This window comes from Diadema setosum, chromosome 18, assembly GCF_964275005.1.
Source record: "Diadema setosum chromosome 18, eeDiaSeto1, whole genome shotgun sequence".
NCBI lineage: Eukaryota > Metazoa > Echinodermata > Echinoidea > Diadematoida > Diadematidae > Diadema > Diadema setosum.
Genome location: NC_092702.1, coordinates 18860551 through 18932639, shown reverse-complemented (window position 1 = coordinate 18932639; position 72089 = coordinate 18860551). Strand labels below are relative to the sequence as shown.

Sequence of the window (72089 nt, the reverse complement as noted above, 5' to 3'; positions counted from 1 at the left end):
CTTCATTACATTCTAATACAGCAAGAATATTACTGGTACTTTTTTGTTCAAAACTTTGGCAGTGGTGATGATAGGTACGCCCGAAATCATAATATGAACCACTGCGATCTACGAGTGCCAAAACTATCCTGTGCTGCATCCCTCGCTGGCAAAACATTGTAGTTATCTTATATAAAACGGGATTATTGTGACTTTGGAAAAAATATTGCAGTAACAGTAATCGTCATATTAGATGATTTATATCGAAAAAAACATTCGCCTAACGTTAAGGCTTCTTGTATGCGCTACAAAAATTCCGTGGAATTTTTTTGTAAAAAAAATAAAAACACTTTTCACTATCACTGCTGAATGCTTGAAGTACTTGGAGCAAATTTGTTTTAAGTTACACTTGAAAATTGTCAATCTATTGAATAAAAAAAAAAAAGGTTTCCACAACATGGTTACGATTCGTGTATCATTACGTTATATACTGCAGGCTATGTAAATGAGGCAGATTTGATTAATACGGCAATGCAAGATAGCACTACTTGACCAGTCGTTATGAATATTCAAATAAGCAAGTTGATGATATCATGCCCTTACGATTTCTTATTCATTTCAAATACAAAATAACAAAAATATCATAATTCAGCTGTATAAATATAGAACTTGCCTTGAAACCACGAAAATAAAAAATAAAGGAAAATGTAACTTCTGATATATATTTGGTATGGAAATATGCTTTTACCTGTATTAACTAAATATAATAATTTTTTCCCAGGAATTTCATTATAGTAGACAAGAAGCATAGTGCGGGCATGACATCATCAACCCGCTCATTTGAATACTTATTAGGACTGGTCAAGAAATATCTTCCGAAAAAAAAAAGTTAAAATTTCAAAGATTTCATATCTTTCTCATTTCTTATCCGATTTTTGTCATTTTTGAAAAGTTCTGCAGGGATTTTTTTTTTTAAGTTTGCTTATTTTTGTGGTGGATTTCCCCTTTAAGACCTCACATTTGTAAACAAATCTCATTGGATACACCTGTTGAATAAAGATAAAGAAGAAGATTGTGCAATATACACGAAAGGTCCTATGTATTTGTGTTTCATTTATCGGTAACAAAATAGTTATACCTCACCTCTGAAATATATATATTTTTTTTAGCTCAAATTTCCTTCAGTGTACCAAAGGAAGACTGCTGTTTTACAACTAAAGAATGCACGTGTTCATCGAATCTATCCAAAAAAAGAATGATATAAAAGCGTGTCCGGCCTCCAAAGAAGGTTTATTTTGTAAATAAATTCACCTTCATCAACCACACCTAACTAATTCTCATAAAACTAGTATTATATGACTATTTCCTCTTTTTCAACAAACATATTTCCTCGATTTATATTTGCATCTTCGGCTCTTCAGAATGACAGGGCTCGGGACTGGTCCAATGTAGCCTTTTGTCAAGGCCCTCTCGCTGTAATGGGCGAGCGAAGCTAGGTCCAATGAAGGTTTAATACAAGACTTTTATAAGTGTGAGGTACTCCGAGATGAAATGGAGGGCGCCCTCATTGAAATCTATGTATTCGCAGCGAATTATATTGTCCATGACATGCAGCGTGGCAAGGATGAGCTATATTCAGTGGGTCTAATATACTGCCTCTCGCTGATTTCAATTCGTCGTTGATTTATTCTATAAGGACTCAAGATACTAGTAAAACAAACAAAAAGATTATCCATGATGTGAAGATTTTGATTCCAAAAGATGCCAAGTCCATTTCTTATTTGGAATTGAAGCTATTAATGTCAGCTGACTTGTCACCCTATACAACAGTAGCGAAGGTGTGTCATGATAAAGATAATTTAGACAAGAAAAGGTTTAGAAACAGCTAGGTTCATCGTCATTCAGAATGTCCAAAGGCAAATGAAAGGCAAAGATGCATGAAAGAACCTCGAATGAGCACTATCAGTAAGAGTTTTATCTACTCAAAGTTGATCGACGACTGATGTATCAAAGCTCTTCATATGAGCGACATGTCGATGACCTTTAACATTTGTCCTATAGAGATTTCTATGAGAAAGCCATGTTGATGACCTTGCAATATCAGACCTTGTAGACTTAAACCAAAATGCTGAATCTTACCCGATGATACTTTGCGCTGCCTGTGCTTTGCCAGTGTGGATTCGCCTATACATCTAATATACAACTTTTCCAATGTGCACTAACTCAAATTCAAAGTGACCGTTAAAAAATGTGGAGATATTCTCATTAAACAAATCAAATGTTCATTCATTCAAGGCGCCGTTACGTAAGGACTGTATTTCGGAACAACATATTTATCATCCTATCAAACAATCAATATATTATGTTCACGTCATTCGTGCAGGGCAAGACTTTTCTTAGTTGTGGTTGTTGTTTTTTGACAGGTTGTCAAGCAGTCGTATCATAGAGCTACAACAGTAGCTCTACGGTCGCATCGAGAATCACTAGTTTTGAAATGCCCGTGTCCTTCCTTTCAATAAACTGGCATGTTTACTGGACCTATGAACTATGCAAATCTGTCTTCAACTGTTGCATGAAACCACATGGTACCTACTGCAGTACTATAGGCGCCATTTCTTGGCGTGGACCTACGCCAGGATGGGAATCAAAGTCACGTGTGCAAGAAAGCAACGTCAAGCACGTAGACTCTGCATCAAAGTAGAGAAGGCCCTCTCCAGGGATATGTAACATGGCGTGCGTGATCAAAGACCAATTAATATTACAGTGGACTCATTGATTCGATAGTCATAACTTTTATGAAACTCAAATTACTAACCAACCGATGGATGATATGACAACAACTCCACAACCACAGTCTCTTTATAAACTATACTTATTTTGTTTTGTTATTAGGTTCATCTAAGAGTCGCTAAAATATAATGGTGAACGTAAAAAAAGGATTGTAAAAATGACATCAGTTGTTTTAAACATGGGATAACCTTCCATTTAAAAGGAAAAGACACAAATTATCTAAAATGTACATGGAAACAAGAAACAGAACAAAGATATGTACAAACCAGAGTGTTCGTCACTCGTCAGTGTCAGGGGTGCCGATCTGGACGTACCTTCTCTTCCCAATGTTCTCTTGTTACTCTTCGCGTATTCATTCCACTTACTGCGCCCTGCACATTGCCGCCATCTTTTCACGATCAAACACGTGGTTCCTTGTTTCTGTCGCAAAGTTAACTATAATATCAGGTTGCGTTTATGGATGAGGAAAGACAATGAAATCGAACCAAATGCTTCACTTACGCTACACTAGCTGGACGAGTCAGCCGGACGCAAAACTTGATGCGTTTTTGGAGTTCGTTTCGAGGACTTTTGTGACCAAAAATCGCGTATGGAAAATGGCTACTTGGCTGGTAAACGTTTTAAACCTTCCTCTACTGTTCCACCTTGAAGACTGATGGATTCTTAAATGAGGAGAAGCCTGTATATTTATTTCAGCCCCATCAAAAATCTCCCCTTCGTTGAAGTCGCGGTACCCGCATCTCATAGAGCGCACCGCTCCAACAGTGTTTTCTTACGAATGATAAAACGCGGGCCCTAGCATATCCTAAGCTATACTTCATTTCCCCCTTTGTTCGTTTTCATGCCGTTCCGGTATTGAACATTACCGGTACCTACTCGCAACAGATATCTTCTGGTATGAAGGCGTGGAATTATCTCATCCCATCTATACATAGATCCTTTCACAGGAACAAAAACTAATTTCAAACATAACCACGATTACTATAGTCTTGTCAGGAATACCAGTATTCCATGTTCATGTGCACTGTCTCCGGAAATTAACACCACTAACTATTTATACAGCAAGCAACATGTTCGCCTGTGCTTGTCAAGCACACCCTTTGGATGACCTCTGCAATGATGACCTTCTATTTAACTAAAGTGTTATTTCTTCAGATCATGCAGTAAAACAATTACTCATACATGTCTTCATCTAAATTATGTGGCTTGTTAAACTATATAAATATCATCAGTATCAAAACTCAATAGACATGATTATTTCACTAATCATCGGAGTTTAACGCAGCATGCTTTACGTGTGATTACATTTACGTTACCACTTTGTATTCACTGGTACGAATTAACTTATGACTACTGTATATCAAACATACCACAACATACCACGAACATTTACTGCAATTAATGATTGAAAATTTTTGCAACTAGGGTCGTCTGTGTTGTAGCTTACTTATGCTAAAGGTAATATACAGTGCTTCCAATATACCCTTCGAATAATTACTGGTAGATCATTGTAAGTTTTTGAACTACACTTTGACAAACGAGAAGTTGAATATCATTCAAATGTTGTAATCATCATGCTTACAAGATTGGAATAAGGGACATAAAACACTTACTGCTTAAGCTTACCTATGAGAAAACACAATCTACCTATAAAATGCATGGTCATGCCTTCAGTTGACAATAACATAGAATATTGTATAATGCTATGATAACAGTACATTGTACATTATACAATTCCGCAATGTTCACTAAGTAATGTGGCAATTTGAAACCAAGTTTTTACTTGTATTGAAGGGAATTGAAGATCCTTTAGATCTGTAAATGTGAATATCTATATCATATTCATACAGACACAGTAGAATACGCACACACACACACACACACACACACACACACACGCTAACACACACACACACGAATATATTTGTTGAAAAAAGAATAGCAAACTTCCCGTCAGTTCTGTTGTCATGAATGTTGATAAGTTCATAATCTTAGATTCTTACACTCATATATGTAGGCATATATTCGTGCATACCTTCGTACACAATCATGTGCAAAAAAAAAAGTTATTTTGTAGCATTATCATACATTCCATGCCTTTATTCCTCTATGCGGATCAAAATCCCTTTCTACAACAGGTATTTGACATGCCATGCATAGTATTGCGTGCACAAGCGTGCGGAGCATGGCGGTGGTATTAGAGTTGCGGGCATCTGAGCGAGGATGGGGCCCGGCTCTTTGCCAACAACTTGTGCAGGTAAGCAGAGGGGGGGGGGGGGGGGTGGGGTAAAGGGAAATAATATGTGGGTAGCATCATAGTCTCGAGTTTTCAAGCTAGAGTTATTTTTTACATTACAGGAAATTGATCTTACAGTTTTCGGCAAATTCGAGTTAAGAGTGATAACAGATGACAGCGCGTCTGGTGCTTGCGCTCGATCCCGGGTACCGTGTAGCCTGATTATCAAGATTCATTTATTTTTTTAAAATCCTGTTATTAATCTACACCAATTCCGTTTGCTTGTTCTGGCTTTGTATTTACTATGTATTTTGCCAAAAGAGTCGACTACTCCTGTAGAGTGTAGAAGGAAAACCACGTGACCCGGGTGAATAAGTCGTCTAGTCTTATATAACACGAAAGTGTCTCCTTGGACCCGGATTAAAAATATGATTGAAGAAATATGATTGGGCCGTCTTTATCAGACGGCTCATTTACAAGGATCTCGACAAACAAAGGGTGTTTGTGCTAACAATTGAACTTATCGAAGTGACCTGCTTTAGTTCGTCTACGGTCTCTGTATATGCAGATAATGATGATTCCGTCATTGATTTCATGAGTCGCTCCCTGGAATGGCAGTAATAAAGAAAGCGTCTGTGTAATACGCCAAGGATCTTTCTTTCGCTGCCCGACTAATCTTTAAAGTCCTTCTTGCTATTCATATCCTCACAATTCTGCCTCAAAGCAGTAAGGAATTTTACGAATCGTCATAATTTTCATAAGACAAAAAGCACACATTCCTTCAACCTGTTTGAGATATTAATTCTCATGTTAAAGCGAGTATGGATGCTCCAGTCATTCTACAGGAGTTGGCCAAGTGTTCTTTCAGTGTCCGAGAAAAGATATTCTTTCTTCTGTTTCATTTTTTATTTTCTTTCCATTTGGCGTCACGAATATTCTTTCAATTCCTTTTCCAGAGAGGACGGACAAAAAAAAAGTCAACCAGAACATTATTGATTATACGTTAAAAACAAACAAACAAACAAACAAACAAACAAACAAACAAACAAACAGATAACCCAATTTTTCTCCAGCTTTCACTGAGTGTTTCATTAATCTTTTGTAACTGAATCCACTTAATGATTCACTTCAGGGAGAACTGCCTCTCTTGACTAAAATGTGTATTTCAATCAAATAAAAGTGTATTCAGATTTGTCATTCCCCAGCAGTTATAACATACGTTGAATGGTTCTCAGATACCTAAGATAAGAGGAACACAATGAACGTTAATTCATGCAGTCTGTGATAACATGGACAACGCAAAGACTTTCCCTGTACGAGGTCACATATTATGATAGTACGTACCAGATGCACGACATCGCTCTCAAGTTAAGGGCATATTGTGGATGTGATAAAACTGATAATAAAACTGAGAGAAGTTTTGAAAAAAGTGTGTAAAAAGCTGAGTTAAGTTAAAAAAAAAAAGGAGAAAAAGTCAATCTCTTTCTTCCACAGAGGACAGTGAACAGAAGACACGTAGTTGCTATACAGTTGCACCAAATGCTGATAACACTCATTACATGAAAGAGAAAGCAAAAGTGTGAATTAACCTCAGTCCCATTAATTTGTCTAATGAAGAGAATATTTTTAAGCAACTTATTCATCGCACAGCGCGAAAAAAAAAAAGAGGTCGGTCTCGTCCATCAGTCGCTCTATGATGGACGTCGATAAGTATCATTGTGCATGTTCCAGCCAATACCTGCGCATTTTTCCCTTGGAAAATATTTACAATCATGCAGCAAATGTCATTATGAGCTGAATAAGGTATAATGAGCGGAAGTAGTGAGATGCAGGTATACAGTGATCACCTTTTTGATTTCTTCTGGCAAATCAGAAGAGGCTAAAGGTTGATTTAGAAAAGCTACGTTTGCAATGACCAGCTATGATATCTATATATTGCCAAGCGCTTATTTAGAGCATCATCGGAATACGTAGGGATGCAGTGCAATGATCCTTGAAAGCGGGAAGATAGTATAAAAAAAAAAGAAAAAAAAACACGAGAAGGATTGATAGTTTCCCTATTTCCAGCATTTCTGTATACTTAAAATACTCTGTAAACCTATTCTTTATTATGTAATGTGATGTAATTTATGTATTCAATTTCTGTGAAATATTTACATTTTCTGTTGTAAATGGATAAAAATGAATGAAAGAATGAATGTTTGAATGAATGAATGAATGAATGAATGAATGAATGAATGAATGAATGGTTGTACAATGTACCAAAGAAGTGTGTTTCACAAAATAATGACACCTATTTATTTTACGCGCGTTTCAACGTGGCAACCCGCAGAAGTGTCCCTCAGAGAGGACATGGAAGTCCCTTGTGTAGAGAGTCACAACCCGTGCACGTAAAAGATCTTGCTTCATTCATTCACCGCAAAAAAAAAAAAAAAAAAAAAAAGCAAGGCGCATTTACATAAAACCCCAAGTACATATAACTGGACCCAATGGACGATCAGCTACGTACTGCAGCTGAAAATGGGTTATCAAGCCATCTGGTAGTACAGATGAAAAATGAAAACAAACAAACAAAATAAGCTGGTGAAATTCCCCACGCAAAATTCATTGCAAAATGATTGATCAAAATTTATCGCTCGAATGACTTGGCATCACCAGGAATAGAATCGGACATGTTATATTCATACATATCCGCACAATATTCAGACTGGCTTTGATAGATAAAGAAAGAAATCTATTTAAAAAAAAAAATAGAATCTGCCAAGAAATAAGAACTTATTGCATGTCAAAATTTTCATGTGTTTTCAAAGAAAAAAAAAGCAGAGCAGGCAAGTACCCCATCAAACCAAACAGTAGTCTCCACAAAATTTCCTTATTTGACATGTAACGAAAAGAGGAATTTGTGTCCACTGCACCACGTTTTTGTCATACCGCGGTAATATACGACACTCGTAACCTACAACGGTGACTTTTTTAACATAGCAATGATTAAGTTTAGGCGGAAAGGGCTGTAAAGTGTTCAAATAATTGACGAAGAATCTAATATTTGCGATATGCACACTTTAATGGGAAGTTCACTGCGAAACTTTCTTTATTCATGTCCGAATTTGATTAAATTTCTGTCATTTTTATGCATGAGTGCATGACAACAATTGACTTGAATCATTCTGTTTGCTTGGCTTAATCATTTCCCCCCTTTTGATTAAGTCAACCTGGTGTTGAATTACACCTTGAGGCATTCGATTAAATCAAAATGATTGCACAATTCCCCTCCCCCTATTTTTCCTTCGTGATGTGAGTCCCTGCTGAGCATTTACCGTTTACCCGCAGGCAGACAGTAGGGTCTTATCGCGCCGCATGCACGAAGGCGATGGTCACCGAATAGAGACTTTCAGCGGGCATCGCATGCAACAGACTAAAACCACATTTGAGCATTGGCGCCCGCCAGAATCAAAAAGATCAATAAGTTAGTGTTTGCCATTACAGGTCAACGCCTCTTGTTCAGTCCATATTGATGGCTCACTTAAAGGGACATTCCAGACGATTTATTTCACATCATTATGTAGTCCAAATAGATAACGCCATGTATAGCTTTGTGGAATTTATTGTGATCCTTGAGCAGATAAACCAGCACTCTTTTGAAAAACAAATTAAAACAAAACTCAAAACATAGAACACCGAACGAGGATGATGACGCAGGAGTCTCACATAATAAATTACAGTCACACAGCAATGTAATTTCATTACTTGCTCATTAAATCCACCTGTGTAGAATTTTTGCATACTTTCTTCTGTTGTTCTGCTTCCTTGAGCACTCAATTATACTTTCCTATGCAAAGCTGCTACGTTATCATCCTCGTTCATTGTGATTTGTTAACAACTTTGAGAAATATTCTTATTCCTTATCGCAAACACTATAAATTCCTTGTACCCAGTGTAAACAGTAGATGTTCAATTGCAACAGTTTGAAAATCATCCGGAGATCTCCTTTAACCAGTAAGGTGTACATACTATATAGTATGGGTACCCGGTATTGCTCAGAGTGCGGTAATGATACTGGCAGGGCCCTCGTGTAGAGCGTTTGTTGCCCCATTGATTACTGGAACCTGATGAGAACCTGTGGAAAAAAAAAGATATGCATTGCCGGATTGCTGAATCCGGTAGTCAGTGGATTAACTCTTATGAGACTACCATCAATTTCAATTCAATTCAATTTCAATTTATTTTCATATTTCTCGATGAAAAAAAAATACATCAAATATAAAAAAATTAAATAATACATGATATCCAGCTATAGGAGACATAATATTACAAAATGAAATGATACATGATATCCAGCCAGGAGGCATAACAGAGTACTGCAAACATATAGAACATAATGACCGATCTATATATGAAAGCTGGAATCTGAGAATGAATGCTAGAGAAATATGATGGGAACCTACTTAGAAGCAAGCTTGTCGAGCGTAAGTCCCACTTAAAATCGAGCATAAAGATTAAGATAAAAAGCAAGGGTACAACAAATGACCGAAACATAGAGAGAAAAAAAAAGAAAATACAAATATTCAGGGATATAGCAAATACCTCTCTAATGCAGGTTTGGGGTCTGATAAGCCACATGCTGCAAGCGGATAAGCCATTGTCATTCTGGCAATGATAACAATATGAGTTCAATGTGTATAGAGACAGTGAATTGTGTTTAGATAATATTATTAGAAAATTAAGCATATTTTTTGTCCTCAGAAGGAAGTACTGAGAAGAAAACACGCGCACCATTAAATCAAGAAAAAAAAAAATCCAACAACCAGTTGCAGTGCAGTGAGAATAAAAATGCCAGCTGTTACCGCGCCCCCAATGTCTCTAGAGAAGGAAGAATTAAGAACACTTTGGCACAAACTGAGAGCGCAAACAGCATGGCTCAAGTCTGATTAACATGACAACAACTATACAGTACAGTACAGCGGGATAGTCCTGAACAAAACAAAACAAAAAATTCAATGAGCTTAGTTGATGTGATTCTTCAATAAGTACTGTCTTATGTCATCAGGTATCAACTGCCGGATGTGTGGCCAATATAGTTGATCTTAAGTGCGGCAGAGATAGAGCATCTACTAAGGGACGAGGTGTCAGGTAAATAGGACGCGTTACTGTATCCGTTGCATCAGGCTCGGATTCATCCCTATAATACTTAGTGTATAGCACGTCCAAACCCCTGTACCCAATGGGTTAAAGGGGCCTTGAAATCCAAATGCATGTTGATTTGTGTTGATTTATGATACCCTCAACATCACTTTTGCGGTACAACGAATATCTAGAAATATTCCATGTGTTTAAACGATTTTTTCTTCGAGGCTATTTTTCTTCAGATTATTTGGGAACGCCCACAAAAAAATCATTCCAAACCAATATTCTTGAGATGACATCATCTGTCAATCATTGCTAAAGTACTGAAATGTTTAACAAAAGACACTGGAATGCACCTTCCTCTCGACTCAGCATAACTTGCATGTTTCTGTGATAATAATATGACAAAAAAGACATGGCGAGGGAGGGTGCATTTCAATGTTTCTTTTTAATCATATTAGTACTTTAGCAATGATTGACAGATGATGTCAGCTCAAGAATATTGGTTTGGAAGGATTTTTTGTGGGCGTTCCCAAGTAATCTGAAGAAAAATAGAAGAAAAAATCGTTAAAAATAATCCGAATGTTTCTAGATATGTTGAGGGTATCATAAATGAACACGAATCAACACGCATTTGGATTTCAGGGCCCCTTTAAAGTGATGGAAAGACAAGGAGGAGCAAGCGTGCGCATGTATGATCGAAGCCAACTGGTAGCTATAGGTGTCAGAGTCTAGAGTATTTACCCACAGAATGCCCTTATGAGGGCACTGTTCTTCCTGACACTGCATTACTCAAAAGTCTTCCTTTTTATGTTTTCTCCTTGTTCTGCCTTCTCTCAACTTGTTGCAGTGCAGGCTGATCGCATTTGCAGACTATCCTTTCCTACTTATTCCGTTGTCTTACCCTGACAAAAAGTATAGTAAAGACAAATGTGACGACTAAAACTTTAATTACAGTGTTCAATGATTTCGATAATGCTGGCAAATACAACAACTTAATATAGAATAATACGTCTCATATGCGTCACTTTCAGTTTATCATGGCGTTATATGAATAACAATCACGCATGGGGAACCATTGTGTTTTATTTCAGGGAAAATGGGTATTACGTATCGTATTTGCAGACATTTCCCCGAAATACTATTCTTTCCTTCTTCTCCTGTGTTGTCTTACCCCGACAAAAAGTAGCAAGACAAATGTAACAACTGAAAATTTAATTGCAGTGATTTAGAATATGATTTCAAATTAAACATTTGTTTTTACATTATGCGCGAACCATGTGTTCACGATTAATAGTCCGTTACTGATCAATGTCAAGCTCAAAATGCCAATAGACAAGACTATTGTCTCCGGATTTATAACAGTATAAAGAATAACTCACGAGTCATCCAGTGAAAACACCATTTTAAGCTTTCACCATGTGTGGAGTTCAGTCTGAGTGAAGGAGTTTCCTCTGCCATTGTAGCTTTATAATTCAAGGATGTACGTCTTGAGCTTGACACACGCGAATCAAACAGCCCAAACCACAAGCACAGGACTTGAATCCTATCATGTTTTCAATTAAATGAAAAAAAAAAAAATCATCGTAAAAGATTTCAAGTCATAACTGACTGAGCAGAGCGGACACATAAGCAAAGCCCAAAGGCTCTACTACCCAATCTATTAAAACAGATGTACATTTGTCAGAACATGAATAGCCCATATTCAGCTGTATCAGGCGGTCTTCCATGGGGTCAAGTTGGATGTGAGGTGGGACCACTTCACCTGGCTGTACACCCTGCTCTTTGCGAATGATGATGACTGAAGAAGTGTGCTGAAGCAAGATCTTTTATGTGCGCGAGTCGTGACATTTTCATACATGGGACCTCTGTTTTATGTGTTTTGCCTCTTACTATAGAGGGACGGTTATGATTACCAGTACACACAACATTGCTCAGTATTAGACTCGGGAATCGAACCTGGGTCCTTTGGATCTGGAGGCAGACGCGCTACCGACTGAGCCAAATTACCCACGAGTCACACAGTGATGACAAGCTATACACTACGCAAATAAGACATAATACTTAGAGACGTTTCTAAGAGCTTAAGAAGTATTGTGAATTATTATTATTATCATTACTATTATTATTATTATTATTATTATTATTATTATTATTATTATCATTATTATTATTACTATTATTATTATCATTATTATTGTTATTATCATTATTATTATTATTATTATTATTATTGTTATCATTATTATTATCACTATTATTATTATTATTATTATTATTATTATCATCGTTATTATAAATGTCGATAGCTCGTATAGCCTATGGGCATATCTTTCATAATTTCAATCTCATGGGCCTTGTTTACTTATACAATCTAGCTCAATTGTCGTATGACTTGTGAGCTGCATAACTCATTGTCTGTGTGACTCGTGGGCTTTATGACTCGTGAGCTGTATGATGACTCGTGGGCTGTATGTCTCGTGGGTGTGTCTAGCTCGCGACGTGCTCCCGTGCGAGGTGGCTTGGGGAGTAACTGTACGTTGTAACACGCTCCTGTCTTAACGGGATGAAATATATGATCGAGTTGTTAACAGAGAGTAATGGACTGTTTATTTAGATACTTTATAGGCAAGAAGTTTTGTTAATGTCCTTTTCCGAGATGTATGAAGTTCACATCCCGGTTTTATCATTCTGTTGCAGTGAAGATATTTCGCATGGTGTAAAAATATGTCAAACTCGATGCAATTACCCCAAAGCTGAAACAGCTAGGTCAGGTCAGAGGTACGATGCTGAGCTATGCAACACTGCTTCCAAGCTCAGCTCTTCTAGAAGTCATGGTTTGAAGACAAGGGAAAAACAACCCTGTGTGCTTATACATAAAATCTCGGCTATGGAAACAAAGTTTCCTTCCAGACACGTTCACGGAAACTAGATCGCCTTAATTTGTCACGCTTCAACGCTATCGTTCAGAGAATGTTAAGTTAAAAATTTCTCCAGCTCCCTCCCCCCCCCCCCAGCTCTCTCTCCCTCTTTCTAGTTTTCTTCATGGTATCCAAAACGCGTTATTTCACGGTGAAATAAACCGAAAGAAGAGATATCTTTTAAACAAAGATTAATTTCGTTTACTCTTGACATTGACTCACTGCGGGCGGAGAAACCCATCAGTAACCTAGGAAACTGAAAAAAAAAAAACGTTCGCATTGGTCCACATCCTCACGGGGGCGTGTCCACTCCGAGGCACGCAAACCATCTCTCTCCCTCTCTCCCTAGCCTGCCTCGTCAGACTCCTGTTGGATAGATTTAACTCTCTCTATACCATTGCCGCCTCTAACTAGACGCTGTATACGGTGTTTTGAGGTAACGAACCTGAGAGGGCTCTGTAATGCCACGCAACTTGCAACTCTCGAGAAGAGTGGGCCTGTAAGACTGCACACCAGCGGTTGATGTGATGAAACGTTCTCAGTTCAGTTCAGTTCATGAACGTCTCCGAAGGAGTTTGACAGGGACGCAGCTGCACAAGCAGCATTGGCAACCTTTCATAGCATTTCGGGGAGACTGAACTCAGCCAGGCTGCTCCATCGGACGACGACATCAAATACTGTCAGAAATATATACGAATACATTCGTGCATATCATCCCAGCTACTGCTCATATTTGGAATACCGTTTTTCTTGAGCTTGTGGCCGAAAGGCCAACTAAAACTAAGCAAATATGGCAGCTTACATATCGCTGTCTCGCCTTTTCGTAATTAGTGCCATTGTCGTCTGCCTTTATCGCTATCATCCGACTGCTGCCCAGTCTATGAATCGGGGACAGAATAATGCAATGCAGACAGGTGGACGGAGAACTGGGACTAGTGGAGGAGGAACCGGTGGTAGTGGGGGAAGCTTTACGGGAGGAGGAAGTGGTGGTAGTGGGGGAAGTTTTACCGGAGGTGGAAGTAGAGGAGGAAGTGGAGGAACTGGCGGAGGAGGATTTACTTCAGGGGGTAGCAGTGGAGGCGGAACCGGTGGTAGTGGAGGAAGTAGAGGAGGAAGTGGAGGAAATGGTGGAGGAGGATTTACTTCAGGGGGTAGCAGAGGAGGTGGAACCGGTGGTAGTGGAGGAAGTTTTACCGGGGGTGGAAGTAGAGGAGGAAGTGTAGGAACCGGTGGTAGTGGAGGAAGTTTTACGGGAGGTGGAAATAGAGGAGGAAGTGGAGGAGTTGGAGGAACTGGTGGAGGAGGATTCACTTCGGGAGGGAGCAGAGGAAGTGGAACCGGTGGTAGTGGGGGAAGTTTTACCGGAGGTGGAAGTAGAGGAGGAAGTGGAGGAAGTGGTGGTAGTGGGGGAAGTTTTACGGGAGGTGGAAGCAGAGGAGGAAGTGGAGGAACCGGAGGCGGAGGGTTTACTTCAGGTGGAAGCAGTGGAGGTGGAACCGGTGGTAGTGGGGGAAGTTTTACAGGAGGAGGAAGTAGAGGAGGAAGTGGAGGAACTGGTGGTAGTGGGGGAAGTTTTACGGGAGGTGGAAGCAGAGGAGGAAGTGGAGGAAGTGGAGGAGGAACCGGAGGCGGGGGATTTACTTCAGGTGGAAGCAGTGGAGGTGGAACCGGTGGTAGTGGAGGAAGTTTTACTGGAGGTGGAAATAGAGGTGGGAGTGGAGGAACTGGTGGTAGTGGGGGAAGTTTTACAGGAGGTGGAAGTAGAGGAGGAAGCGGAGGAAGTGGAGGAACAGGAGGCGGAGGTTTTACTTCAGGGGGAAGCAGTGGAGGTGGAACCGGTGGTAGTGGGGGAAGTTTTACAGGAGGAGGAAGTAGAGGAGGAACTGGAGGAACTGGAGGGGGAGGATTTACTTCAGGTGGAAGCAGTAGAGGTGGAACCGGTGGTAGTGGAGGAAGTTTTACTGGAGGTGGAAATAGAGGTGGGAGTGGAGGAACTGGTGGTAGTGGGGGAAGTTTTACGGGAGGTGGAAGTAGAGGAGGAACTGGAGGAACTGGAGGAACCGGAGGCGGAGGTTTTACTTCGGGAGGAAGCAGTGGAGGTGGAACCAGTGGTAGTGGAGGAGGTTTTACCGGAGGCGGAAGTAGAGGTGGAAGTGGAGGAACTGGTGGTAGTGGGGGAAGTTTTACGGGAGGAGGAAGCAGAGGAGGAAGTGGAGGAACTGGAGGAGGAACCGGAGGCGGAGGATTTACTTCAGGGGGTAGCAGTGGAGGAGGAACCGGTGGTAGTGGAGGAGGTTTTACCGGAGGTGGAAGTAGAGGTGGGAGTGGAGGAACTGGTGGTAGTGGGGGAAGTTTCACTGGAGGAGGAAGTAGAGGAGGAAGTGGAGGAACTGGAGGGGGAACTGGAGGTGGAGGGTTTACTTCGGGAGGAAGCAGTGGAGGTGGAACCGGTGGTAGTGGAGGAGGTTTTACCGGAGGCGGAAGTAGAGGTGGGAGTGGAGGAACTGGTGGTAGTGGGGGAAGTTTTACCGGAGGAGGAAACAGAGGAGGAAGTGGAGGAACTGGAGGAGGAGGATTTACTACAGGAGGTAGCAGTGGAGGTGGAACCGGTGGTAGTGGGGGAAGTTTTACAGGAGGAGGAACTAGAGGAGGAAGTGGAGGAACTGGAGGGGGAACTGGAGGTGGAGGGTTTACTTCGGGAGGAAGCAGTGGAGGTGGAACCGGTGGTAGTGGAGGAGGTTTTACCGGAGGTGGAAGTAGAGGTGGGAGTGGAGGAACTGGTGGTAGTGGGGGAAGTTTCACTGGAGGAGGAAGTAGAGGAGGAAGTGGAGGAACTGGAGGGGGAACTGGAGGTGGAGGGTTTACTTCGGGAGGAAGCAGTGGAGGTGGAACCGGTGGTAGTGGAGGAGGTTTTACCGGAGGCGGAAGTAGAGGTGGAAGTGGAGGAACTGGTGGTAGTGGGGGAAGTTTTACCGGAGGAGGAAACAGAGGAGGAAGTGGAGGAACTGGAGGAGGAACCGGAGGCGGAGGATTTACCTCAGGGGGTAGCAGTGGAGGTGGAACCGGTGGTAGTGGAGGAGGTTTTACCGGAGGTGGAAGTAGAGGAGGAACTGGAGGAGGGGGAGGAACTGGAGGCGGAGGATTTACTACAGGAGGTAGCAGTGGAGGTGGAACCGGTGGTAGTGGGGGAAGTTTTACTGGAGGAGGAACTAGAGGAGGAAGCGGTGGTAGTGGGGGAAGCTTTGTAGGAGGTGGAACTGGAGGAGGAACCGGTGGTAGTGGAGGGAGTTTTACGAGAGGAGGAGGGACAGGAGGAACTGGTGGTAGTGGAGGAAGCTCCATGGGAGGCGGTGGGACTGGAGGAGGAACCGGTGGTAGTGGAGGAAGTTTTACAGGAGGAGGGAATAGAGGAGGAACTGGTGGTAGTGGAGGCAGTTTCATGGGAGGAGGAGGAACAGGAGGAGGGACTGGTGGTAGCGGGGGCAGTTTCATGGGAGGAGGTGGAACTGGAGGCGGAACCGGTGGTACTGGAGGGAGTTTTACGAGAGGAGGAGGAGGAACTGGTGGTACTGGAGGAAGTTTCATGGGAGGAGGTGGAACAGGTGGAGGGACTGGTGGTAGCGGGGGCAGTTTTATGGGAGGAGGAGGAACTGGAGGAGGAACCGGTGGTACTGGAGGGAGCTTTACGAGAGGAGGAGGAGGGACAGGAGGAACTGGTGGTACTGGAGGAAGTTTCATGGGAGGAGGAGGAACAGGTGGAGGGTCTGGTGGTAGTGGAGGAACTTTCATGGGAGGAGGAGGAGGAACTGGTGGTAGTGGAGGGAGTTTTATGGGGGGAGGTGGAACAGGAGGAGGTACCGGTGGTAGTGGGGGCAGTTTTATGGGAGGAGGTGGGACTGGAAGAGGTCCCGGTGGTGGAGGTTTCATGACTGGTGGTGGTGGTAGTGGTGGTAGCGGTGGTAGTGGCACGTTCGACACTGGTACTCCCATCGGTGGTTCAACTCCTCAAGAGTTTTTAACAAGATATGACGAGGCAGCCAGTGAAACTATTCCTGACTTGCAAAGGAAAAAATGGAACTACTACACAGATGCTACAGAAGGAAATCGACAATCCCTGGTAAGAGTTTTTACATTTTATTGAATTTCTCATCTCTTTCCCATATTTCACAAAACTTGACAAGCAAATGATCTGCGTCATGCATTCCTCATCATGAAACATTATCCTTGCCTTGTGGATTGGATCCAAGGGTTGTGCCGTGTCCAAGTTTTAAGCATAGCATCACTTTTATCTACAGATCTGCTGAATTTGAATTATATTCAAGATTCAAGATTCAAATTTATTTTCATTTCCATGAAATAAACAGAGAAATTATATACAATGTATAAGCAGAACATATTATTTGTAATAATTGCAAAAACGTAAATTGACAAAATGTATGAGAAAAAGAGTAACAATGAAGAAAACACAACTGTATTTTTTCAAATGTATACATGTACATGTAGTACAAACAAATTAAAGATGGGAATGGGAAATGGAGGGTCCCACTAAAAAGCAGAGCTTGTTGTATGATGTGGGACCCTCAAAAATACATAGAACAGCGAATAATGAATTAACGAAGCTACAAACCGATATAAAACAAAATCAAACGAACCAATGTCAGCTGACATGAAATCAAACTGGGAAGGAGAAAAAAAAAGAGAAAAGAAGGAAAAAAAGTATTAAAAAGTCTTCTCAAAGCAGAGAAACATTATCTAGAAGTTGAGGGCCTTTGTGTTGAAATGGGTAAGGATTTCACGTCAAGTGTTAAACCAAGGTTAGACAAGTATCTATTCTTAACAATAAAGAGATATCCAATACCAGTATCAATAATATTTCCTGACTTCATGTTTATCCCTAAAGAGGAATGCGTACTGCTTGAGTTTGTTTTCTGGAACTGAGGTGCTGGAATGTGTAGAAAGATGAGAAGAGGGTACTAGTACGCATTACATGAGATAAGATTAAGACCATTATACTTACTGTGTGCAGTATTCTGCAGTTTAAGCATGATCACATTAATGATATAAGTAATGGTGATGAGGTTGGTGGAGATGAGCTAAATTATGTTTATGTATTTTAGATATTAGAAATTCATTAGTACTACAAATAATAGTAATTATAGACATAAGATTATATGCACCGATTATCATTATCACTTGCATTTAGAAATGTATATGTTAAAACCATCGCAATTTCTTTATTGTTTGTATTCTGTCTGCAGATAAATATAGGATTTAATCAGATAAAATAAAAAGATATAATGCTCCTATACTTCAAACGCCCTCATGACCGATTGTTTAGATGAGGCAAATCTTGGGATATCATGAGACTTGATATCTACATCTAAAGTCTAGCACTACTATTTATCTCTGAACATTTCACATTGTCTTTTATGATCTCCTTACAGAGAAGTCCCGTAATTGGAACACAATACAGTCTCCTGTAACTTCCAAGATTAGACCTAGACAAAATGACAAAGTGATCTTAAGCTTTTGATCTGATGTATCTGATCTGGCGCTTTTTAGCAGCCCCTCAATTTTCATTTCCACCAAGTCCTTTATGAAACAAGATGTATTATATGTTACAAGATATGTTATCATTTGACGTTTGTATTACCTATGTATATTGATTGGAAATAAAAATAAAACATGAATGAATGAATGTATATTATGTGCTATCATTATCATAAGCTATCATTATTCAAGATGAGCCTTAATTCGTGTTTGTAGATGAGATTTTACAGTTATATTTTACAGATTCAACACACTTGGCTTATTGCCGCTCGTATGTACCTCCGTATATCCCACAACCGAAAGTCATTTACCTTTTATCTCTGTGTGTGTGTGTGTGTGTGTGTGTGCGTTTGCTTTTCACCTGATTGGTGCATGTCATAATTAAAAGCACACAGCATACGGCACAATGACGAGGGGCGCTATATCAGTTGGTTTAGGATATACCAGTACGTGATGTAATAGCAAACCTTGTGCCTGATACAAACAAGTGATTCGGTTATTCTTACACCTTTGAGCTGGTTAGTAATTGATATTTCTATTGATTGTCGATTGTTGCCATTTTAGTATTTTTTTTTTTCATTTTGTGGACAAAAGTTATTAACCTTTCACAGTTTCATCATATAATTATGTAATTATAGGGCTCACACCCATAAATATTTCCCCATAGGGATGTGTGTTAAAAATCAAATTTCAAAAAATTCTGTAAAATAGCTGGGAGAAATGAGGTATTTCAGCTTAACTAACCTGCATAAGTGAGATATACCCTTTCATCCATCAAATTTTCAGGGTGGATTCTTCCGTCCAAATTCTGTCCAGGGGTCCGCAAAGCCAGACTACGAGTTCTTATCACTCAAAAAATCACCTATTTTCCGTACACGTACCCAATGAAATATAGTCCCCTCAAATTCCATCAGAAAAGCCTTCATCTTCCAACCAAACTGCAGTTTGTAGAGGAATTCATACTCAACATCTACAGCTATTCAGTTTTTTGCCAAACTACATCATTGATTTTTAATCAATTTTTTCCTTCATTTATTTTGGTATCTTTGGTACGAATTTGTGAAGGGGTCTGGGACATTCCATCGTATTTCCGGGTGTGAGCCCTATATGTATGTGTGTATGTCACTCTGCAATTCAGCCAATTAGCTGCCATGACAGTTTTGTGCATGAACCAGATTGAACTGAACCCTGGAAGCTTTGATTGATTCACCAAATCCACGGGAATCTCAAAAAGCAATTGAAACTCTGAATTTACTGAATATCGTTTATATCTAAGAAAGATCAGATGGAAGTGGCTAAATTCATTGAATCTACGCAAAGTCAGAAAGGAATTTGCAAATCGTTGCCAATTTGAGATACGAACAGGAACTTTGATCTTCTCATGTCTGTTGCCAAATTGAGAATCAACTCTAGATTATGGAATTATAAGAGGCTAATGGCCGTGACTTGTACCGAACAAATAACCTCCCCCCCCAAAAAAAAAAAAAAAAACACACACACACACATACACACACACACACACACAGAAGAGAGAGACTAGATTGAAAAACATTTTTTACCCCACATTATGAACGACAAAACAGTGAAAAGTTTGAAAATGAAGAAATATATCGTGATTGTAGTCACAGGTCTTTCTTTGATAAAGTTATGATTCGCTCCATAAAGTTATGATTTGACCTCTGCACGTGCCCTGCTAAATGCGATGGGAATAAATCGCATCGAATGTGGGGCAGTCAAGGCAGTAGACATTTCATCAATTGACGAGTGCAATACAAATTATTTACTATTGTTGATAATTTGTTGTACTACTTCATTATGCTGTCTTCTGTTCAAGATAACGAAAAACTCCGGGTGCTTGAAAATATTGCCCAAGATAGGACAACCTTAACCATTCTTCAGAATATGTTCTCTCGATTAGTCTTGTATCGTCTGCACTGTAATTGTAATCTTAATCAGTCCTGGCACCAAGTTTTATGTTCTTTCAACTGTTGTCTTCCCTCGACCTTGACTGCTGAATTGGAACTCTTCTTCATCTTTTCGTCTGTCTCTTGATTTTCTGTTTGCTTCCCCCTTTTTTTTTCCTGCCTAGCTTAATTCTCAGCAACAGGCCGGTCAGCTGGCTTCCAACGCCCGCATGACTGCGCAGGAGCAGCGCAATTCCCCGGCTGCCCGAAATGCGCCGCAAGCAACCAGAAGACAGATGGAAGAACTCGCCTCACCATCGAGGGCACCAAGGTTTAGCCGGGCCGGTGCGGAGGTAAGCCGTAGCACCATGCAAGAAAGACTCACATCACACATGAATTACATGAATTCAAATGTAGATTCTGTAGCCTCTTATTCGAAGCATGCTCGAAGTGGCCAGCAAATGTTTATTAAACCATGGATTTAGTAAAGCCAGACCAGACGCTCGATTGGAAGTTCAGTATTATTGTGATATAATATACAAATGTAATCTTGTATTTGTGAGATGCCATGTTTTTGCCTTTTTTCCATGGCCAGTTCTTGGCGTACTTTACTTTTTTATGAAGCACTATATGTCACATAGCACCCTAATTATTTATTACGAATTGTAGCACCATGATATACATACAGTGTGGATATCATGTGAACCTTGGCCTTGAGATGGCAAAACAATGTATGTCGAAAATTCATGAAAATTGACTTAGTCACATATTTCAGCTTATTTTATTATAATCTAACTCTTGACCAAATCTTGGTTTGACAAAAAGATATATAGTTTTACATTCTATTTGCTGTTTTGATTTCCTCCAAGGAATTCGTTTGAAGCGCGGCAGTAATTTTGCAGCTTCCCTTTAAGGAAATAATTTTAGTTCGCGTCAAGCCATTCTTCAACTCGTTGCTCTGTCGGGGCACTCTCGATCTGTCATCCATGAGCGACCTCTATTTCCTCTCAATTTATACCACCAAAAGTTTAATGTTTCCTTCTTCTCTAGTGGAAAACATCCAGCACTAGTGACAATTGTTGCCTCAAACACTAGAGCTAGACACCAAGTAATACAGGCAGGCCTACTAGCCTGGCAGAATACATACTCATGGGCTACACTAGGCAAGTAGGGCCCATTAGCTCGACACTAGGCAAATAAGGCCCATGAGCTCGACACTAGGCAGATAAGGCCCAAGAGCTCGACACTAGGTAAAATAAGGCCCAAGAGCTCGACACTAGGCAAAGTAAGGCCCATTAGCTCGACACTAGGCAAATACGGCCCATGAGCTTGACACTCGGCAGATAAGACCCATCCCATGAGCTCGACACTATGGAAATAAGGCCCAAGACCTCGACACTAGGCAAAATAAGGCCCATGAGCTCGACACTAGGCAAATAAGGCCCATGAGCTTGACACTAGGCAGATAAGGCCCAAGAGCTCGACACTAGCAAACAAGATCCACGACCTCCACACTACGTACATTAAGCCCCATGATGTAATGTCGATCTCGTTGGCCTTTTTCGCCTAGTGTCGAGCTCGTAGGACTTATTTGCTTAGTGTTGAGCTCAAGGGCCTTGTTTGCCTAGTGTCTAGCTCGTGGACCGTATATATAGTTTGTGAGCCTATTCTATTTATGTCGAAGTCGTGGGCCTTGCTCAATTAGTGTCTAGTTTGTGAGTTATATGATTCGCGAGTTGTAGGAAAATTCCTAGGCTGTACATGACTCGTGGGCAGTATGACTCGTGAGTTGGATGACTCGTGGGTGTCGAGGTAGTGATTAAGTGACGTGCATCTGAAATTCACTTCCATCATCATGTATGATGTTCTAGAACATTTTGTTTTTGAAAAAAGAAATGATTTGTATTGTAAGGTAAACTATATCTTCTACAAAGGTCATTTCAAACTCAATCTTTCGCCTGAACATGAGAGGTGATACGTGAAGGATGACGATGTCGGAGACAAAAAATCAAATGAAAATGAACACATTTCTCAGTCTTAGTATTGTATTCAACTATGTATTTTGCTCGAGCTGCTTGCCTCTAATTTAGGTTAACATCGTAAAGTACTTTAAAACAGAAATCCATAATATTTCCATCTAGCATATTTACCGCTAACATTACCTGCTGCTATAAGGGTTTAAGGGATCACAACCAACAATGACTGACCGGCATGTGAAAGCTCTGTAGTCTAGTTGACATGGCGCCTGTCTAGGAATCAGGAGGTCGTTGGTTCGAGTCCAACCTGAGTATGGATGCCAATGACTTTTATCATGGCTAGGTTTTGTATGACCACTGAATATGCTAATTTACGTCAATGTAGGACAATTTGTCAATCCGTTGCAATAAAAAAAAAAAACCTCACCAAGACCCCAAAATCATTAATTTAAATTAGCAACATTATCATTGTTTGCATAACATTGTCACAGCTGTAATTGCACGGATTATAATATCTGCTTTCGTTCGCCTCCTCCCCCACCCCTTTTCGTCTTCAAGGCGGAAAACGTGAAATCTCGCATGAAGCAGCGTTACCTCTCTTCAAAACTGTGCGATGACAACAGAGGAGGAAGCAGGCAAAATTGCCGAGGACTGAACCCCGGTAAGTCAGACACTCCCTTCATTAAAGGGTAAGGACGGCAGGTGGTTTTTCTGTTCACATGTGCTTGGAATATAAGAGATGACGGTTTGCGGATATCGGCTGTTGTTGTTGTTGTTTTTTCCTGTTGTCCTTGGCACCGTTTTTATGTTGTCTACTTTTCTCCCGGAGTCTTTAAGTGGGTGATCCAATTTCCCCTGAAATTTGTAAAAGGGCTGCGGAAGGCTTTTACCTACCGTTTTTTGTTTGTTTTTGTTTGTTTGTTCTGTTTTGTTTTGTTTTTGTTTTGTTTTTGTTTTTTTGTTTAAACACACAGGGTAATAAAATATTCATCACATGGCTACGATTTTTTTGAAGAAAAAAAGAAAGAAAGAAAGAAAGAAAGAAATGAACACTAGCGTTTGCGGAATTTATCCACTATGCAAATTCCGTGCACGACTTTCACCTGGTTGTGCGTTCTCATGATACTCATTTAATGTTCACTTTCATAGCTTGTAAATCATTTGGTCCACTGTATCAGTAACAACAGGGCAATATCAAATGGTCTATGCAAAAATACTGGCTTGTGATTGGTCACAATGCAATCACATGATTAAAGGAGCGAGGATCGATATCATACAACCTGCCGTGACGTCATATCAGGTACACCGCTTATCAGATAATCGCAGAATTTGACTGGCTGTCGATATAGGGCTTAAGAGAAATGATGTGTGCCTTGTCTATCGTTGTATAGCATAACACTCTATACTCCATTGGAAATTGTAATTCCCCTCGAGACAATATTTTCCCTTAGCACTGAGCGTTTCGGGAAAATATAATATATCCGGGAAAATATAGTTTCCACCTGGATGCCAAATGTTGTATTACTCCTCTGAAAAGGTAATATCTGTCTAATGGCTGCCCGCAAGCGAGTACATTAGGCGTAGACCAGCTACATTATCACGCATGCGCAAGCGCGTTGTTTGCGACATCATGAAGGTTCATGCAGGGGCCAGCGATAGAGTAATACTGTATATCGTTACAGAGCTTATAGACCGGGCAAAATATTCTGTGAATGTTTTCCTGTTGTGAATTTGATATCAAAATGATAATTATAGTTATATATATCTATGACTGATGTATAGACTGTCATACAGCAAAACTAATGTCGTGCCCACCGATACCCTTTAACAAAGCGATAGTAAGTCAAAGATGAAAAAATGAGTAAAGAGTTATGCTCCTGCCATCTCTCGGGCTGGGAAGGAACTCGATGACAGGTTAAAAGTGCAATTTGACATAATCTTCAAGTTGACTTTGAGAACTTGAGCAAAATCAGATGAAGAGAACGGTGGAATGTTTAGTGTAGGCAAATCGGACATAAAATTAAAGGGGGGGGGGAAGATATCGAATTTGTAAAGTGTCACCGGTTTTCACCTTGAAGTAACCCTTTTTATCTAGAAGGCATCGTTATCAACAGCTTACAATAAGTCCACATTCAGTGTGACACTAGGCGTGCCAGTCACCTCTAATCGGTTTCTCGTCGAAAAGGCGGTTTAATAAAGATTTATTTACAGGTCAGTGGAAGGTTTGTGAGGTGATGACGTAATCATAAAATCTTCGTATATGCACGTGTGGTTGGTTCACTATTTCATGAAAATGTCCAACTCATTAAAATTCTATGACTTTCTTGAATTATCTTCGATCTTTATCTAAAACAATAAATCTGCCATTACTTTCGCTTGAATTTTACTTGATTCTTGCTATTGGTGCGAACTTGTAAAAACTTTATACTTGCACTTTAACGTTGAGAAAGAGCTCGAATAGCAAGGTTGAGTTTAGCTCGCCCGAATGAAGATCACAACCACTTGGGAAGCACGAATGAGGGGACGCCCAAGAGCGTTGTGGGTCGCCTCGTGGTGCGAGCTGCACGCCCATTCGCCGGCCCTGGATGAGCTCAGCAAGATGCTAATGCCCTTTGCCAAGAGGTATCCATTGTCTGTCCTCACCTCCGGAGCTGCTTGGCGCAGAAAGTGGTGAGGTGTTACCTGCGATGACAGGAATTGTCACGATAGGTGTTGTCGTGGCAAAGGGCAAAGAATGCTCTAGAAGTGGGAAGGGGGGGGGGGGGGTAGGGTACATAGTCCAGGGCTCGAAGTCGCTTCGTGTGCGGCATTATTTTGTGAACATTGTACAACCTGTTACCCTTTTAAAACACACACAAACACACGAACATACACAAATTATTCTTCAACGAATTTAAGCAATATAGGCCTAAATAAAGCTGTCTTTAATGTCACTTAATTAAAAAAAAACACACAAAAAACCCCAAAAGCATAAACACACGTACACAGACACCCACACAAAACACCAACACACTCATACAAACAAGCACATACACGCTCACAGATAGTAAACGCCTTCAATCTTGATGGAACACCCTAAACACCAGTTTACCAATTTGCGGTATATGATTCAAGAAAACATAACTGCACACCATATCAATACTAACAGCGGTAATAACTATATAACAGAGTCAGAAGAACGAGCCCTTGTTCCAATAACATTTTCCCATTTCACCAAATGTAGTTCTAACTTATTTCTTTATAAAGCTATTTCTTTTTCTTCATCCCGATATCACATTATTTCTTACAAAGTTCTTCAAAATTAGGAACTACATACTCCGACCTATATGTAAAAAAAATAAAAAATAAAATCAAAATTGATATTTTTGTTTAAAAATGCATTTGATATCAGGGTCCTCTTACGCAAACACACAAGCCCAGAATATGTTTCCACCAATTCCCTACACAGATTATTCTCAACAGAACCAAAGATTTTCATTTGTAATAACTGTATGTAATAATCTGAATTGAAATTCTCTGACTTTTTGTCAAAAGCATTGTGCGTCTTGGTCTGAAGAAAACATCAGTAATTTCCTTTATCAAAAGTGTAAAGTTATTGTGAACATTTTTAATTCATACAGTGTATGATTGCTGTAGATTTGTTATAATAAGATCATACACCTTTCTGGATGGAATATCTTGAAACAAAATTGTGTTTTCCACATATTCTCAACGAAAAACCATAGTCTTCTTTTCAACGAAAAACTATAATCGTCTTTATTAACCAAATAAAATTCATATTGTATTCCCCTTATGTTTCCTACTTTTTTAAACTGCATCACCTGTTTTCCACATTTTAACTTTATTTTCACTTAGTCCTCAATTATGAAAATATACGACTGCTCTTGTACAATATTTGGCAAAAGTTTGCTCCACTAAATGAATATTTATCGCATACAAAAACATTTTTTACTTGCACAAATAACCTTGCTATAAAGAATAACACACACAAACACAGACACACACACACACACATATCATATATGTATATATATATATATATATATATATATATATATATATACATACACTCAGCAAAAAAAAAAAAGAATGTAAGCACTTTTTCAAGTTCATCTCATAGACTATCTGGCTAAAGATGGTGTTTTATATACCATGTTAAAGGTAATTTGATTAGCTATCAACCTAGTAGGTCAATGAAAATGTTAACTTTACGCATGAGTGAACACATTCGTTTTACTCTTCCAAGGCACAAAAATAAAAATTGAAAAATGGACAAATTGTTAATCAAGCGTATTTGCTCTTCCATAATTAATGAGAACAAAAGACAAATTCAACACAATAGAAATGCAAATTAAATTCACAAATCAACCTATGATCTCTATAATGTCTCTGTAATCCTTCAAAGATTAAGAAAGGCAAATGATAATGGAGGAAAAGGAAGAAACTTCTGCCAAATCCGCAGTCAAAAGACATGAGAGGAAAACAATTTTGGTAACAAAGAAAGTTAAATTTGAAACGTTATTCCAAATTAAGAAAATTTGAAATAATATTTTGTTCTTGAAATTGTCTCATTTATTCTTAAATTCCTTAATTGAGAGGTAAAATGAAGAAATTCTGTCGTCTTTATCATCTTTACGGCTTACTTCCTATGTCATTTAAAATTTGAATTGATGGAAAATGCTTTTGTTCCACTTTCAGTTTCCCCACTATGTTTTTGTTTTGAATATAAAGGGAAACAAGGGAACGGAAACTTATTTCTGCTGTTTCATCCATGTCTCTCACTGCGTTAAATTGGTCTTTTCTTACCATTGCTATCTTGGAGGGCATTTGCAAATGAATTTCAAAAATATGTCCAATTCTGCGATTTTTACTTTTCTGCCTTGGAGGACAAAATCGAATGTGTTCACTCATGCGTAAAATTTCCCTTTGAATAAACCTACCAGGTTAATAGCCAATTAGATAATCTTTGGTATGGTATATGACACATTGATTTTTAGCAAAATCTTCTGTAAAAAGTATTAACTGGAAAAAGTGTTTACTTTCTTTTCTTTTCTTTTTTGCTGAGTGTATATAATATACATGTACATAGTGCGTGCTTACGGCTGTGTGTGTGTGCATATCCACATAATTTATATTTTATGTTAAAACTTTTAAAATGGATGACAACAAAGGTACGGGGAGTTGTTCTGTGAATGAACAGCTGAAATCACGTCATTTGTGTTTCCTCGAATGTTTGTTGCTCGCTTTTTTCAACTAATAGTATATGGCATCAGGTCTTGGGGTCATTTTGCCCTCAGAAATGTTGATCTTTTCCTCTTTCGTGATATTACTGCATATCCTACATCAGCGAGAGATTGGATGGAACTGCTTAAATTCATCAAATTTCAAGCAGGTCAGAAAAGATACTTCTATTTGCAAATTTGAAAGGAAATAGAAGCTAAATGATATTTCCCTGTTGCCTCGAGTCAGAAAGTTGTTAGGGCTCATCATACACCACTCTTTAGTGGCCTAAGACCTCTCATTCCGTTGTGGCGTAAAAATTAAAAGGCAAATATCATTGTAGCAAAAACAAAAAACAAAAAACAACAACAACAACAAACAAAAAAACAAAAACGAAATACGTTTAGAACATATTGCAGAATTATTCCGGGCTGGTGAAGATTTTGATGAATGTCATGAGATATCTGGGCTCTGTATACCATGTTTTTTCAGGATTGTTCCCGCGTGCTGCTTTCCCGATCTTGTTTGAGTGTTTGTTGTTTATTGGTGGCTTCTTTTTTTAATTTGATACCGCTGCTTTCGCGGCACTTCTATGACACGTGCAGAGCCCATGGAAATTACATCGTGACCTCGGGGGTCAGGTTCATTTTGAAAAGGCTTGAATGGATTCGCCACTGGATGCAGCCGGAGGAATTTTTCTCACCATATCTTCTTCTCACTTCCCTGACCCTGACGAGAAAATACTTTACGAAATGAAATTTTTTGCAGAAATATTTTCCCGCTGCTAGCTGAAATGTGTCATGACTAGTGTCCCATCAATGAGTCAAGGTGTAACTGGGACTGTGCATTCGTTGGAAACGAAAGGATGACCCCTGAAATGCGTAAACACACTTAATACCAAGTATTAAATTTTATAAGTTTCCTTGTATTGTTCGTACGTACAGTATCATTAATGTCCAAATTAATAGTTGACTTTATGTTACTAAGAAGTAGTTTCGTACATCGTGCTTTTTGTAAAAAGAAAAATGATATTTCCACCTGAAAAAAAAAAGAGGAAAAAAGAATTAGAGACATAATGTACGCTTTCATAATGACGCAAAACGATAAGCGAACTGGAAATACATACTTGCTCATCCATGCAACAACGAGAATAATTTTAGTTGTTGTGCCGGTTCTGATATAAGAAGAAATATGTTAGGACAGATTGACTTCACTAGAGATGAGCTTAACAAAGTGGTTTGAATTTGCTATTGGATGCCTAGCTGATTTGATTCGACTTTTTTTTTTCTTTCTTGTTAATAGTTCCTTTAATCTGTTGCCGCATCATTTTCTCCGATAACTCTTATCAATGTAAACACCAAACACATATGCAGAGAAAAACATGTTTGTCTCCCTGCCTGTAAGGCATCAATGAGCCCAACGTTTGTCCATATGCGTTCAGCACAAGGGACATATTATCCGGGGTTTATATCCAACGGTTCCTTCCGATTGAACGGTTCCCCTTCCTGCCTTCTCCTTCTCAATGAAATGGTTGTGTGTCTCTCCAAGAACTAAGAACCGTCAGAGGCAACTTCCCGCGCAAAGTGAGGTTGTGTTGCAGTCAGGGATGACGACATTTGTTTTTCAAAAGTGATCTTCAGCTCCCTTTCAAGCCCTCTTTTCAGTTTGTCCGTTTGTTTGTTTGTTTGGTCGGTTTTACTTCTGTTTTTTCAAATCACACATAACAAGAGAATAGTGTACACTTTGAGGATAACATTATTACACGATGCATATGAGGCTTAGCATACGGTTTTACAAACTGATTCAAAATACATACAAAGATTATGAACATAACATTATTCGATGTATAAGACGTGTAGCATACTATATTTCACAAGGAAATTCAGAAGGAGGTTGTAAAAATAACTATTGAAAATTAGTTAAGTGATGATTGAATATTCATTCCGAATTATTATAAAAGTGTTAATAACCAAAATTTAGAACAAAGAAAATAGTAATTATAGGAAAAGAAAAGCAGGAGACCGCAATCATATAGGCAGCTGCTTCACATGGATCGAGGCCGCGGGGTAAAATTCGAAATTACATCTTACTTACATAACTGTAAGGGACGTGTCTACAAAATAGAATACATAATAAACTCCGAAATGTCGCAATAATTGTTAGGTAATAACCTTCTCAATCTTTGGGGTTAAATTGTTCATTAACAAAATAAAGAGACTTAACATTTCCATCTCAATCTCTTTCACATCAGCTCCGATCTTTACAACACCACCCTGTCCTATTCTGGTTATTTCAACGTATTGAGGAAGGTCGCCTTGAAAATGAACTGTCGTTTTCATCGTTAGCTTATAGAAGAAGAAAAATGGTCGTAAGAAAGGAACATCCTAACGCGACTGAATTTCCCGAAAGCAGCTAAGCTTACATATTCAAGGAAAATGGTTTTCCCAAATGTCAAGACTGGTACACCGATTCATTCCTCAGATGTTGGATCCTTTGACTGACTCGATCGATGTTTGGTTGATTCTCCAGCATTATTCACTTCAGTTGGAAAAAAAAATGAGCCACAGGAAAGGAGTTTTATATTGTTCGTCATCATTATTCGTTGAGGAGGAGCTTCTTGCTGAGTTCTTTATTAGTCTTGTCAAAGCTAGATAATTGACATTACCGTCTGACTCCTAAATAGTCGTTTCTATACAGAGTGTTAAGGCCAAGCTATTGATATGTTTATGTAGATAAAGTGTGTTGGTTCTCTGAATTTCCTTACACCTCTTTTCAAAGACTTAATGTGGCTGCGATCTCTCTTTCGAAAGGCTCTTTTTACTTCTTATTCTTTTTCTTTTATTTCTCCTTCTCATTCTTTTTCTTCTTCTTCTTCTTCTTCTTCTTCTTCTTCTCCTTTTTTTTCTTCTTCTGTTTATTCTTCTTCTCCAGCAATTCACTTCATTCTGAACAAAAAGCCCAAAGGAGAAAATTTGTTTTTAGTCGATATTCGTTCAGGAGCTCCTTCCAGCCTTCTTGCCGCTTTCCGTCAACCTTGCTAAATCTAGATTTTCGCCACTATCGTTCAACACTTAAAAGGAGACTTCTGGGCAGAAAGTTTCAAGGTCGAACTATCAAAGTGCTTAGATAATGTGTTCGTTTCCCTAATTTTCCTTTTTACCGCTTTTCAAGGACTTTGGCTGCCATCTCTCCCGCGGAGTCCTCTCTTTACTTCATCTTAATTCTTTTTTATCATCTTCATCTTCTTCTTCTTCTTCTTCTTCTTCACCATCTTCACTTGGACAGAATATTTAGCCTTTCTCGATTTTTGGCAAACTTATCTAGAGTAAGGTCGTAGAAATTATTTCAAAGTAGTAGTATAATCCTTTACAAATCGGAAGTACTTGGCAAGTTCGACTTTGCACAACCGACCAGACCTTAATATCCAGACGCTCAAGGGGCGCCGTCGGAGTTGACTTTTGACATTCAAATGGCAAAAACGTTTTTGCTGATCGTCTTCGCTTGTTCCAATTTTCCGTGAACTGCAACTTTTGTCTCACAGCTCTCGATATTACGGTATCCCTTTTCTGCCTCATTTTGGCAGATTCTCCCTCTGAGGGGCTACGAATAAATCAGGTGTACCTGGGCATGTTATATCCACCAAATGTGGGATTTATGTAAAACAAAATGTAATCCATTCCCTCGGATGTGCTACAAATAATGGTTTACTTTGGATCGCATTGTTACGAACTCATTAGAAATGTAACCATACCTACAAAGTTACTTAAAATCACTTTGGTGACAGGGACAAGAAATAACAGCCAGGCCTTTAAATTAGGAAGAGATTATTAAACCAATAGTGGTGAAGAACAAGACCAAGCGATTGGGAAAACTTGCATTTGCTGGCTTAGCTAAAACGTCGCTTCCGAGACAACAAATCTGGGTTGGTTGTCATTTTGCGACCCTGTTTGCCGCCCAGCAATGAGCAAAGGAATGGTGAGGTGCTTAACAGTTTAGTTGATGCATTTTCCCTCTAAAAATGTTAAAATCCTAACGTTACATTTTCTTTCACCCGCAAACCACGTGCGAGCCCTTAAGGCGGTTTTCGTGACAGATCCCGCGCACGTGATGCAATTTCCTTCTTGTTTGGTTTATAGTTCTATTTTCGGTGGAGGGGAAGGAAGCAATGTTTCAAAATATTGATCTAGGTCACAAAAAAAAGGAGTAGAAAATGCGATTTATCTTTCTTCCTTTATTTCTAATGCCATGGTAAGAAAAAAAAAAACCACAACGCTTTTGTCGCTTAACCAAATTTGGTGGCTAATTTGGTTGTTGGTATGTTTAATCTTTTCTCTCTTTTATTTTGGTGATGTTGAGACCAGCAAAAAGTTTCAATGGAGAACTGTTTACATGCACCTTCTTTATAACAAGAAGGCGAGAAAGAGATGAATGTTAAAAGCCCATCCTGAAAAAAGGCTGCATGAGAGACTTGCAGTGTTAACAAGGAGGTACTAGGACTGCCTTCTTGGTCTCACGAAGAAGTTACAATTCTGTTTTATAATGCCGCTCTGAACGAGGCGCCCAGGTGAATTTTATTATTAAAGCCCGCCGCATACCATACGACTCACGACTATACGACTAAGCGATTTTGGAACTGAAATAAACAAGCGTGTTCATTCTGAGGCTATTGTGATTTCTTTCGGATACAAAGTCTGTCGGCCGTATATAGTCGTGAGTCGTATAGGGTGCCGTGGGCTTAAGCCTCCTTCCCTTTCTTCTTCCAGTCCTGAGCAATAGGCTCTACTGGTCCTGAACAAGGTGTCAGGGCAAGTGATTACATGTTGCCTTGTCGCCATCTCGTCTCGAGGTTCCAAGGCGAGTTTCAACAAGTCGTCGCACATCTATCATGATTCGAAATTCAGTGAATGTCTGGTCGAGAAAAGCACTGGGCTCTGCAAACTGAGATTGACCACATTCGTGATTTCTCCAAATTAGTCGTCTGCAATGCCCATTTGGATGGTGCAGCTTTATCATTCTTGAAAATGAGAATGGAATTGAAGAACGGTGCGTGTTAATGCGGTACTATTGATATGTCAAGATAATATTATTTTCTATATTCGTCATTCTATTGTCAAGCAAAGAAAACTTTCGTTAGGGTTACAAAGCATTTTTCAACCTAGGAATGAACCTTGTCGTACATTGTAGGCCTATCTCTGAAGATGGTTCAGCGTGGGAAAGACACATTTTACAAATTTGCATGGTAACCACTATTCCAATTACCATGATGATAAGAACAGGGATAAATGCTGCTAGTCCAGCGCGTTCCTGGTCATATAAGTACTACTCGAAAGGTTCAACACCGATGACTTCCGCGGGTCATCGGATAATGTTGCCGGCACTATTCAAATCTATCCTGAAACCATTCGCTGCAATGTCTACCATTTTACTGATTTAGAGGTGTCGGGACCAATCAACGTGCTTGGTGTAGAGCGGTCTTGCTGAGTAATGCCACGCCTTAAACCATCAGTTCAAAGAGACATTGATCTGCATGGGTTTGGTGGTTTTGCATCGTTGCTACATTCTACAAGTTCATGAACGGTCATACATTCAGACCTATGTCATTGACCCGGCAGCTTGACTTGCGATTAAGACATGGGGCAATGTTCTCTGCTGTGAACTCTCGATGCATATATAAGATGTCAGATTAGGTGTTTTCGTGTTACCGATTTATGTTTTTTTTGTGTGTTTTTTTTTAATGCACAGTGTTTGAAAGATAAATGGTAATAAGCTTTCAGGTGTAAGCCAGGTGTCAGATGTGGTGTTGTCATACCAATGAGTTTGGAGTGGCCTTCAGTGTAAACCTGATGGTGTTCGTGTTTTTGTTATAGGTCCGTTGTTAGCAGCACAGTCGTACAGGAAAGTGTGTTCGGCGTTTAAGTGTGTCTCAGCTGTCATATGGAAGGTGCGCGTGTTTCGATGTTACAAAGAAAGACTTGTAACGAAGATTCTTCGTGTGAGAAGAATCCGTACTCATTGCAGATTGACGGATAAGTATCAATAGAATATTCAAATTCAAATTCAAACTTTATTTTCACTTTTTTTCCAACAGAATGTACAAGAAACAATATTATGAGTTTGACATGGGAGTAACAAAATATACATAACCAGACAGACTTAACAAAATGTACATGTCTACATGATCAGTACAAAAAAAAAGATACATACATTGTATATACACTCTGCGAAAAAAAAAAGTGGAGGTACCCACTCAAAAGACTAGGCTTGTATCATGTGGGTACCTCTGAGGGAAAGGGGGAAATAAGGGGGTGAAAAACTTACAACTACAAAGAGTGCGGGAAACTGGGGAAGTCGGGAATAGAGAGGGAAAAAAAACCAAAAGTGTGAAAAGAGGAAACAAAAAAACAGGGAAAAGAGGGAGAGAGAGAGAGAGAGAGGGAGAAAAAGAAAAGACTAAATAATTTTGATGCAATCACCAAGGGCGAAAGCCCACAGAGACAATTAGCCAAGCGTCTTCGAAAGTGATACATTGTCGAGCTGCTTTCCAGCGGAAGAGATTGTAACTGTGGGGACGAGAGCACGTATAGAATACTAGCACGCAGTAAAGATTATCTATGCCTCAAGAGAACGCAGCCTATAGTGAAAGAAGAGAAGACAATGTCGTGCTTACGAAATACATTACAAAATTAAATTCATTCGGTTACATTATAAGACTTCAAAAGAAACATTTTCAATCTCTTTTTAAAAGAATTCAATGAAGGTGCATTTTTTATATCCATGGGAAGGGAGTTCCAGAATTTAGGACCTACATAAATAAAAGTCTGCTGAGCTAGCAAGGTTCTTAACAGAGGTAAATGAAATTCATTTGACTGTCTAGTTGGATATCTATGGTATGCCTGGTTACGCATAAACATAAAGTTAAAAATCTACGGGAGGCAATTATTATAAGTATACATAAATTGCCCCATTTGTAATAAAAACGAATCTTTAATTTTCAGAATCTTATTATCAAAAAACAAAGGATCTGTATGAGAATATGGAACGGTATTACAAATAATGCGAAGAGCCTTCTTTTGTAACAGTAGAACCCTATCCAACAATAATTGATGCGTATTTCCCCATACCAAAATTCCATAATTCAAATAAGGTAATATCAGAGATGAATACAATATAAACAAAGAATGTTGAGGAATGAAAAATTTTACTCTATTAATAACACCTATATTACGTGAAATTTTTTTACAGACATTATCGATATGAAATTTCCAAGAGAGTTTATTGTCAACTGTAATGCCGAGAAACTTTATATGGGAAACATTTTCTAAGACAGCGTCACCAAAACAAATGTCCGCATTCAAATTATCTAAAGTGTTACTGAAAAGCATATATTTTGTTTTTTGGATATTCCAAGACAACTTATTTGCTCGTATCCACTCACATAAATTTTGTAATTCAGAATTAACTGTCTGCACAAGAGTATTTGGGTCTTCATGTGAGTAGAATACATTTGAATCGTCGGCAAAAAGTATGAACGATAAAACATCGGACGAAGCACAAAAGTCATTAATGTAAACAATAAACAACAGCGGGCCCTATAAACTACCTTGTGGCACGCCACACTTAAGTTCTCTCATATCAGATTTATGATTGTTCAGAAAAACATATTGTTTTCGATCAGTTAGATAACTCCTGAACCACTCCAAGGCCTTCCCACGTATACCATAATGAGACAACTTGTAAAGTAAGATATCGTGGTTTATAGTGTCGAAGGCCTTGGAGAAGTCCAGGAAGATACCAATCAAATGAGAGTGATTGTCTAAAGCATGTGCTACTTTATCAACAAAATTCAACAAAGCGTGACAGGTGCTATGCTTTTCTCGGAACCCAAACTGCGAATTGCATGTAAAAACGTCATACGTTTTTAGAAAATTCATCGTTCTTTTATATATAATTTTCTCTAAAATCTTGGACAAACAAGATAATAAAGAAATAGGCCTATAATTGCTAACATCTAACTTATCTCCATTCTTATATATGGGAATAACTTTAGCTACTTTCATTTGTTCCGGAAACACACCCGTTAACATTGACAAATTAAAAATATGTGCCAAGGGATCCGCAACAGAAGATATGACACCTTTCAAAATAATATTGCTTATGTCATCATAACCTGAACATTTTTTGTTTTTCAAACAAGATACAATATCAGTAACCTCATACCTCGTGGTAGGAGTAAAAAATATTGAATTCATATTATATTGATTTAAAAAATCAGAAAAATGTTTATTAGTATCGGGAATTTCTTGAGTAATGTTTTCTCCAATTGTTGTAAAATATCTGTTAAACACATTTGCTTTATCCGCAGAATTATCAATAATTTCATCATTAAATCTTATTTTTGAAATACTAAACTTTTCATTTGATATGTTCATTGCTTGTTTTAATACATTCCATGTACTTTTTATATCACATCTGTATCTCTCTAATTGCTTGTGATAATATTTTTTCTTTTCAATAGAAGAGATTGATGATTGATATTCATTGCTTGTTTTAATACATTCCATGTACTTTTTATATCACATCTGTATCTCTCTAATTGCTTGTGATAGTATTTTTTCTTTTCAATAGAAGAGATTGATGTCCCTGCCACGTTCACCACATATAGACTTCGAGGCCTATGATTTCATAGATATGGATAAACCACATGCATACATATATCTTTTACATGTACATTTATATACGTTTGTAATTAACATATTAATATATGTATATAGATAGATATATACATATGTAATATACATAAAAAAATGTAATATACATATACATAATATACATAATATACACGAGCACCGATCTAGGGCTTTCAATAGCTCAGTCGGTAGAGCACCGGTCTAGTAATCCGGAGGTCTCGGGTTCGAATCCCGATGAAAACCCATTGTCTTTGCTCAAAGTTTTCACTACGTTTGTTATTATATATATATATATATATATATATATATATATATATATACACTGTATATATATATATATATATATATATATATATATATATACATATACATATATATATATACATATATATATATAAATATATATATATATGTATATATATATATATATATATATATATATATATATATATATATATATATATACACATATATATATATATCCACACAGAGAGAAAGATATAATTATTTAAGTTGTACAATTTGATGTACTTTTCGTTGAGTTTAAGAGACAAGGGTCAGTTGATATGGCTTATGGTCCTCTTCGATTGGTTTCATGGAGACACTCAAAAAAGAAAAGAAAAATGGAAATCAAACCATTTTTTCTAGCTATAAAAACAACGGAAATTCAGATGGTCCATTCGTTCCTTTCGTTTTCTCTCTTGCTTTAAAACTCTTCACCACACTCCAACCACAACTCCCACCCCAGTCTGTATTCCTCTATCCATCTATCTTTCTCCTCCTCTATCTCTTTCTCTTTCTCCTCTTTTCTTCTTTAGTTTTTCTTTGATTTTTTTTTCTTCTTGAACGGCTTGCTTAACAAGCTGTGCTTGAGCTCCAAAATTGTGAAGTAAAGCCATGGCTTTGTCGGTACAGAGTAAATAAACTCTGGACAAGGGGTTAAAGGTGAAACCCCGACCTCTCACATTTCTCCGGTCCATAAAAAATATGAAAAATGGAAAACGTATAGGGGGACAACGTCAACGAAAAGCAGTATACATCCAGTCAGGCCCAGTGCAGTGTATGAGGAAAAAAAAAAAAGAAAGGATGGCAAGCTCAAAGGTCTGGAAAGACTTCAAGGAATAGATCAAACTGACACCCACTTATTCCCGTGGGAAAGTGATCAGTCGTTCACAGTTGCTTGGATACTAAGATTTACCGATATTGACACGTATGGCGACCAAAGGCGACGCCAGTCAACTCATCAGCACTTAGCGTTGCCCCATGTGTAAACAGCAACGTCACCTTCACTTACCGAAGCCTCTTCGTAAGAAGTTAACGAAACTCCATCTGCTGAGTATTTAAGATTCTCTGTAAAGACGTAGTTGCTGATACTGATCGATTAGCTATCATGTTACACCGAAACTTTTGGCGCCATTTTCTGTTTTGGATGATTAAGTTATGTTATTCGAGTTCTATGGTATATCAGAGCGTGCATAGACATTGTCGTGTACTCCTTAGTGATGGAATGAATAACACAACCTGCCTTTGAAGTGAAGTTCAAGCATTTTGAATATACAACAATACGTTCATCTATCAACTTACGGCTCAACAACACTAGGCAAGAAAAGCACGGTCGAATCGTGTTATTTCCATGAAATGTTTGTATCTGAGTGGCCTGGGAAAAATCAGTTACAGTGTGAAAATACATGCACTCATCCTTTTTCTTGATGAAAAAAAAAGAAACGCCGGTAAAAAAAGTTCTTTTTTTTTGGGGGGGGGGCATGAAATGTCAAAAGAATGTCCCTAGTTCCTTTATGAAGGAGTTCAATAAGTTCTTATCAAATATTCTGGTACAAGTCGCATGCCTGTGTTTCCTTACCCTTCTGAACGCATTGCACAGTGTCCCTTATCCTTGAGAATTATCACAACTTAAGTTACAAAAGATGTGTGTTTCCATGAGGTTTGTGTTAACAGGAAGTGGATGACTGAGTGTCATTTTGCCCTTTAATCACTCCCCGAAAATTCATGCAAACACTGTCTTTTATGTCCTTGAAATACTACATAAACAGAAATTTATGAAAAAGTTTGTCATCTATTTTGATCATATTTTTTTTTCAAGATGGCAGTGTCTTTAGTGCTGACACCCAGGGCCCCATTATCCAGCCATATAACGAATTCCAGCTTATGCTTCATGACCTGCAAGAACATGAGCTCTCTTGAAACGTTGGCCCAAACCATGTCGTATAGGGCTTGTCGGGGAAGGGGAGTTGCGCCCATGAAATTTCGTTGTTGACCTCTAAAGCTCCTGACTTATGACCTCTCAAGCAACCCCCACCCGTTTATGCCCTCTGACAGAACACCAGTGGGGTTCATATACCTCTAACTTCAGCTACAGGGTGGTGTCGCATAGCATTCATCAAACTTGTTGCGGAAGTATAGGTGATTTTGTTGTTGGCTCTCCGTATTAAATCCCTGGTGAGAAGTTGCTGTCGCATTTCTAAGGTACAAACATGGACGGAATTGATTGTATGCGACGCCGACGACCCGAATCTGCTTGGTTTGACGTCAGAGACTCGTGATTGGACGTGATTAGTAGTGATTTTAGATTTATTACTAGAGGATGGCTATAGATCTGCAGTCGACAAATTCAACCCAGGTGATGCTCCCCCCTCCCCCTTACAGTTTTTCGTTGTCCACAGGCTCAGTGTAACATTCAACCTGAAATGCGTAATCCAACATCGCAGCAAGCGACTCGAGTCAATACCCAAGTATTCTGCTCTTGACAATCCTTGCAAGTACCGTATGCGCCTTGATAATCGATGACGAACAAGTGTTTAAAAGGAAAGAAGGGGAAAAAGGATATAGGCAAATAGAAATGTAATACCACATATATGTTTCTGGTAACAAGCATATAAAAACAATCAAACAAACAAACAAACATATACACAGACAAGTATACATTTGAATCGAATTGAATGGAATCACTGAAACTGCACCGGTCTTACACTCGAGACACAGTGAACAGTTCCAGCACGTTTATTTTCATATTTCACTTGACATCTATGTTATACAATTATACTAAGCAAAAAACAAACAAACATACAAACAAGCAAAATACAAAATATTATATAGAGTGGATCATGACTAGAAATTGTGGCAGCATATGCACATGCAAGACTATTCTCAATAACATGTGAAACATGAAGGAACCGCAAAAGCAAAGCTTATAACCGCGGGTTTCAGGGAAAAAAACCCCGCTAATGTGACTACGTTTTGCAATGGAGATTGGACACAAACTGCAAAGTACGAATTACAAATCTATATGAAAGGTAGAATAGCAGGGTACAAAGGGCAACAGAAGTAAAAGAAAAGAAAAAAGAAAAAGAACTGAGTGAAAAAAAAAAACAACTAACATATAAGTACACAAGTATACCAGAATATATCTACCATCAAGTTCATAAAGAATTCAGAGTATGAGTACTAGTGTCATGATTATATAAAAGCATAAATGCTGAAATCAGACATGACGCAAACGTACACTTCAAATTGATGCGCCATGCATTCAAAGAGGATAATGTAAAATAGCAGGTAAAATGATTCTAATCAGGCAAGTTACAATCATTAAGTAGCATTAATTTGAGTTTTTGTTTGAAAATGAACAGAAAAGAACATTTTATTAAATATCCGAGAAGAGCATTCCGGAATTTGGGTACGGTGAAATGTATAATGAATGTGCTCTCTTAATTTCCACGTCATTTTGAGACGCGGTCAATAATGTGCAGCGATACTTTAAGCCGCGACCAGGTCGTGACAGAGAAACAGGAGTGAGTGGAAAACTTTACAGGACATGTGTCACCAAAAATCGTTATCACTCCAAGCTATCAGACCTCCTGGATCATGGCCTTGACAGGAAGTAAGGAAAATAAGTTGATTAGGTGGTCGAGACATGAACCCTGACTTCTGTCGATGTTGGAAGTTTCTACTGTTTGAAAGAATTGCCCTGTACTCACATTTGGTGGTGTGCTTGCAAGTTGCGTAGTCATTGTTTTTGCCATGTTTTCCGCCCTGTTCTTTCTTCATGTGTGAATGTGTGTGTCTGTGTGTGTGCTAACTTTTCTAACTTTGCTTCTCTTCATATTCTTCCTCTCTTTTAAAAAGGTCGAAATTCAAACTGACGGTTATACGTGACATGGCAAGGTTTTGCGTCAATATCTCTACAATTTTGCATAAAAACGCACAAAATACATTTATCCATGCATGTACAAATATTGGGTATTTCATTTTGTAAAATTGGTTTTTATTTGGCATTTCGTATGTGTGACCAAATGAATTCTGACTAAATGACATATCAACCAGTTGTAGCAGAAGTACTTTGGAGAGATGGAGAAAATGTGAAAGATTTTTTTTTTAATATGAGCTTCAGGTATAGCAACTGATCGACAAATCGCCCTAAGAATTTCATTAATTTTAGCTACAGTATAGTCTCTTTGTTTCGATTTGCATGTATTGTTCTTTATTCTATCACAACTAATAATTTCTTCGCCATGAAAGCAATCGTTGTAATCGATTCATTCTCTCACTCATTGCGGCTTGCGTATTCTGTATTTGACGGCGAGTGAATCCTATCTTAGATTTTCACGTGACCGCCGGTGCGTTCCCATTACTGCAGATTTCTCTTTGATTTTTCTGTTTTAGGCGCCACGGCCATCCGGTACACAAAAAGTAACTTCTCTGGAAGGCCGTTATCACGGCACGAACAGATGATGGTGACTGAAATTTGTTGGAAGGAGCAATTTTTGCTTTAGCAAAGAGTAATTGTCTTCAATGTCATGATATGATTTTTGCCCCGTTCTGCGGGATTCAGGAGCGGAGAAAAGGATCGCGACAGAAGTGGTCCAGCAGTGATTCATAACATACTAGATCTAGGTGGATGTATCAATCTACTTCCGCAGTGGCCAAAAGGCAAAAATAAAAGCAGAGCCTAACATTCCGATAACTAACTTTCTCACAACTTCACATGTACGATTCAAACGAAGTTCATTTCTAATACAAAGGCTAGAATGTGTGATGTGAGGTGTGTGTTGTTGTTTTGTTGTTGTTGTTTTTTTCAAAAATTACCTGGTCAGAACTGCGCCATTTATCACATAATCCCCATGGAAAGCTGGAGGTAAGTTTAGTTCACGAAGACCCCACGGCTTAACAACAAATTCCTCTGACAGGGAGGACTCCGGTAAAGAATCTAGAAGCATCGAAAGTTTTGAGAGAAAGAGAAAAAAAAAGTATTCATGGCTTTCTATCCTCCAAAGCAGACCTCTGTTTTATGACAATTCATAAATAACGGGGCATGTATATAGCGAATCTGCTAGCACCATGGGTACAATTCTAAACTAAGCCAGATATTTCGAAGGGCGTGAGATAGCCAGGCGATGACGGAAATGTTATGATCCAGACAGTGAAATTATGATGACTAAGACGAATGAGACTTATATATATATATATATATATATATATATATATATATATATATATATATAGATATATATATATATCAGTATTCACGTTGAGCAAAAGATGTTATCATCTACATATTATTATCCATTAGCACCCTCCTTTTGGCAAACCTTTATAAGTCGAAAATACCCATTAAAATGTTCATGATTTTTTTTTGTTTTGTTTTCAATTTGCTCAGATGACACGTGGCGTATTTGCACATTTGCCTCGCTAGTATGACCTTTTTTTTTGGGGGGGGGGGGATGACTACGTTACCTTCGCTTTCTTCATCATTTCAGAATCTGCCCTGCTTTTGTAAATGCGTCACTATACGGCAATACCTACGTGTTCATGGGAGGTGCTTCAGTTTTTACTTACTATTCCTTTCGGCCGTTAATGTAAATAATTTTAAAGGAAGATTCTTTCAGAGTTGTTTTTTTTTATAGTATATAGATGATTATGATTTTTATGAAATGTTCTCGTTCTTCAATAACTTGCTTACTATTGAACTGACTTCACGTATTTTGTTTGCCGTATTGGACATTCACGAAGCTGCGTTGCTTTGGATATTATATAGCATCTCGATCGCGAGAACTGTAACGCAAATGCGGACACGCCTTCTTTTTTCAGATCAGATCTGAAGTACATACCAAAGTCAATCCACTTTCTCATCTAACCCTGATGTGTATGACTGTACATTCAAGTGGAACTCTATTCCGTGGTCGAATCGACATAGAAACGCAGAGTGAAAGCAACCAAATGGATTATTGCAAGTTTCTAGCGATTTTTTTTCAGAAGTATAGCATGAATTCAATTAATGGACTTTTATAAGGTCACAGGTTTTCACAAAATGGCGATGTGAGTCATGAAAAAATGTGCATATTAAATAAGGTTGTGATGATATTGTCTCAAAAAAATCTCCCACTCATTTAGGCCCTACATAAAAACTCTAAACAATCTTGTTCTAACATTTTGTAACAGAAATTACACAGAGTAACCTGCTTTACACTAGTATTGACGAAAATACTGATAAGTAAATGGGGCAGCTACGCGGCGATAATAACTGTAGTCTAGTCTTATTTGAACTTATGTTGGTGACCGATATGTTTGTTTGTGCTGAAGCTTTCATTCTTCTGTTTGTTTTTTATTCTTTTGTTGAACTGAGGTGAAGATTTCCCTTGGAGTGGACTTTCAATTAAACATGGTTCTCACAGTATGGTCACAGTGTGGTGACGAAGGGGCTGGGCACAGTATTTTCACAGTGTGGTGAATGTGTGACACGGCATAGTTATGGTCAAAGAATGTTGAGGGCGTGACACAGCGCATGTATGGTGACGGTACGTTGAGGGTATGATTCGGGACAGCATGGTCACAGTGTGGTAAAGATGTCTGTCACAGTGTGGTGAAAGTTTGACTCGAAACAATGTGGTTAAAAAATGTTAAAGATATGACGCGGCATGTGCATGGTAAAAGTATATTGAGGGTGTGACTCGGAACATTATGGTCACAGTAAGATGGTTAAAGGTCAGTGACTCGGCACAGTGCAGGCACGATAAAGTATTTTAACATTCTATAAAATCACTGAACATGTCCTCCAAACAACCTGTCTTACTCAGCTAGCAGACTGACGTTTTTAAGACGTCTTTTTTCTGCGTCAATATAAGCAAAAAGTCGTAAATTGACGTGTAAACGGCATGTTTATTACGTTATTCTGACGTGACATTTTGTCTTTAAAGTAGTAATCTAAACGTTAATGAGACGTCTTTGTATGACCACCTAGATGTCAGGCAGACGTTACAAATATGACGTCTTTTTGACGTCTTCCATTTGAGCAAAAATACGACATTTTGACGTCAGTAAAAGACGTCTAAATGACGCCCATTTTCTTTGTTTATTTACGTCAAAAATACCGACATACAATATTACGATGCTTTTCTGACGTCTAAATATGACGTCTTTTTACGTCTTCCATTTGATCAAAAGTACGTCTTATTTTCGACAATTTACGTCATGCTTCTGACGACAGCGCTGATGTGAAATTAACGTCATTCTGGCGTGTCTCTGCTATCACGGTATTCATGAACATAGTACAGTGTATAATTAATGCCAATAGTCGTAACTCGAAGTACAGCATGAGTTCCTCCCTCTCCGGCAAAGAGAGAGAGAAAAAAAATATTTTTGTAAAATCTAACTTATGTAAAACACACACCAAGCAAAACAAAAAAAAAACACACACACAAAAAAAACCACACACACACGCAAAATAGATATCATGTGGTCTTATTCATGTACGAGGAGGTCATTCGTGGCTCTCAGTGCGTGTCGTGAAACCTTGGGTCTTGTTCTCCTCGACCTGACCCTCTGTACACACACCAGTGCTTTCATTCCATGTCGCTGACGAATTACTGTACAAGAAAAGCGTAACATCCACGGTATATTAGCAGCCCGGAGGCGAGAGCAGTAGAAGACCCCTCGCAGTTGGAGGTTAGAAAAGTGCAGTGTTCAGGGGTCAGTGGATATCTGGTTCACCTGGAGTTTGCCCGACACGGCTTCTAGCAGACTCCGACCGCTTCGAAGTCGACGCTACTTGATGTAGCCTATACATAGTATGTTCGATTTCTCCGTACTTCAACACAAATTCATTTACTTCTGTTACTAATACTCATACGTAATGATTTGATGTAAATGGCTCATGGATCTTTTTTTTTTTTTAAAGTATTACATTTGAATTATTTTTGTAGATCTTGTCAAACCAAGAAATAATAACGGATGAAAAGGGAACAGAAGCTCCTGACAGAAAAACCCATCTACCAGGACGGTACCAATCACTACATAAAGGCTGAGTTCTTCATGGTGTTGCTTCAGTCTACGTTTTAATGAAACAACTGATGATATCGCACTGTCTTATCCAAGCATTAACCTTGAATTCAATATCCAAACAGCAATGTCTTCCGCAAATGTCATCCGAAGCTTTTCTCTCGCATTTTTTTTTTGCCATCTCGCAACGGACTACTCCGTGAGACTACCCATCCTTTGCCTTTCGAACATAGCGCTGATTAGGCAAATCTGATCTTTTTTCGTCAATCCCTCACCCCCCCCCCCCCAAAAAAAAAGTTTCCACCGGGAAAAATGTATTATTATGCCCTACTTAAGATCTGACTGGTGCAGACATTTCTTTTTTCAGCGCACACATTCTGCTGTTGATATGTGGGGTGGAGTACATTGCACAAATGTTTTTTAGGTTTTTTTGTCTTTGTTCTTGTTTTATAATGTCAGCGGGGTCGCCGCTGTAAAATGTCCTAACTTGTTGTTTAGTGAACATCTCGGAAAGGGAAGCACCGAACTCCTTGACCTCGCCTTATTCTGAAAACCTGTTGAAAATTGTCATCTTTCAATTCAAGCGGACACACATAAGTGAAGACATCAAAACACAAACACGCACGCACACGTACACGTACACACATATTCACACACGCATACGGATACATGAAAAGGTTTTTTTTTCTCTCTCTCTCTCTCTTTCTGAATCTTTCTCCCTCTGTCTGTCTTTCCGTCTCTCTTTCCGTCCGTCTGTCTGTCTCTCACCGAAAATATTGGCAGCATTTCACGAAATTTGTCAGTCAGTGACAACTGTTCTGAGCTACTGAAATCCTTGCTTCCGATTAGCTAAGGGCAATTTTGCTAGTAAAAAATCACTGATAAAACACTTAATGAAATCCCCCAAAGATGTAGCGCCACGTCCTGCCCGCATGACAACAACGAATGTAAGACATATTTACTTGCCCCTCCAGAACAAACAGAGCATAGATTGAACAGGTGAATATGAGTGCCCCTGTGCACAAACACATTACATACATATATTGTATTAGGTCCCATATCATTTCATCTACCTACCTTCCTATCTATCTATCTATCTATCTACCTGTCTATCTATCGATCTGTCTATATATATATATATATATATATATATATATATATATATATATATATATCCACCTATCTATCTATCTGTCTGTCCATCTATCCATCTATATTTCCACATATCTATCTGTCTATCTATCTATCTATCTCTATATCTATCTACATATCTGTCTATATCTATCTATCTATATATATATCTATCTATCTATCTGTCTGTCTATCTATCTATCTCTATATCTATCTATCTATCTATTTATCTATCTATCTATCTATCTATCTGTTTATCTAGACCCTATCCGTCAATCTCTCTCATCTCCTCTCTTTCTCTTTATCTCTCTCTTCTTAGTTTTTATTTAATCCACAGACTCGCAAGAGGCATACGACTAGAGAGAATAAAAAAAGTGTAGACAACTGTCTGAATAAAGCTGAAAAGTGATGAGTCATAAGATAACATATATCTTCATCTGCTCATTATTCAAGTTTATCTTTCTCACTTGCCTTTCTATATGGAATAAGTTCTTTTATTAACATTCTAGCCTGTGTTTATTCTGGCATGACGGTATCGCCGGCTTATAGGAGGATCGATGTAGAGAAGTATAATATGAATATAACATGACATTTATATATGTATGTATATATATATATATATATATATATATATATATATATATATATATATATATATATATATATATATATTATTTGTGTGGTTAAACAATTTCATGGAAACGAACGATTATACAAAGAGGACAAACGATTTGCTTGTCAGATTTTATCCCTGACATTCATTTTGATCAGGATATAGATCGTCGCAGACTTTTATTAACATTCTAGCCTGTGTTTATTCTGGCATGACGGTATCGCCGGCTTATAGGAGGATCGATGTAGAGAAGTATAATATGAATATAACATGACATTTATATATGTATATATATTTATATATATATATATATATATATATATATATATATATATATATATATATATATATATATATATATATATATATATATATATATATATTATTTGTGTGGTTAAACAATTTCATGGAAACGAACGATTATACAAAGAGGACAAACGATTTGCTTGTCAGATTTTATCCCTGACATTCATTTTGATCAGGATATAGATCGTCGCAGACTTTTATTAACATTCTAGCCTGTGTTTATTCTGGCATGACGGTATCGCCGGCTTATAGGAGGATCGATGTAGAGAAGTATAATATGAATATAACATTATATATATATATATATATATATATGTATATATATACATATATATTATTTGTGTGGTTAAACAGTTTCACGGAAAAACGAACGATTATACAAAGAGCACAAACGATTTGCTTGTCAGATTTTATCCCTGACATTCATTTTGATCAGGATATAATCTTAGATTGTTTTCGTCGCAGATTTATTATCGTATGATATTATTCTCTACAGAAGGTCCCCAGGGAGGCATTATCATATGACACACATGCAACTTAGAAAAATGGCAAAACTCTGAATTCCATTTCCGTATAGATCAAATAGACATTGACCCTGCATACTTGTCATCCAGTACGCCTGTGTCTTAATCCAGGGGCAAGTCCTGTCTTTTAGGCCACCATAAACACGTCTCTCAGTCTGTGATAAAGCAAGGTGGGTGTTCTGACTGCATTTCTCACGGCCGGATCATCGTGGAAGGAATGTTAATGACCTTTCGAGAAATGGACTTGAGAAGTCCATATGATGACGACTCAGTACCCACTTAACTATCCAGTCTCCCCATCCCCCCTCCCCTCCTCCTAAGAAGACAGTTGTCTACAAGAGAGCCGTCTACAAGAGAGCCGTCTTGTGTTTGTCAATGTGCGTTGGTATGTGTGCATGTATGTGTGTATTACTCTGTCTTTTTTTTTTTACTACCGCTTAGGGAAATTGTTGTTGTTGTTGTTGTTGTTTTTTTGCTACTATGTTTTTTTTTTCTGTATGAGGGGACTGCATTCTACAAGCTCTGCTTTTTAGCAGTCCCCTCCATTTCCAGCAATATTCTTTATGCATTTACCACAGTGACATAACAGTTTTTTTTTTGTATCTCTGTTGATAATTTACCTGTATCTTATTTACAATGTTAATTCTGTTCATCGCATTGTGGTACTGATTTTCTGACATCTGTGTATACGAATGTTTCATTGTACTTCCAATTATTTTGTTTGTTGGAAATGAAATAAATCAACTTGAACTTGAAGAAAAGTCGTGGGATCATGGGATATGAGATTTTATATGTCCCGCGTTCCGACCCAACAAGGAACCACAGTGCCAACAAGGCTCCCGCCGAGACCGGGGACTGCTATTGAAGTATGTTGATGTATTGATCACATTAGTGGAGAAAGCTTTTGTTTGAGAAAACTCGTGTCCTTGTTTATTCTGGGCAACAATGAAATGTGAATTCATGTTATTTTTAACCCTCTTTGGGGGTTCGTAAGCCGACATCTTCCCTGCCTCACTGCCATAACCAACAGCGTCAAAAAAGTAAGACGTGTCAATCGAGATGTTGCGATTAATCCGCCAAGTTCAATGACTGTCGTTCGATGAAAGTTGAAATGGAAAATAACGAAATTTTCATGATGATAGTTCGTCTCCCTAACCAAAAATGAATTTTACGGAATGTGACAACAGTTTGTCTCGGTTTCTTTAATATCCAGAATATACTTATGCTTTCACATTTCAACAAATATACATTCCTTTAATGCAAGCTGTGACTGTCAGCTTGCAAAAGTGCATGGACGACATCGGCAAATTCAGTCAAGTGCTTACTAACAAAAAGTGTGTGATAATGTTAACATGTACATCTCTCACCATTCCATTAAAGCTTCGCATTTTAACTCTTTCTCTGTGATCCTCCATCTCACAATCTCTCTTTGTATCTTTCTCTTTCTCTCTCACTGTCCTCTCATTGACTCTGTTTGCGCAGATTTGCAGCGAGTTATGAAACGGAGCAAAAACAAGCAGGAACTGACCGATACGTGGAAAGGATGGCGTGACGCGGCGGGCGCCCCCAATCGGGATGACTACAGACAGTACGTCGACCTTAGCAACCAGGTTGCCAAGGAGAATGGTGCGGTCAATGACATTTTCATCTTCAACACTGATATTCCCCCTTTTTTTTCAGTATATCAGGGCAACGTTTCAAGAAACTTGTCAGTCACTGACAACGGTTTTAACTAACTGACTGGCTGAGAGCAAAGTTTGGCAGTGAAAATCACTTATAAAACACTTGATGAAATGCCCCAATTTAGAAACGGACAAAGTTGCTCCAAATTTTTCGAAAAATTAAATAAGGGAATCAACACAGCTCTGTTTCTCGAAAATTAGCAAAATATTTGAGTCGCGCATCTCAGTTTAAAATATAGGCTTCTTCTTTTCAACTGTATGTTGATAAGTAGAATAAAATCAAGCAAACAGAGCAGTAGTTAAACGAACCCTTCGAGATGTCCCAATTGTTATTAGTATTTTCATTTCTATTTTTTTTTTTTTTTTTTTTTTTAGTTTGTGTAGGGCCAAAAACTTGGTTCGGTTTCTGGTGCAGAGAACAAACTAACCAATCACGCTAGATTTATCAAATTATTATATTTTTATATATATATATCTTTAGAAAATGAAGGGAGTTGTTTACATACATATAGCTATTTATGTGCGGTATTCTATTGTTCACATCTTGCCGTTTCCATATATATATGAGCTTTCAACGAATTCATTGCATTCCTATTCAATTTGACATATATATATATTTTTTTTTCTATCCCCTACCCTTTCGGGTAGGATTCCGGGACAATGGCGATCGCACTCGCCGGGGAAGCGGCGTGGACAACCTGAAGCGCGAGGCTGCCGACATGTACAACGAGATGCGACCTGTCTACCAGAACATGCACTCCTTCGTGAGACGAAAACTCTACGACAAGTACGGCCCTGACGTCATCGATCCCCAGGGACCAATCCCAGCTGATCGACTCGGTGAGATCATGTCATCAACTATATCATTTTAGTTTCGTGTTTATTAGGAGTTTGATTGGAAGAAGGTTCCGTACAAGGTCATTATCACAGAATGCCAATCACAGAAAGACGAGGGGAAAATTAAAAAAAAAATGACGAAAAGACGTCATAATCATTATGCGTCAATCAGTCTACTAAGCAAAAAAAAAAAAAAAAAAAAAAGAGTCACATTCTCCTATCCTCCACTCGTAGTCTAAGTCTGATGCCGCTATATACATGCAATAGACAAGAAAACATGAACAATATTTGAGATTATGGCCCATGGATTATGACAAAGTTTGATGGAGACTTAAGAATTGCACATGGGCAGTAATGTTAGTTGGTCAGTTGGTTATAGGTCTATACGTTTGGATCTTCACACGTCACACGTAACAAAAATATCTAAACAGCAAAAAACGTTACAAGCGGCACGAGCGACACCGTCTACTCGAGCGTGTAATGCATGTTTACAACTCCTTTAATCGTCATCTGTTGTGTTCAGACTTATCGAAACAACTGACCACTCTGAGAAAAGGCCAGAGACTTAAAACATCAAACAAAAGTCGTGTTTATGTTCAGTGAATCTGATCTTTATGAGGGTGACGATGACGATGAAATAATGCCGCTATGATACTCTGGCATCGCAACCGTTTGATCCCCCCCCCCCCCCACAGGAACTATGACTGGTCAGGATTGGGGCAACATCTACGACGTCGCGAAGCCGTTCAAAGAACGCGGAGGTGGCGCGGACGGATTTCTGCAAAGAGAGGTCAGCATGGCTATCATTAGAGTTTACATAATTTTATCCTCATATTGGCATAATATATACATTCTCGCATACTGCGGTATACAGTCGCACACAAGAAAACGCAACAACGAGTAATGCAATTATATGGCGTGTATATATCGGAAGAGATATAATATGTGAGCAGAGAGGGTGATCTTCTCCACTATTAAACCTTGATAAATTTTGCCTCTCCCTTTCTCTTCAAAGAGCAAAAACACACCACTTTATCTTTTTTTTTTCTTTTCTTTTTTTTTTAGTCGATAGAATATTTCATGATGCAGCAAGGTTGTTCAGGTTGTGCATGGCTGACCCGTAAACCTTTTGATGTTTATTATCAACATGTGCTTGTATTTCCTCAGAATACGCACCATTAATTACCATCTCAGGTTCATAATAATGATATACTGTGTGATCCCCCTCCGCCCCGCCCCCATTCCGCCACGCCCATCTCCAGGGCTATGACACTCCCCGCATGTACCAAGCGGCTGAAGACATGTACACCTCCATGGGATTCGATGAACTGCCCGACACCTACTGGAGCAACTCCCAGCTGGGAAACCCAGACGACGGGAAGGACAGACTCTGCGATCGCCCAACCTCCTACGACTTCAAGGATGGCCAGAATTACAGGTGCGACGATCAAGACAGTGATGATGACGACAGTGGTGGTATCATGATAAGGATGTTGATCACGTTATTGGTGTTGACGTCAGAGATGGTAAAAGCTGTGGTTATATCATGTGTGGGAATTTACGGTAGCAGTTATGTCACTGTTGGAGACGAATTCGAAGACAATTAGTCGTATGGATGAAAGTGGTGATGACCATCAGAAAAGTTGAGGAAGTAATGGCTGTAATAGTCGTGTGTGATGACGTTGATGATGACGCTAAACCCCTACTGATGATTGAGATGATTGAACTTCCGGTGTTGATAATGAAGGTGTTAGACATGTTTACGGGTTTGACGAACACCTGAAACGATTATCGTTGATGACGATGATTATTGTCATGATGGTAACGGTAGTGACAAGAGTGATGATGAAAGTGATGTACTCCATGGGTATTGGCAAATATTTCGACTGGGTTTGATCTGGTCCATCAAAATTCTGTGCAAGGAAGTATCTCCTTATCATAATCATTGCATTTCGGCTCACTTAGCCGTAATGAAAAAAAAAAAAAAAAAAACGTGCAACGATAACATGATGATGATGGTGGTGGTGATGATGATGGTGATGATGATGATGATGGTGGTGGTGGTGGTGGTGGTGGTGGTGGTGGTGTTGGTGGTGTTGTTGGTGTTGATAATGGTGGTGGTAGTGGTGGTGATGATGAATACCATAAGATGGTAGTTACGTCACTAGTGACGACAGAAGTTGCTTTATGAGTGAATCTAATGTTTAAAGACAGCCTCCTCTTCGCTCTTTCTCTTCTGCAACAGAGGTCAGTCATGCCAGGATGATGTTTCCATGGATACCGTGGCTGATGCCGTCGATCTGCTGGGCCAAACGTACTACCAGAGAGAGTTCGCCGACCAGCCGATGGCTCTCCGCGATCCGGCCAGTCCCGCCCTGTTCAAGGCCATCGCTGGCGTGCCAGCGATCCCTGTCTACCAGCCCGGCTACCAGAAGCAGCTTGGCCGAAGGATCAGTGATTCCGACGAACGCAGTAAGTACTGGTTCTCGTGCTACCACGGAACGCGTATCCCTTTTGAAGTAGTGATTTTTAAAGGAATTATGCTTCCAGAATTTATTCCATGAATTTGAGAGACACAAGACTGTAACACCTTAAAATCCACTCTTCTCTACAAACATGACAAAATCATCTCCGCTCTATATCTAAAAAGGAGCGTCATTTTTTTTTCTAAGTTTAAGACCCCATCCCTTGCTTGGATCACCAAAGCAGTTGATTTCAATTTAAAATCGACCTGAATGAGCGAAACCTTCATGCCTTATACGCCTTTGTCATACAGAAACAGAGTCTGAGAATTGTGGTGAGTAGACTGTTTCGTTGACTCACTCTCCACGGCTGGATCATATCACAGCTGATAATATGAATGTGCTTGTACTTGTCTAGCTGTATCAAATTTGGTCCAACTTCAAAAAAAAAAGAAGAAGATATATATATTTTTTTCAAACAGTCGTTAGTTTGGGAGATTTATCGAGAGTTACCGTAACCTGCGCCTTGAAATAAAGTGTTCACATTGCTTACAGAGCTCTGATGATGGGCATAATTATCTGATATTACATTCGAAAATTTCATCTTCTCGTGCGTAATACTTTTGGTACAGAGCATTAGCCACATATTGATATGTCAACATCAATGAAAAAAAAAACCAAACTAGATATGTTTCTATGAGTGTTCGGTGAAAACCTAATGAGTGTAAGTTATGGATGCAACATGAATCTGGGACATTCATCAGCAGAGCACAACGAAGTCCGTAAATTGGCAATGCAAACTGAACCACAAATAATATTGGTTTGGCTTCTTTTGTCTTATTAGATGAGGTAATAAACGGACAGATGCGAGAGGCTCTGAACGTGATCCCCGCCATGCCGTACTCCATGGCTTCAGATGACTGGCGATCAGGCGTGTTCGACGGCTCCGTAGGACCTGACAAATACACCGAGAAATGGTGGGATAAGAGGTAAGTGTTAACCCTCTGCACACCACAAGAATGTATGTAATATTTTTAAACATCTGAGTCATTGGCCCAGAAAGGGGTTAAGCCGACACTCTGGTTTGCAGAGTGCATGATTAAAAACAAATCATATACTATTTTACAGTGGAGCACTTGTTGTGTAGTGCAACGTACCACTCCAATTTTCAACCCTGTAGGTCCCAAATCGGATAACGCCGAGCGTTTACATCAATGGACAGTGTGTTTTTACCCACGGTGATCCTCTCGATTCTGGTATATAAAGCCACAACAAATTGGCCATCTGACATTGAATTCTTTCCTTTCTTCCTTCATATGAGAGATATTAAGGGGTTTTTTTCATACTTAACACTCCTTTCTTATCATGATCGTCTCATCTCTGTTGTTTGTTTGTTTGTTTTTTCTCTTCCTCCTTATTATCTACCCATACATCTTTCCACCTTTCAATCTAACTCTGTTTCTCTCGTACCATCCCCCTATTTCATCAGACAAGAGTACGAAGGACTGACTCCTCCCGTTCTTCGCAGCGAGGCCGACTTCGATCCCGGTGTCAACTACAATATACTCAACGACGAACCCTCGGCGAAGTGAGTACCCTTTATAACTTCCATGACTTGTGTCGTTTCAACGGTATGTATTGCACTTTTTGGAGTCCGATCAAGTAGCTTGGGTTCGAATCCCATGCGATGTTTAATTAATCATGTCGCCCCCCCCCCCCGCCTCTTGTAAGAGGCAAAAACAAAACAAAACACTCTGTCCCTCAGATAGGACCTTAACTGGAGGTCCCGCGTGTAAGAGGAGCCGCGACTCACGTACGTAAAAGGCCTCACTTCACTTCATTTCAGGGTGCAAACCCAGTGAAGTTGTCCGCCCCTCATACCCACACCAGAAAGTGTTAGAATGATGCCTCCTTGATCCCCCAGGTGACGACCAAACTCGGCACATTGTGCCATACAAGTAAGAGAACAAATACACTAAAACTGCTTTCCGAGGACAAGTTTTTACCTTATGTAAGTTAAAAAGAGAGAAAACTAAATGAACCATTTGGTTTCCTCGGAAGACAAAATTATAGTCAGATTTTTACTACTCCTCATTATAGAAATGTCAATACCGAAGCTGCTTCAGCGGTCAGAAGTACCTCTTCAATAAGTACCGCAAGTGTTTGTGTTTTTTTTTTCCCTACTAGTTTGACAACCTCATCAATCATGGCTTCTTCTTTTTTTGTTTTGTTGTAAAAAGCACATTTTGTGTCAAATATCTCATTGATTTAATGAACTCTTTCAGCTTTTTAAAAATTGTTTGAAAACTATCGTCTACATATCATGATTTGAGTGTATACACTGCCAAAAAAAAAGTTGCGAGTATGCAAGTCGAATGTCAGGTATAATTATAACGATGGCGTCTAACTCATACACCCCTCCTTTTAGCAGAAAGTCATCTTCAACAAATTGATGCGTTCACAATGTATCGTCATAGATTCCACTATAAGCTCCACCAGACGCTACTTGCCGCATCTTAAACGATCTCTTCCCCCCCCCCCCCGTTCCTCTGTCACTCACTGTCTCCTCTTACACACACGCTTTCCTGTGTGTGTATAAAATGTGTGTATGCGTGATTTTTTTCTTTGTGTGTCTGTGCGTGTTCTCACAGTGACGTCCTCGGCACAACGATGAAGTACCAGATCTTCAAGTCGCTGTGTGACGAGTCCGGCCACGAGGGGCCGCTCCACGAGTGCAATCTGTATGGCAACGAGGAGGCTGGTAAAAAGCTCAGGTAAGTCCCTGCTCCGCATAACCGATTTACTTTGTGGGGGAAAAAACAATAACAACATGCAATGTGCTATTCCAATAAGTGTTAAACATGCATTGGGAGGAAAAGATGACGAGACATTCTCTCGGGATTTCCCTATACAAATTGGTAGAACAGACCAAAAGAAATGCAGATAATAGAGTTTTGGGTTTTTTTTTTTACACCCAAGAAGTCAAGGCCACTGTGTATGAATCATTGAAATTTTGTATTGTATATGAATGTGTATTAAGTGCAATTGTATTTCCCTTGTCTCATAACTGATAGTTGAACAACAGTGATGATGATAACAGTAGTGATAATGATTATAATCATTATCGAAATAAAAATTATAGTAGTAGTAATAAGAATAATGAAAAAATGATACTAATAATTCATCAATTCATTCATTCACCTTGTCCATCTGCAACTGAAATATATAAAGACTATTTTGACAGAAATAAGTGGATATATCCGCAATAATGATAAGAAGACAAAGAAGAAGAAGAAGATGTTGAACTACAGCAATGGTGTCAGTCGATAGAAAATTTAAAAAAAAAATAGTGTATCTCTATCAGAGCTGTGCTTTCCTTTATATACTGCACTGAGTACAATACGCAATGTGAGGTAGGCACCTACATTTTAAGTAGCCTTGTGTATAGTCCATTTTGGAGAGGGCGGGCGGGAGGGGCACGAACTGGAGATATAAAACAAAAAATGCTCTCCTGATTCAAAATGGAGAATTAACAGAGAAGATATGCAAGCGTACACTGAAAGTATACCTGTTTTATACATTTGTTAATCTATACGCAAGATAATGTTTGCCTTCGCCGATCGTAAATTACCAGCTACTTACAGTATCTCATTATTTCTTTAGCCATTCGCTGATGTACTTTCAGCGTAAGTAACTATAGTCATCACATAAATTAGCTAGAGAAAATAGGACTAATCAAGGATGTTGCTTACTGAATGTTCATGTTTGCAGATTCTATTTCGGAGCAACATGTCGTTAGGCTTATCGTTAATGTTGTGGGAAGTAACATGGACTGGACAATGTTTCGCAGATCTAACATACTTGCAACCCCTATATACTGCGCATAAATCTGATAGTGTCTTTAACCGTCATTTTATGCCGAAGGTGAAGAGAGTGCGCCTTTTTTCCGTGTGCAAGTAATGTGACGAGATTGGACAAAAACCATCCCGCCCCTCGATTTGCTGAGTATCTTCTTGACTACATCAGTCATATCGATCGAGGGAGGGAGTGTGGCGACATCATATTTTAGGACAAAAGGAAAATTGGTTATACACCCTGACATAATAGGTGCAAATTACAGAGCAACGTGGAGAAATCCACGATACCAAAATTAGTTTTTCGTTAACCTGATTCACACTGAAGGTACGCCATGTAGTGAGCACGTGAATGTGCATGGGGGTTTTTCCTCTTAAAAAAAAGATCTTGCGGACACATTTCTTACGCATCATTTTACGTATGTTAGACACATTAAAGTCATCCACGATAGTCGAACTAAATGTCGAAGAGTACACCCTAGGGACGTTGCCTTCATTGGATTTCACTTCTTTTCGCATCAAGTTAATCATTTGATGAGCACACTGCCTGCCCTTTGATTTTCTGCAAAATCTAGTGACAATGCACATCGGGATAAGGCCACGTAGGAACATTCACTCGCTCATGTGGCTGTGTCTCTTTCCCCCATGAGAGTTATAATTGTGTTATCATAGCCGCCAATTCAAGAGCTTTATTTGGCTGTCTGAACCAATCAGGGGGAAGAGTCATCTCCCGCCATAAGACAGCACATTGGCGACACAATGTCTCCTGGGCCGGCGTGAATGTCGAGAAGAGCAATGTATTGCTCCCTTCCAGGGTCCAGGGTTAAGAAAACCCGGTTTGGTTTTTTTTTAACACCACTTTTCAACATATACGGGAATATAGTTTCCATAGTAGTAGCTGAGCAGCACCTAATCATCTGCTATAGACATAAGCGTTGCTTAGTCACCTACAATTACTGTGACTGAACGGTCAGATGATTGTGCTTTTAGTTTAAACATGAGCGGAACTTACCAATTTTCTGAAAAGTTTAATTAAATAAAACGATAGTGAAACAGAAAATAAAAAAAAGAGGAAACATTGCAACAGTACTTACACACTCATACTATTTTCAACAAATAAGACGGTGATGAAGTAAATACTACTTATTATGAGGATATCGTAATATGATTGGTTAAAGGCGATGTCCAAACAAAATGTACACATTTCCAACCCTGCACATGCTCAGTTACGTCTATCAAATCATTGTTGATCGAACCAGAAAAGAAGTAACGAATCATGATAAATTTTCTTCATATTTGATGTCCTTGGGAAATGAATAACGAAAATAGATGAGCAAAAATAAGCAGATAGATAAATAGGTGCGATGATTTCAGTGGAAAATTTCTGTGTTCATTGGTATGTCATGTGTAGAGGAATGAGTGACATTCTCCCTTCTGTAGCCTTTCCTGCAGTTCTCCTAGAATGTCTGTGAAGGTTGCATTTTGTTTGTTTGTTTGTTTGTTTGTTTTACTCTTTTGATATAACAACATTTCTTTCGTTATTCTCCCAGGGATGCCATGAAGATGGGTAAAAGCAAACCCTGGCCAGAAGTCCTCCGGAACCTGACTGGAGAGAGCCGACCGAATCCGGCCGGCTTCAAGGAGTACTTCAAGCCGCTCAATGACTACATGCGGGATGAGAACCGTCGACTGGGCAATCGTCCCGGCTGGACTCGTCCTCCGGTCATGAGACGTCCTGGTCCCGACGATCCGGACCCTCTGAGAGACGCCAACAGTAAGTTGAGCTGGAGTTAAGAGTTCAAGAGTCCAGCAAAGCAATTAAGAATACACACACTACATTTGCATTATGTTACACGTTTGAATAGGGGACACGCTCACGACTTGAGCTGCCGCTGCCTGGCAATATGAATACTCAATAATCAATGTGAATGCTCACATCAACTTTCAGTTCACATTCCCACCGTCACCTACCTCACTCCTGTATATCCTTCTCACACACTCGTCTCATTCTTATATCGCCATCCACAATCATTCATGAACGAGTTGCCATCTGCGTGTGTGATATGGTGCGTATGCGTGAGCGTATGCTGACTGGTCCAGGTACTTCTTCCTAACAAGGGTATATGATTGAGGAGTGACTTTCATACGAAGGCTGGTGCTGAAATGACAGATTGAATGTATAGTGACGAACCGGAACAAGACCTAGTAGTGTCTAAAAAATTATCTATCATGGTAATCGCCACGCCTCAGCTTTCAGTACGATAAGCGCGTATCGCGATGCATTCGAAATTTTCTAGGTGGATCACCATGTCGAGCGGAGAGAGACAAGATAAAAAGCCGCGTCAGAGCATCAAAAGCTGCATGGTTCATTGTCAATATTTGTTTGACCTGTGGACATGCCGCATTGCACTTCGATGTATTCACGAACGTCCAATCACTACTGTCTTCCCGATGCAGTAATGGAGACGATCGAGAGCCTAGTAGAGCATCTTCTCGTACTGTCCACTTCGGCAAGAATGGTATCGACCTGTACGTCATTCTGTGTCTAGAAAAACAAACAAATATGAGTGTAATGAGTGTAAGAGTGGATCATTTTTATCTCGATTTTACTCACCTTCACTTTAACAAATTTTGTCATTAGGTGCTGACCTGATAATCCTCTTATAATGAGTTCTTTGTTGGGTTTGTTTTCGTTTTTTGTTTTTTTTGTATTTTTTTTTGACCGAGGTTATTGTAAAATGATCGTCAAAGCTTTCTTCGTTCCCCCTGTGTATTTTAGTCAGACATAAAAGGTGTGTGTGGAACACTACTGCTGTCTGAAAGTCGGCCTATTGCCAAGTGTAAATTACTAGGTACCAAGGCTAAAGGCACCCTGCAGACTCGCTGCGTTCATCGCCCCTGCTCCTCGACACATTTCAACAAGCGAGAGCGAGGGGGGAATGTTAAGGGAGTCTGCCAGGAGAGCATTGCCAGAGAGACACCTAAAGTTGAACGGTAGAGGTGAGTACCTGCAGACGATTTCAACCCTTCTGTAAATGGGTCAGTTGCTTCATTTTATTCCCTTAAGTATTTAGGGTACAATGAGCTTTACAAGAGATCTCTTCGGGTCCGATGTGGTGGAGACTGGAGAGGGCACGGCAACGAACGCTCCGACAGTCGAGTCCCAGACATCACGCCGCCGCTAGAGGAAAGATAAAAGCTGACTGCCGCCGAGAAAAAAAAAAGAAGAAAGAATGGAAACATAGAGACTTGGAACCCCGGGGACGAGACGTGAGGTATTTAGCATCCAAAATGGATCAGAGTCCGTAACCTGTGTGAGTGGTAAGGTGCTAACAAGGCAAGTCTTGCGAGCCTCGCTCGCCACACATTGCAGACATCACCTTTTTCTTGTTCCCCCACAATATTATCCCTAAACCATTAGATCGTGCATACAGATTTCTGCGGCAACCGCATCGCCCGATTTACGTCCAACTGAGTTACACAGCTACGTGAATCTGCAGCGCAAGACATTGCAGCTTTCCCAGCCACAGATTTTGGTGAGTTATAGAATGTTGATAATGAGAGACAACTTGGTCACCAGCACCATGTAGGGAAGGGATCACAATCTGATCATGTATTTACTATCATCCGAATTTGTATCTACATCTACCTTAACCTGTCTCCACCCCACCCTTTTCTCTAATCCCCCGAGCAGGAAGATTTGTTTCTCTCTGAGATGTTTTAGTCTAGGGATAATCTGCCTTTGGGAAAACGAGACCCCTCTCCACATACTGTCACTGCATACCTGCGCTGGAAAGGGTCACACATCTGCTGAGTTGTTTCAAGAATTCTCATCTGTCGAAACGAGCTGCCAACCCCACCAACAACGAAGGGTGAAAACAGGTGCCAAGAGCCGGTCGTTGCGTTGGCTCAGCTTCATCGTCAGCGATAGGAGCTACATCCCACCACTGGAGGGACCACGCCTAGCAACGGAACCCATTCATCCTCAGCAGCGAGGGGAGTCAGCAGCCATCCGGACCCGACACCGCGAATTTGTGTCTCCTTCTGTCTGCCACAGAGTGCGGCGCGTGCTTGTTCATCCACGCGAGATGTGAACTTAGGACTTTGGTGGCGTTCTACAGATCGTGATTCAGGTAAGTACCTCAGAGCCGTCAGTAAAATATTTCAGCTTGTTTCAACGTACCAACCAATTAGAAAGAAGAGCACATTGGCATGAATTTGAAGCATCCGTTTTAAAAGGAATGTTATGATAGAACAGAAGACCCCCCCCCCCCCAAAAAAAAAAAAAAAAAGAGAGAGAGAGAGAGAGAGAGAGAGAGAGATGAAAAATAAGAAGAATCGCAAAAGAAGACTATAATATACAAAGATCATCCAATTTTACATGTTTATTTCTCCGCGGCGTCTCTGTTCGACAATGGAAGTAAAATGACAGCGTCATTGGCCAGTCAAACCATTCTCTTGAAACTTATTGTGGCCGGCGTCATCATGAATAGATTCATTGCACAACGTATTGTACAAGGGGAAATTCACTTTGCCCAAAATGGATGGGTAGCAAATGGCTGTAAACCACAAAATCTACCAGTCTTTACTCACAGATATATCGAAATAATTTTGTGCATGCTGAAATCTGTCGTCCTTCATGATGTATGCAATGTTTGTACTTATTAGTGTTAATATGAGTTAGTCAAATACTAGTTAATGATTAAATAAACATAATCACATGATAGTGGAACATTTTGTCAGTTAGCTCATGGGCAAAACATTTTTTACGTTCTCCCCTGGAACGACATTTTTGTGTAGGCAAATAGTCCACCAAATTAAATTAAAAAAAAAGTGGAACGATCACATTAAGCGCAGTCGATGGAATAGATTTTCGTATTTATAATGCAATGCTCAAAACCTGACCGTAGATAATTTGAGGACTTTGTCAGGTTCAGTTCGTAAAGTCTACGTGACGAGTCGGTGGCAACGCTTTCACAGAGTGCTTGACTAGCCCATATCAATATAACAGATAATGGCTTGTGATGTCGGATCAACAACTACTAATTCCCTAAACGTTGCTTTTCAAATGCTTTTTCTTGGGGGGGGGGGTGGCTATGTCATAGAACCCTTTGGGGAAGTCGAGGGACCCATAATATCAATCTGAAGCATTTAAACCCTTCGGATGAAACATTCTGTATGTCCAGTGCCCCGCCAACCATAATCGAGACAGTATTGTTCAGAATAGCATTATCAATGAACAGTTGCTGTCTGATTTCAGCTCCATTGTTTTCTACATGGTTCCCTCTCTATATGCCAACTTCTTGCTAGTTCGCTGATACAACCTTGAGTGAGGTGGAACTGCTACGGACAACCGTGCTCAAGTTGGCTGAGACGACCGGATGGGAGGGCTCTCTGCTGTCACGTCGGGACCACTTTGCAAACTCATCGCTTGGGTTACGCAACCAGCCACCGATGATATGACTTCTCTACCAGCACACTACAGCTGCATGTCGCTGTGTCGCATACCGCCAAGATCGTATCATATATCAACTGCCTTTATAATTGTCATCTTATGCGCGATAATGAATATAGATGTTTGATTCATATATACACTTTCAAAATTGTTGTTCATATTTTCACATAAGCTACAAATTTTCACGCATGATTGTAACAAACGCGATTTCAGGAAAAAAAATAGCAAAACATAACAAAAACGACTAGACCAAGCATAGTTGACTGCAGATAATGTGGCTACGTATTTGAATTTCTCGATGAAACACTTTAGAAAGTTATTTTGGACGTGACGGGATCCCTCATCTTATGTAGGTCCTACGTGATGCCGAGTGCAACAATAGCTGCTGTAACGTTTCCAGCAGCATGTTTTTTATAGGGACCCCTATAAAATGGGCGTAATTGAGAGCATATATAGCAATACACTGCGATTTATTGATACATGAATATTACCATTTGAACATTGAACGTTATGTGATTGTGAGTAGGAGGTTTTTACGGCCTGGTTTTATTTGTCTATACAACAGAATGTGTCCATACATGTGCACTGATTAATTACTAGTAAACTACACCAAATGTATGTAGCATATCACTCAACGTAAAAGGTCACCGCTAATATGTAAGCTTCTTCAAGCACTTAAAAAATACGTGGTGTATAGCTAGGATCACTGGCAATTAGCAAACTTTACATTAACATGTCTCAAACCTGACGTAGATGACTACCGCTTGTAATATTTCTTGCTTTCCTGAGAGGTATTGAACACAGTCTTTTTTTTTCTTCTTTTTTTTTTAGTCTTGCATGCACCCTACCAGTCTAAAAATGATAGGAAGTGGTGTGCATGGGGTAACTCCCCATCCCCCCCCCCCACGCACACAACATACACACACAAACACAACAACAACAAGGAATTGGCGCAAAATATATATGTGCGAGCAGAATTGAATGTGCCATTTATCTTCTAGGAAAAGGTGCCACTGTTCTCTTCGGCTTCATGAGTAAACCAGTTTGTGATGTCAAGTCTATTACATGATTTTGTTGAGGATTTTCAGCCATAAATAAGTGAAGTTTGTTCACAGTTTGCCATGCAACCACAGTGAGCCACTGAACTTGGACTGGTCTTAACAAACGAACATGATCATCTTTTCTTTTGGAGGGGTGTTTTTTCCTAAACCATCGGATTACGTTCAAACCGTCTGTTTTTCACATTACAACTGTAACAAGCAATAAGAGGGTCTCTGTGTAAGATTAAGTAAAATGCCTTGATCGATATGTTTACTGGTATGTTTATCATAGCCCTCTTTAATGACCTTAATTTCAATTCTTTATGTAGCACATTTGTAAGTGTAGTTAGGTCTAGCAATGTCTAAATGCGCGAAACCATATTATATTTCTGATATAACAACAGAAATAAAATACACCATGTATTTAACCAGGCGACAATGTATACTGAATCAATACACGACTGGACGCTTTCTCACTTTTTTTCACACGATAGGTGCATTTAATGCAAAATGGACATGCAAGAATATGAGAAAAAGATATAAAACACAAGGTTGTACGCTAGACACAGGTTAGATTTTGTTGCGTTCTTCATTATCATCACAAATGATGAAGCTATTCCTAAATGCATCTACCAACAAATGATCTCAGCTGCGTAGAGATTAGATAGAAGAATAAGTCAAGAGACAAGAAAGGCACCATTTTAAGCATTTGAAGAATCTTGCTGCTATGACGTTTTGCAAGACGATATTACTATTTATTCCTCTTCCTTTTTTTTTTTATATCAAGCTTTTCTGTAAATAAAAACAAATCTCTTATCTTAAAAGTGCCTCGCCACTACATCAAGGTCAGACACGTTAAGCTGTTTCCTGTAATGGATGTAATCTATAAAGTCTGCAAAGTATGAAAAGTGAATAAGAATGTAAATGTTTGGATGGTATTGCCATATCATTGTTTGTTGTTTTTTTGCCCATGTGTGTTGAATGAGAAGTTTTTGCCCAAAGCTCTACAAGCAATACAAACAAATTGTATTCGTTGAAATTTGCAAAGTTTAGGTCATCTATCTTCAGCATGATTCAGGCGGTGAAAGCAGCACATTTTTGTATCAAGGCACAATTTGAACTTCAAATCTTATTAAAATCTCATCCAATTTCAACATTCTATGGCTGGAGAAAAAGTTGCAGAATTCATATATTATATGATTATTCTTTGTAATCTGTAAACTACACACACATTGTGCAGGTGCAGTGCTTGTAAATGAGTAGATGACGCTGGCTAAATATGAGGGTGTAGAATTCACAGTGGTGAAAAAGAAAAAGGAATTCCTTTTGATTATAAAAGAGTGAACACAATATGGCACATTACATGATTACAGGCAGCAAAGATTAAAGGCCCCAGAAAAAAAAAAATCAATATAGTATCACTTTTATCATATACAGAGTGCATAATAAACAAGTAGTCATGTACGTGTAGGTTATAATGAGCTGTTCAGACCGCAATGTCAGTACAAGTTGCATGCAAAATAAAGTGTGCACAGCATATTATCTGTACACACGATATGATAAAACACCTCATATCAATCTAAAACCTGCATATTCACCATAATCTGTAGATAATTATGTACAGTAGCACTTGTCAATATTTTTTTTTAACAATCACATATACACGTATGTAATGGTATGCAATGCATGTCCTAGCATTTCTATCAGCTTAGTACTTGGCAATTAATGCTGATGACCAATGTCCACAGCAAGTAAAGACATATTATGTGCAATATATGAGTTTGGAATGTAATAAACCTGTGTTAAACAACTTAATACAACACACTTTTCTTTTGTCTCATTATAGTGTGCTTTTTTAAGCTTATTTCAGCAGCAATACACACTGTGTACCTTACGTCCAATTAATATGAGCAGTCCATAGATAACACTGTAAGCAACAGCAAGTAGGATGGGTAGAGTGACTCTGTATAGTTAATGGATGTAAAGTCAAACCTGTCACAGCGACCACCTGTCTATAGTGGCCACATGCCGTATACCACCACCAAAAGTGATTCTCTCTGAGAGAAAAATCATCTAAAAGAACCTGTGTATAGCGGCCACCTGTCTATAATGGCCACTTTTTAGTTTCCCTTGGATGGTCGCTATAGACATGATTAACTGTATAAAGCAGATTGTCACGTTCTCTCTTCATCAAGTATGTGTTCCATTGGAGTGGTGTTTGATGTTAGAGTCTGTTTGTCTCTGTGTGTGTATGTGTGAATGGCTGCTTGCATTTACGTGTTCATAAAAATGTGTCTAAACGTAACCTGTGAGTGTGTGTGTCTATGTGTCTGTGTGTGTGTTCAAGTGGGTGTATGTACATGTAACTGTTTGTCTGTAGGAGTGTATGTAGATTAATTTGGTTGTATACCTGTGTTGTTTATGTGTGTGTGTGTGTGTGTGTGTGTGTGTGTGTGTTTGTGTTGGCATTCGCATTTGGGTGTGTTTATGCCTGTCTATTAGTGTATGTTAGTGTCTGTGTGCAGTCATAGATAGTATTTCTGTACTATATGAGAGAAGAAAGCATCTAACCCAGTGTAGAAGTCCTTTCAACACTCAAAATTTTGTTCATCACAACAAACATATGAAAAAAAAGAAGAGAGAATATAAACACACCTCAACAGGCGGCATCCGTGAAGAACTGTGGGTTCAGTATTTCTACGCTGGCTCCTTTTCCAAAACAATAAATATGTGGTAATAAAACACTCTCTTTGAAACACAGGTACAATTCAATTGATGGTAATTCATTGAGGCCCTATCATTTTGAGCACACAGTACTACTCGGCAAGTGCACTCAAGGAAAGACATGTTAAATGGACGGATTCTAGTCAATACTTTCATGACAGCAAGGTAGCAATAATGGAATTTTCAAGATACTGGCACTCGATGAAAAAGGTGGTACTTGCTGCATTAAGTTCTGGTCATCAACTTCATCTCAAATCAGTGTATTCTGTCCATGCGACTTGGAGATGTTAACTTTGTGTCATTCTAGCTGCCTTCTTGTCCTGCAACAAAGTGCTATCTTTCAAACTACAAAAGCATCTGGTCCGTCAGAAACGCTGGATATGATTCTGTCTAATGGCACTCGTATGAATCAGTAATATTTCCATCCCCAATGGAGTGGTTGGAACATATTGCATCATAGTCCTGTAGCCATGTTCCTCCTGGATTTTTGCTTGTTTCTGTTTATGTGTTTTTGCTTGTTTTTAACCATTTAAATTTACTTCTTTTTTTTTCAGTAGCAGCAAGGTTCTGATAATTCACACATATCTAGATATCCTGATGCTTTTTAAAGCTCACTTTCCACCTGGTGTAAAATGATATTCTGCATAGACAGTTGTGATGAGTCCATAACACGACCATCCTCCACCGTCTATTTAACAGCACAGCAGTCAGACGCAATCAATCAACGTGTGAAGTTCGGCGGGACGTAAAATACTCCACCACTCTGAGCGCAGAGGAGGAGGGAAAGACTCTCTCCCTCTTAGGAGGGTGGGAAGAGGATTGAGTAGGTGACATAGAGGGGAAGACAGAGGCCCTCCAGGGTCAGGGCCTCACTGCGGCATGTCTTGGGCCCCAGCCCGAAGCGCTTGCCCAGGATGCCCGTGTTGAAGGCGTAGTCCTGGCCCCGGATGCGGCACTGGGTGCGGATGGAGTAGAGCACCTCACGGTCCTGCCGCATGGAGAACGTCTGTCGCTCGCAGATGCGGAAGGAGAGGGCGGGGTCACGCGGCTTCAGGCGCTGGTGAGGGGGAAACAGACAGAGGGGTGTGAAATTGCTTTTGAAAAACTGAAGTAATATCTTTTCACCTCAGGCTTATGTCAAATCAAGTACGGAAAGCTGAGATTTAGAGTACATTAGAACATTTTCATAATTCTGGTCAGAATTAGCAAAACTTCACAATTTCATAAGTTTCCTAATATCTATCCAATTCTGATGAAAATATCACTGGTGAACATATAAAATGTTAATCTTTCTTTAAAAACATACTTTTAAGTGGTCCAAAAGAGTCCTTAAAAACATTGGCAGGGGTTTGGTAACATTGAAAGACATCATAAGCACAGTTTGTGAGAATGTTGGACACACAGAATAGATCAATAGACATGTCGCTGTTGTTTTTTTTTGGGGGTATTTACCAAAGGTGATGTAAGTCATTTAACACTCACTTGAAAGCCATATAAAAACATACGGTAATTCAAGGCATTTAAACATGTTCTTATGAAGCAATTACTTAACCCTGCTTTGCATGAATGCATGTAAGCTATAATCACAGGACACCAACCAGCTCTCTTGCAGTATCAGATATCATGACCCTGAACCCATTACTACACATTTAACACTTGACTGCAAATGAAAGCACCAATGCAAAATGCAGTTTCTGACTGGCTCCAAGTCAAATTGGCTCCAGTTCAAATTGGGTTTGACTCTCATTTGATTTTAGGGTTTACATTTAATAATATTTTAAGCATTGTGGCCCTGCACGGTTGATATTTTGATGCTTCGTACCTGAATGTAAAACTGGTAGCTGTTCTGCTTGCCAAGACGTTGTGCCTTGAGCTCAAAGTGGAAACCGTGTATGGAGATTACCTCACAGTGGTAGCGTGGTTCCTGCAGCATGAGAACAAAAACAGATACAAAACAGATAAAAAAAACCAAAGTCATTAATCTTGGTGAATTATGAACATGTAGTTGTATATTAGTGCACTTGTACATTCACACATATCTCGCCCTATAGGCTCTCATCGTGGTCTTTGTCTAAGACAACAATCTCATCAATCCTTGATTATTTTCTCACCTGCCTATACAAAAACACCAATATAAGACAGCAATGCAAGCTAGTACAACAACAACAAAACTTTTTCTCTGGTTTGTAAAAGTGATAAGCTCCCTTTGTTAATTTTTGACACAGGGTCTTAATGTCATATCCTGGTCCCATTTAATGTAACACTTTACAAGAAAAAAACACACAACAAAAAACATTGCACACTACAAATATTGCAGCTATGTGGCAGCTAGGCAACGACCAATCAGCTACAAACACTGGATGTGTTGTTATGGCAACCAGAAACTTTGCGAATTAAAGTAATACAAATCTTCTAATGCACCAGGGTTTTATAGTTTTGTGATTCCTCTTCGGCACATATACACACATACACAGGCACAAACCTGTTCAATGATGAAGCCCACCCTGACAGCATCCCTCTTGAAGTCCAGCATGAGGGACATGTCCCCGCCCCCTTGGAGGGCGTGGTAGTGGAGGGTGAGGGTCCGCAGGATCCACTGGTTGGGCACCACATTCATCTGGAGCATGTCGTCGAGGTGACGGGTGTCGGTGATGCCGCTCATCCGGAGGGACATGAAGAGGCCGGCGTACGGCTGGCCGAGCTCCTGCTCGATGAAGGCGCTGGTGCGAGACATGCTGAGGGGAGGGAATAACGAGTATGGAGAACATTTCATGCAGAAAGGGTACATCACCAGGATTTTGGGATATGATTACAACAAATACACACAAATTAAATCTTTCACCTTTATCTCTTTGTCAGAAATGTTCTCCTCCATTTCTCCACAACTTGATGCAGGATCAATTTCCACATGAATATATTCTCCAAAACACAACAGAAGCAAATAATCTAGCCATGATCATCAATACATTCTAATTCACATGAAGCTATGTGTATGATCGAAGCTGACCATGTCCCAGTTTCTCACACTCGGTACAAATGGTTGACATTATGAACATCTTAATATCTGCAACGACTGTCATAGCAGCACCTGCTTTTCTGACAAAACAAAAACAAAAACAAAAAATGGACCCATATATCTGGTCAAACCTGGTTTAAAGAGCCACAGCTGTAAACACTTTCCCTCATATAGCAATACGTTCTTTCCCGGAATGACCTTTGCAGACAGGACAGAAGGTCACTGAAGATTGAGGTCATTCAAAATTGTGCCCAAATTCTATGTACATCAACACAAATGTCATCACATAATATAATCGAAGGGTGATTACTTTCTCAACATTCATCAAGTCAAAATTGCCAAACTCTTTCTGCCTTTTGTTGTTGTTATTATTGTTGTAAATTGTCATTACTTGCTCTAACGCCATAGAAGACAGTGGATAAAACGACAGCAAGTGATGCGTGTGGAACACTCTTGATGAACATCAAGTACCAAATAAAACCTTATTTCATCAATGATTATCATACATACAACACGTAATCAGATGTGAATAGATTTTTGTGTGAGTGTTTTAGCAGCTCCCTAAAAGTTAGATAACTTGTTTGATCTGTATCATTGCAGACCAGGTGAAAAGGAGGAAACTAGCCCATCTCATCCCCCCCCCCCCCACTCTCTTCACAGAGATATTCTTCTTTGTCTAATTTTTTTACCTGTTGAAGAATGTAACAATGGTGCTGTGTGACGGCATGAGTTGGAGGTGTGGGTTCTGCTGCAGGAAGATCCAGTAACACAGCATCTTGTACACGCAGTATTCATTGAAGGTGAAAAACCTGCAAGGGTTCAGAACACAGAGAAATACTTTCATCATTTACTTTAAAAAAAAAAACCCTGTACAGAAGAAAATTGTAAAGTACTGCTGCTGTCTTATGCAAGTTTTATCTCTTCTTTTGTTATGAGTGACATATTCCTGTTAAAGGTAGGGGATACCTTTTACAGAACTCCCAAAATGCAGCAAAATATTAAATATGAACCTCAGGGGACTTGTTTAGGCCACTGCTTAGAAATTTGGAAGTCAACAGTTACCTAAATTTTGAATAATGCACAAAACTCAACTACTTATTAGTTCTGTGTGTCAGCCACACTTAAGCCTGTTTGCTGTATTTTTTATCTATAAACACAAGTCTAAAAGTATAAGAGCTGATGTAATAACATATAGAGTGTGTGGCAAGAATGTATGTAGAAATATTTGTAAGTTTTGATGAACTTTCTTCACAAAATATACATGATGGACACACATGCAGTGCATGGGTCTGCAAAGGTAGCCTAGTAATGTACTGGAATTTACGGTGAGCCCCCAAAAAAATTCAATTCAAAATCTAACGGTCAATAAAAATGTACCAAATGTTACCTTCCACTTTCAATACTTTATGGGAGTTTCTAAAATGATACTCTCTTCAACATACCACTGTGTTTATACAACTCTTCATTTAAGGCATGCAAATGGGATTCCCTACCTTTAAGAGCAGGCATCTTTCAAATGAAATATATAAATATATATATAAATATATATATATATATATATATATATATATATATATATATACCAAATGTTACCTTCCACTTTCAATACTTTATGGGAGTTTCTAAAATGATACTCTCTTCAACATACCACTGTGTTTATACAACTCTTCATTTAAGGCATGCAAATGGGATTCCCTACCTTTAAGAGCAGGCATCTTTCAAATGAAATATATAAATATATATATATATATATATATATATATATATATATATATATATATATATATATATATATATACGGGCCGTGACGCGAGAAAAGGGCCCTTAGGGCATTAAGTACTGAAAATGATTTTTCACCTCCACATTGTAGAAGGAACTCTGACGTATTTAGATATGCAGGCCTCTTTCTAAAATTCCACTCCTAAATGCCCCAATTACGACATTAAAAAAAAGCATGTTTTATGCAAATCCTGTCACGTTTTGATGCGTCTATGCATGTAAGCACAGTTAGCTAGTTGATCTCTTTTTGCGCGTATTGCTTTGTCAAATGTCCGCGCCGTTTTGTGGCGTTTGTGCGCAGCGGCTCTAAGGGCCCTTTTCTCGCGTCATGGCCCATATATATATATTATATATATATATATATATATATATATATAGAGAGAGAGAGAGAGAGAGAGAGAGAGAGAGAGAGAGACTCAACATTAGCAGTGGCCTGGGCCACTAAAAATTGGATTCATATTATCATTTTGACAAAGATAGGAACATTTAAGATAAATCTATTCACTCAGCATTCTTTGTGTGCATTCAGTGACGGAACCAGAATCTAAGATTAAAAATGGATTATTATTTGTGTTTTATATCAGGCCCATACATATTTCTGGGGGTCACCAGTCAAAATATAAAAAATAAATAAATAAATGTTACTGACAAGCCCTATACACAAAAACAGAACATTAAAGATAAATCTATTCAGTCAGCATTGCCTCTTTGTGTGCACTCTGTGACGGAACTAGAATCTATGCACATGAAACGCACAGACATTCATCTGTTCTTGAGAGTTATTTTCCTTCCCAACAAAACACTGACAGGCTGTAGGGGGCAGGAGGGGATGATCACCTACATCCAATCGATGAGTAGCTTGACTGTAACCCCTTACCTGCTTGATTTGATGATCTTTTGCAAGAGCTCGATGGGAAGCTGCCTCAGCTGGATTTGGACTGACAGCTAGGGTGGGAAAAAAAAATTAGGGAGAACACACATTACTTGACAAAAACACAAGTAAGAAGGCATCACATATGTGAGTAGGAAAACTATCATTATCTTATTTCAATGCATGCAAGCAAGAACAATTAAGCACTACCTCTACGCAGAACAGTCCTGTTAAAATCAAAACAAAGTTATAAGAAATTCCTGTTCCAACAAAGTAAAAATTCAGGTTAAAAAATAATAGTATATGTTTCTGTTTATACTTTATTTGTTTGGCTATAACAAAGTTTTGATATATGGAAAGAAAACTGCCAGTCCCAAAGACTTTGCTATAACAGTAATCACCTGTATTCCCATCTTTTCTTTATACATTTAAATCTTCATCTCTCTTAACTCTCACAATTTCTTTATTCATGATGCATTTTCATAAATTACCTTTTGTATGTCACACCTTGTCTTTACATAACATCTACTCATCAAAAGAATGAAGTGCAGCCTAAGTGTAGGAGTTGACAATTATACTTGCCTGTGGAATGAGGTTCAGCTCCAACCACCGTTCACAAGCATTCACTACCTGACCGATTTTGTACTGCATGGGAAAACATGAAAAAACATATGTGGTTAACAGTTAAACTGAATGATTATTCAAGTGTGACATCTCTCTACTGCCAGTGTCTCATGAATAATCATGATTCAAGCTAGCCATTAGTTGCACAGGACACTACAAAATAGGTCCCCCACCCCCCCCCCCCCAAAAAAAAAGGTTTCAACATTAGAATATTAATATGACATTTGTGTTCCTTGCCAATCAACCAAGGACACCATAAGAGCCACACAGATTCAGTTCTATAACTTCAATTCTATACAAAATGTCAGTTCTATCATATCAAATTGTTTATAAGCAAAACAATTCATTAGCTACAGTGTATGTTCATACAATTATATATTATATAATATATAGAATATATTTGCCTTACCTTAAGGGCAGCCTGATGATATCTACACACTGTACTGGCTTGGATGTCGTCCATCATGATATCAGCACATCTGAAAAAAAAAAAAA

The 72089-nt window shown here is 39.1% G+C and overlaps 3 protein-coding genes across 3 annotated transcripts in view; 2 read left to right on the top strand and 1 right to left on the bottom strand.

Annotated features, from left to right (window-relative positions):
- Positions 1-13949: 13949 nt before the first annotated feature.
- On the top strand, positions 13950-15941 carry LOC140241378 (uncharacterized; the record flags this gene model as incomplete). The annotated part of the gene is made up of 4 exons (XM_072321109.1): positions 13950-14255; positions 14307-14450; positions 14577-14723; positions 14805-15941. Coding segments are annotated over exons 1-4 (1734 nt in total), but the record flags the coding sequence as incomplete, so codon positions are not given.
- A 599-nt stretch (positions 15942-16540) lies between these two features.
- Positions 16541-57915, top strand: LOC140241377 (angiotensin-converting enzyme-like). The gene is made up of 12 exons (XM_072321108.1): positions 16541-17167; positions 20690-20857; positions 23039-23141; positions 48733-48876; positions 49581-49772; positions 50465-50559; positions 51032-51207; positions 52015-52241; positions 53076-53220; positions 53721-53819; positions 54883-55005; positions 57636-57915. The coding sequence occupies exons 1-12, from the start codon at positions 16541-16543 to the stop codon at positions 57877-57879; spliced, it is 2343 nt and encodes a 780-aa protein (XP_072177209.1). The 3' UTR covers positions 57880-57915.
- Positions 57916-65023: 7108 nt separating this feature from the next.
- The window catches only part of LOC140241620 (BTB/POZ domain-containing protein 16-like), a 16011-nt gene continuing 8945 nt past the window's right edge, over positions 65024-72089 (bottom strand). The window contains exons 9-15 of the mRNA XM_072321359.1: positions 72004-72073; positions 71553-71615; positions 70977-71044; positions 69010-69129; positions 67787-68039; positions 67127-67228; positions 65024-66361 (exon numbers count right to left, since the gene is read on the bottom strand). Of these exons, the coding sequence (XP_072177460.1) occupies positions 66104-66361; positions 67127-67228; positions 67787-68039; positions 69010-69129; positions 70977-71044; positions 71553-71615; positions 72004-72073 (934 nt within the window). The 3' untranslated portion in view covers positions 65024-66103. The remainder of the gene's footprint in view (positions 66362-67126; positions 67229-67786; positions 68040-69009; positions 69130-70976; positions 71045-71552; positions 71616-72003; positions 72074-72089) is intronic.

Coding starts and splice junctions, on each gene's coding strand:
- LOC140241377 (XM_072321108.1), top strand. CDS start 16,541: ATGGGAGGAGGTGGAACTGGAGGCGGAACCGGTGGTACTGGAGGGAGT. Junction 50,560..51,031: donor ACGGATTTCTGCAAAGAGAG/GTCAGCATGGCT, acceptor GCCCATCTCCAG/GGCTATGACACTCCCCGCAT. Junction 55,006..57,635: donor GAGGCTGGTAAAAAGCTCAG/GTAAGTCCCTGC, acceptor TTATTCTCCCAG/GGATGCCATGAAGATGGGTA.